This window comes from Amblyomma mixtum, chromosome 10 (genome assembly GCF_055824585.1).
Source record: "Amblyomma mixtum isolate Tamu chromosome 10, ASM5582458v1, whole genome shotgun sequence".
Classification (NCBI taxonomy): Eukaryota; Metazoa; Arthropoda; class Arachnida; order Ixodida; family Ixodidae; genus Amblyomma; species Amblyomma mixtum.
The window spans coordinates 144,584,259-144,656,347 of NC_143021.1; the positions used below are offsets into that span (position 1 = coordinate 144,584,259).

Sequence of the window (72,089 nt, forward strand, 5' to 3'; positions counted from 1 at the left end):
GACCGACGAGACAGATCCGTAGCCAATCGAACACTAGCCATATAACAATCCATCCAATGGCCAAACTGGCTGATCAGTCCTTTCGTGGCAAAAAAAAATAAACTCGAATAGAAACAAAAATTTAATAAGATATAGAAAAAACAAAAACAGAATTAAAAAATTACACAAAACACAAAAATAACCACAAATAACGAAAGAAAAACACAAATGAGCAAAAAAAGAAGAAAAAATCACAGGGAGAAAGAGAGGACAGGTAAAGCCTTTCGCATTTCCGCTCTTAAAAAGACTGAAGTGCACTCCTGTAATTTTTTGGATAATTTTGTGTCTTAGAATAGCATTTGTGCAAAAATATAAAAAAAAAACGAAATAGAAAAAGCAGTGAATTCTCATTCTACCACATGAATCTACCTGATGTAATTATATAGTCGTGAATAGAATCGTGCACTGGTTTCAGCGCATATCCTTTGGCCCTTGCCACGAAGGAGAGGAGAATCGGAACAGATAGAAGAAGCTCTAGTCGAACGAGGTGGATCTAGAGATGTGAAGGCCTGAAAAAAACGCTGCAATTTTGGAAAAAAACTGGTTTTTTTTCGTTTTTTTCAGACGGGAAAAAATGGAAGGAAACATCGAAAATTTCACAACGCAATTTCAAGGTTTTATGATTGCTTGCTTTTAGTTTAGGTTTTTGTTTTTGCTTTGAAAACCATTACAGCGTGCATCGTTGAACGATTGGAGAGCAGTCGTCATCGCCGGTGCCAGGTAGTGCTCTTAAAACGTTCGTGCTGCGAGTACGCGGGTTGAAGGCCAGGTCACATATAAGATCCAGGCTTGACTTAAAAACACACTAAAGCTTGAACTCACGGCTCAAGTCGAACAAAATGGCTGCAAATTCTACAGCGCTACACACATGTCATAAATAACATAGGCTGCTGTGCACATAAGCAGTTTTAGCCAAGCCTAGCTTCTTGATTTCCAACGTAGCAGAGTACAGAACTTACGCAGGAATTTGGTTCAGGACAGTGGTCTTCCGCGAAGCACGTGGCCCCCTCTGCCTGGTGTCAAGGCCTTTGCACCAATCAGCCACTAACTCGTCTGGCTTGCCGACATGGAGTGACTTATAGATGAGTTTTCATGTTCCCTTTCTCGGTGCAATAGAACAAGAAGTTCGTTCCACAAGTATGATATCTATATCTCCATATTCGCCTGAAGTTCAAATCATTATTTATCTTCTCGGTGCAAGAGAACAAGAAGCTCGTTTCACAATATGACATCTATAACTGCATATTCGACTCAACTTCGGAGCATTATTATTGATCGTTGTGCTGTTGCAAATAAATCTGTTTTTTGTCACATTTTGCAAAATTTCCAATTTTTCATGAAGAAAACCCTAAAAAACGGTTTTTTTCATGCCATTCAAAATTTCTTGAAATTTTACATCTCTAGGTGGATCCCCAAGTAAATTCTACGGAGAGCAGCGAACCGCCGGCAGGGGAGGAGAAAATAATCTAGGGACTCAATTTCGCCACAAGACTCACAAAGGTTGGTCATAGACGCGCTGTGTTGCAGGCTGTCCATGTGTGCTATACTCGTTGTCGTCGCTCGTGTTTAATCTTGTCAGGAGAATTAGCCTGTTCGCCATAACCATGCAATGTGATCTCGATGGCAATGTGGCCTGATCGCTTGCGGCCAGCGCGCGCTAGATCGCAGTCCTCGTTGAAAAAAATACCTTCTCGATTGTACTTTTTTTTTCGACCCTGCCATGAGGCATAAGTGTAGAAAGGGGGAGTGGAATGTAGGATATAGAAGGCAAAAGAAGGGGCGGAGACCCGTTTCGGCGAGGTAGTTGCATAGGCCGCTGGTGAACTGATTGTCCACTGTCCACTTCACATAGTCTCCTTCGCGGTTCCACTGCAAGTCCACCTCCCTGAGTAGCCGTTTTCTAATAGGGGCTGTCGCTGGGCAAGTCCTCAACAGGTGCCGCACATCTCAAATGCCCGCTGCAGCGCCGCAGTGAGGGTACCTGTCAGTTGCTGGCAGACCTTTATCACGCCACCGATGACGGACAGATGGGGTCAGAGCCACCCCTGCCCCTGAGATTGTACATCCTCGCTGTAAATGCTTTTGAAAAGAAAGAAGACGAAAGGCTTTGTTCCCCTGTCCTGGCGGAGATGAACTGTAGCCAACGGCTTCAGCACTAAAACTACCTGTGGAACGCACTGTATTGTATTGCACTGAATTCCATTCAAAGCAAATCGAATGCAGAATGCAAAAGAATGCACGAACGCGAGGGCTATATATATATTGGCTTCGAGTAAGATTTGTCGCTTCAGTTGGAAAATAATTCATAATGCAAGACTGAATTCTAGGGCTTGCAGGTCACATTTTCATTGCATCTACACAAGAGATCCGAAAAAAAACCCACACTACAGAACAATAAACGGCGCACTGCAATTTTTGCGAAAATAATCCCAAAGTGAGTGTACAGAGTTTGCCCACTAGTGCACCGCCATGGGGGGGGGGGGGGGGGGGTTAGCAAGAACAGTTATCCCATATCTGAGGGTGCTGCAGACTAGAGCATGCGAAATAGTTTTTTTTATATGAAACGGGACGATAGATTTAATGTGGGAACATAACCAAGCGGCGCTCGCAAGCTTATCGCAAATATGTGATAGGTGGTTGTGCCATGACATATCATTATCGAAGAATACTCCCAGGTATTTCACCGAGTTCGTGTAGGCGGCCAGCGTGCATCGACAGGGATAACAATTGTGGCTCTGTAGAAAAACTGGTGCGTTTATCACTGTTAATTTTAAATTTATAATACTAACAATAATAATAATAATAATAATAATAATAATAATATAAAAATTTATTTTGGTTTATGAAACACAGGAACCGAGGGCGTACAGGCTAAAGATTTTACAAACCCCTGACGAGGGCCTGTCTTCCTGGACAAAGGCGTTCAACAACAGCAACACACAGCATTCATTCCAGAATTCTGCGCAGAAGTCCTGTGCAGTGAACAAGCACACTGCCTTGAAGGCAACTCAAAACAAACATACGCTCTTATGAAGCAAAGAAGATATAGGGCACTGTAGGACAACATAGATGTAAAAAAATCACACACCTGTGCAGTTCACCTAGAAGAAGCCAGCACTGCATGAACTGCCTTTTCAAAGTTGTTTAGTGTATGGTTTTCAAGGGCTAAATCTAGAATTCTGCGGTGTATGATCAATAAGTTTGGTATCTTATCGTTTAGCTTCTGAAAACCGTAACTCGTACGAGGCTAACAGGCTTGGTAACTGTGGCATCGGAAATCATAGGCTGAACTGGAAATGAGATATTGTTGGTCAATGTCATGTTTATCTGCTGTAACTAGATTTTTAATGTACATTGCCAGTTTCTTCTTGTAGCATTGCTGTACGAATTGCTGTATGGTAAGTGTCAGATGTTACCATCGAATGATCGCTTCGTAGTTTGCCGGACAAAGTGCCTTCCACTGTGAATTCTCTTCCTTTACTGGCACTGGAACAGTACCGAATGGTTATGCATTGTCTTGACTGGTCTGGGTGAAGTAATGCACGAGAATTATTCCTACTCGTGACGAAGCGGCTCTAATGTCTGCTTATATGTCTGAAATATGATGCGAACTTCTTGCATGTCGCGGCATTTAGTTGGATTGAAACGTAGGCATGCTTTATCTTGCTACAAATGTTGGGAAACGCTTTGGAGAAATCCATCACGCTATATATCTCCAGAAACTGCGAAGTGAACGCTGTCTTCAGCGTTCATGCTACTTAGCTCGGAAAACTGTGACTGCCAAAATTTTTGTAGACGCCCAGTTTTCTACCTATATTTCAGACGTCATAAAGCCCCTTTCACTGCTTTATTAGCCTAGATCAGAGAAGTGTGTGTTGTACGTCACGTGTTATGGTCTTCTCCCATTGCACAATTTCGAAGATGAGGCGCGATTTTGCTGCGTTAGGCACAGAGCAGTAATTGATGACATCAGGTTTTATCAGTTCTTCCTAGGTGTTTTCTTGGAGCAAGCGTTTATTTGAAAGTACGCATTTTCTGATATCATTCATGCTATCGGCATTTCAAAATTTTATTTCAATTCAATTTATTTCTTTCTATGGAAAGAGGAGCTGAGGCAAAAGGCTGACTTGCCTGACGAAGGCCTCAGCTCCCATACACCGTTGGTAATGCAGTGGCAAAAAATAAAACATTCTAAAAAATCTTACTTGCTTATCTTGCTTCTTATCTTATCTTGCTTAACTTATCTTGCTTCCTCATTATATGAACGCTTGATAATGTTCCATCTGGTCTGCCTAGCGTTTGATCACATCATTGAAAATATACGTCCTCTGCATGCTCTAAAAGGTAGGCGAAATTTTTAACAGCTCATTTGTACCATTTATTTACAGCAAGAAATCAGCTTTTCACAATGTACACGTCTGCGTCATAAAACCTGTTTTGAAGGCTAGTTCAGCAACCCTTTGTTGCGCTATTCAGAGTAAATTGTGCGTTGTGGTTTTTAGTTATTAAATTATCTCCTGCCATCTGCAGTACTGCTTTGTATGTGAGGTATATTCGAACAAGCCAATTCTGTCGTGTTCGTTCTTCCCGGGTGTTCGAAACAAGCGCTCAAACAAGAGTTAGTCTCATGAGGCTGTAGCTGTCGGTAATTAAGAAGAAGTGGGTGCGCCTCTTTATTTGCAAGCGCACTGAAATTCATCGCTGTCTAAAAATTGCTTTGGTAGTCAGCACAACCGTCTTCCTTCTTCGTATTTGTGCCGTATGTCCCGCTGAATGTCGATGCATTCCATCATTTTATTTCGCTTACAGTTCGGTGGCATGCTCTTTCTTTTAGTTCTGACGACATTGTTTGGTTGTCAACTCAAGTCGAAGATTACGCTGGTTCTGCTCCACAAACTGCCATGTTTTGAACGTATGGGCTTCGAAGCAATTCTACCATAGCAGTTTACCTTTTCTACCACTGGCGACGAGAGTGCCTCATTTTATTCGTGTGAAACGACATCAACTGCAAGGCGGATGGTGCTGCAGAAATTCCTCTCAAAGCTTTTGCTGGAGAACAAAATGATGTTTATTGTACAAAACATTTTCTCATTTGTCAGTCACTAAAGCAGCATTTAAAATTGCAGTGCCTACTCGTATACTGAAAGGACTCGAAATACATTTTCCTCAGTGCAGGAAAAGAAAAGAAAATGTACTGTTCATAAAAAAGTTCATAAAAAAGTTCATAAAAAAGCAAGCAGGATATAAAAGATTTGCGGGACATGATAAAAAGCAGTAAACACTGTCGCTGAGTACGCATGCAGAACCTGGGAGGACGACTATCGCCGGCGATATCAAATCATGGAAGCAGTTCAAACCTTAGCCGAAGCTGGTTACGCTTTACATATCCATCAGTGACCAATTTTTTTAGGTTGAAGGAAAGGCTGAGGTAGTAGCACGGAACGTTTGACTGTGTAGGCCTCTGCATAACCGATGAATTGCTGAATTCTTTCACCACTATTGCAACTTCATTGTATCCGTTTGGATGTAAGGCAGTCATCTTAATCGTTTGCCGAAAAGGCCACTGAACAGAGTCGTCCTTTTCACCCTTGTGTAACTGAATCCCAATGTGGAGTGCTGTTACGTCATTGGTTGTTTGAATGATACAGAAACGAGGGGTGACGCAGTAGCCGCGTAGGTAGATTCGCTGATTGCCGTAGGATTCAAAGCCGGCCTTGCGCGAATTCCTTGCACGGGATCTGATACCTTTTACAATAAACTCGTGAAAGGACACATCTAAATTAGGCAGTCTCCGAGGTTGGTGTGATCCTTTCATCATTTTCTGAGCACTTTCGTTCTTAGATTCTTCATTACACGGAAACATTTGTGCGAGAACGTTGCTGTGCTGACTAGAGATGTTTCTCCAGCGAGATGCAATATCTTCAAATGACCTGCTTGCACTCTCCGAGAGCTTAGATAGTTGATCAAGGTTCGATAATAAACATTTTCTAGCTTTTTCAGTAGCCACTGCGATCTCCTGCATGCCTTTCGTCAAGCTATCATGGCTTTCTTCAAACGGCTCGGCCAACTGCTTTTTGACTTCCTTCATCATCCCCGGGATTTCCTGAGAAGGAGTTTCAGTAACGTTTTCCTGATTTATAGTATTGGATGCTGCTTGAAGTGTTTCGCCCAAAACGCCTTCTTCCTGGCTAAGTTTTTCTTCTACTGATTCTGTTAAGACATTTATGGTACGAGAGAGTTCGCCGAGTCGCTCACATTGAACCTTTGCATCGCTATTTAAACGTCCAGCAAACGTCTTCATTTCTTCCACAACACTCTCCAACACCCCTTGCAACGACGTCAAAGTAACTGCATCGTCCATGCAGCGCGACTGCGCATCCGGTTTCGATGCAGGAGGTATCGCCATGGCGCCACAGCCGGACTTCAGGTGCGCGCAGACGTCCTTGCAAAGTACCCTGGCCGAGCACGCGGGGCAGCAAGTTGAGTGGTGTTTGCATTCACGCTGTAAGTGCGTGTACATATGTGCAGCCATCTTCACGTCAGGGCAACCGTTTTCTTCATTCCAGCACTTCACCTGAAAGAACATACGCAAGCTTATAGTTCATGAAAGCGTCATAATTTCATCTCTTAATCGCGGCTGAAATCAGTGATACGAGCTTCGGACGCTGGTGAGCTTCTTCGACTACAGCCTTTAGCAAGACGTCAGCATGGTCAAGACTGCTTCTCTCTACACAGTACAGGTTACAACAAGGAAATCTTGAGTAAAACGAAAGATTTCCTACTGGGAGCTGTGCGATTTCAGTGCACGTTTAAGGGTCCCATGCAGTGTTGTAGGCGTTACCGAAAAAAAGTAACTAAATACGTTACTCGTTACGCTAAGAAAAAAAGAACGCGATACCGCCCTGCGTTACCTAAAAAAAGGTAACGCGTTACCATTACCGAAAAAAAGTATCGCACGTTACTGTGCCGTTACTCCATGGCCATAAATTTTAATCAGTGCGTCTTCGCTGTAACTGTAACCTATAACTCGTCTTCTCTGCAAGGCTAGTTTTCCAACCAAAAGATCTGAAACCCTGACGACACGCTCATATTCTTCAAGCGAATGGAAACTCCGGATGGTCACACACTGCTTGCAACAGAGTCTAAGCAGGAAAAGGAGGGAGGCCGTCCTTAGTCACAGTGCTGTGGGGTGTGGGTTGTTCCTTGTTCTGGCTAGGGGAGAAAGGAAGGGGGGGGGGGGTATGATTATTACGGGAAAAAGTTGGAGCGACAGTGTTGTTCAGCAGAAAATTTTTATAAAGTTTAGTGTGAGGTAGCTCACTACTGCGGGCACATGAATTAACAAAGGCCAATTTCCTTTCTTTCCTCTACTTCGGTGCTGCAGCGGGTTGACTGCGATCCCCTTTTCTGTGCTGTACCATTGTACTCTTTCGACGGCTCTCTAGCATAGGTCGGCACACTCACTCATGAGTGCACTCATATCGCCTCACTCACACTCACGTCTGTGAGCGTGAGTGTGAGTGAGTGGTCGTGAGTGCGAGTGGACGTGAGTGTGAGTGCGAGTGAGTGGATATGAGTGTCGGTAATCATGAGTGTGAGTGAGTGAATGTGAGTGTGGGTGGTCTGAGTGTGAGTGCGAGTGAGTGGTCGTGAGTGCGAGTGGACGTGAGTGTGAGTGCGAGTGAGTGGATATGAGTGTGGGTTGTCATGAGTGTGAGTGTGAGTGAATGGTCGTGAGTGTGAGTGTGAGTGCGAGTGAGTGGATGTGAGTGGGGGTGGTCATAAGTGTGAGTAGACGTGAGTGTGAGCGGACATGAGTGCGAATGCGATTGAGTGGATGTGAGCGTTAGTAGAGGTGAGTGGGTATGATTGATGAGTGGATGTGAGTGGGCGTGAGTGGCAATGAGTGGTTGTGAGTGGATATGAGTGACAATGAGTGGTTGTGACTGGCAATGAGAGGATGTGAGTGGCAATGAGTGGATGTGAGTGGTGGGTGGAAGCGACAGTAAAGTCGGTCGCCCATGTTTCGTGACGCTGATACCCGCTTAGCTATTTTCATGTTGTTGACAGCTGCGATAAGCAAATGTTCACTACTGAAGGCGCTCGAGGCAGCATAAGGCATCATGCCGGTGTCTTTGGACAACCGAAGGAAAGGATTCCGCTGGCACGGGAACGGCAATCTTTCGTTGCTTTTGTAGTTCACCGTTGGCACGGGCGCAGGCCCTTCGCGGATGCAGTGAGCCGCTACAAGTTTTTTGAGACTCTTTATCGAATTTCGCATTGCCAGTCCTGAAAATATAGATATATGTCTCTTTCCACGCTCCCCGCATGGCTCGATCTCGTATAGGCACCCTGCGCATCTAACTCCAGCGCGACGCGCGCGCCACTGGCGGCGGCGCGCGCGTCCCTGTCAGGAAGGCGGGGGCAGCCCGACAGCTCCCGCTGTGTTGCGCGCGCTGTCGCGAAGTGGTTGTGAGCCTCCTTCCCGAGCACAAAATGACACATAACAGCAGCAGGACACATTGCTGTGTTGCAGGATGCAGTAATACATCTATAAATTCGCCTCGGACAAGGTTTTATGGATTTCCAACGCGACATTGGGAGACGGCCCACACTTCGCGACGGGCAACACGCGCGCGCGGTTTCTGGTCAAACAATGGTCAAACCCGTGCGGAAGACGCCTACTTGACTCATGCATTACCTTCTAGACAGGTTGTTGACTCATGGCAAATTCAGCAGACTCGGAGGAATGCTAGTGGCTCACTGGGAACCCTTCCCTCTTATTGCACCCACGATCTCCGGTCATTGACTTGGCTCTCAACAATATGTGGGCTTTAAAATCCACGCCGAAACTCGCCCGCAGTCACACCTTAGGAAGGAGCCCAAATTTTGCGCTGCACAGAATCGTTTACCTTAGTTCCAGCTATGCGCAGAATCAAGGGCGTCCGCAGAACTTTTTCCAGGGGGGTGCACCCGATGGCCGGTTATGAGGGAGGCGGCAGCTGTGTAGTTGTTTTCTACTAGTGCACAAATAATATCCGTAATTCCAAGGGGGGGCAACCGCCCCCCCCTTGCCCCCCCTTCCGGACGCCCATGCGCAGAATCCTTTCTCGCTTCCACTGCGCCTTGTCGTCCAGCGTCTTTTTCAACAGTAAAGGCACGTTTTCAGTGGCAACGGCAACATGCTCTTGATAAATCTTTGCCTCCACGTCTGAAGGACTGGGTGATAATTTAGTACAATAATCATATATCCTAATGTCGAAAATCCAGGACACTTGTACTAAATGCGTAGAAATTAAGCAAACCTTGCAATGAAATTCCGCTTTCTAAGTACAAGCTTTCAGCAAAAATCCTGCATGAAATAGCCGGGATACTCCTTTTTTGCAGAATCGCAGTTTAAAAGTTTTATGTTTTCGGCAGGAGTTTCAGTGCGCACCGGCGCTTCGCCGCAGTTTGCATTCTCTTCTGCTTGCAAAAGCTCGTTCATTGGACATCTTATACCACCAAAATACTGACGCACGTGTTGTAGCGATAATGGCCTGGCAGTTGCTGAAAAAAGAGAAAATATGAGTGGTACATTACGCAATGGGCGCATCATTTCAAGGCGTAGTTTGAGCAGGGTATTCCACGTCGAACACCGAAGGTGTGGCAAACGAGAATGTTATGAAGTCAGGTTTGCGCCGTTCGCTCGGAAACCGGAGTTTTATAGGAGGTATTCACATGACGTCATCCGCAAGGGGCGCTAGCGGCCGGCGCGGCATTCGCCATGTTGGTGGTCGCGCGCGCGGCCGCCGCAGCCAGCCGCAGCGTTAAATAGCCGGTGATGTGTGAAATGTGAGTGTATTTTGCGTCTCGCCATAGATAACTACTGTCCGGCCCGTAACACCGCGTTACTGAGAGGGTGTTCTGTGTACTGCGCGAAGCAGAAAAGAGCGGCCACGCTCAAAAGGTTCCACTTTGTGAAAAGGTCGGCCCGTAAGAAAGCGGAGGCGCCGGCGCAGTGTGAGACGTACAGGACTGCTGCCGCGCGTTGAATTCACCGGTATCGAGGCCCACCTTGTGCACGGCTTAAGTTTGCTGGCAGGCCAAGGAATTAAAGGATATAAACCTATGAGAGGGTGCAATTACTTGACAAGCGGGTGAGTCCAAGAGCCGTGCTGAGGGTGCTGACGTCCGCGGTGCCGACGGCCGAAGTGCCGTTTTTGAAGAGGTGAGTAATTCGAAGGGTCTGTTCACTTAGCTGTAGCTTAACTTGTCATCTCTATCTGCTGAAAGTGACGTGTTACCACTGAATCTAGCGGAATGGCTGCACACTGCGTTGCTGCGAAAGCGCTAGACGTCTTCTGCATACGAAGCAGCGCTACGTCGCTACAATCAAAACTGCAAAACATTCTCGCTGTGTCTGCCGTTCGTGCTGCGAGCGCATGGCAGTATTTGTTTCACCGTTCTGTCGTGTAAATAAGGCAGCTATGACGCTTTGCCTTTCTGCTGAAAGACCGTCTGAGAAGCGTCAGCAGTTCGCGTACTACAGGCGCTTGAATTATCAATTTCTGCGGCGGCAGTTTTGGAATATCGGTAATTAATCGTGTTGTTTATCCACGATGTGCTCTGCATGACTAGCTGACAGTTATCAACTGATATTAAAAGCTGCAAGTAGTGTACATTCTTGCGTGCAGCGCAGCCAGCCAGTTTTGCTGCCGAGTTGAGGCAGCTCGGTTATATCACGGCGCAGAAGAATTCTGCTGCAAATTTCATGCACAATACGCGCTCCACAAAGAAAAGTGGTCACTGACGTATTCAACAAAGTACAAATATGTTACGGATCACTAACAGTTTAAGGCCGTTGTACGATCGCTTTTGAGCGGATCCGCCAGGCAGGCGGACTGGCGGACCGAACGACCAGACAATAGGCATTCGCCCCGTTCGGCAGGCGAAAGGAAAGTTGGTGAACTTCAACTTTGGGGCGGACGAGCGAACCGGCCGGCGACCGAATTGCAGCGATTGGCTGCTTTTTAAGTGACGTAGGCATCCGCTCCTGCCGGGCAAGATGGCCGTCCGTCGACTGAACTGGGGAGCGAGGCATAGGTCGTGGCTGTAGTGGTGGCACCTATGCCGCGAGGCATACTATATTGGCCACATGCTGATATTACGAGTGTTCAGAGCGACTGCGAACTTCTCCGCGTGCAGCAGCGGCGAGCAGCGACAGTTTCCCGAGTTGAAATCGACGCTGATGTAGTTGACAGAGCGCCTCTTCAAACCGACGCAAGACCTACGCGTTGGATGTGTCACGAAGTGTTTATATGGAGCTGTTTGTGGTTGCTGCAAGCGTTCCTATTTCCTGCGAGGATCATCACGCACAGCGGCGAACAACAGCTGCTCACGGTGAACTTTTGTGCGTGCATGAGCTGCGTAGCACAGTGACTGGCGTCCGCGTAGTGAAAGTGATTGCGATCGAAGCGAGTGCTTTTACGTCAAGGCAGTGAAATGTGCGCCTTCGAGAGCTCACTACGCACGCCGTGCTTTCCGAATGCTGAAATGAACGTTTCGTTGTGCAGCTAGTCGCATTCGTTTCGATGGTTACAGTGATCGCGACCGAAGCGTGCACATGACGTTGTTGCTAGCTGGCTACGCATTCGTTACCATTTTGTTCGCGATTCGTGTTGGCACTGTGCTTGAGAATTGCCGTGTGTGCGACGCGACGCGAGCTTGGCTGCACGGCCGTAGGACTGTTTTGCGGCGACAACAGCTATGTCGCCATCCTTCTGCGCTTTGGTGCTCCATTCAGTACGTTTTGTGATGATGGGTGCTCGGGTTACGACTCGCCGGAGAAACTGTGTAACCTGTGTGAAAACATCGGTGCAGTGCAAATGTATCTTCGGGAGCGTCATTTATTTTTATTTCCTGCCGGCTGTGCGCACATTTGCCTGCAATAAACATATCGGCGTGATGAATGGGTGACTGAACACTTCCGCTAGCCATTTCGGTTTAGGTTGTAACAACATGGTATTCCGCAATTACAAAGAATCATTCCGCTTTTGAATCACGACTGATTGACAGTTTACAAATCTCTAATATGTGCCAACTCATAAGTCTGTTTTTCATGAGCATTTCAATTGATGTAGTGCAGAAAAAAAAAGTGTGGCAGCAGCTTATGCAATCAAAACTGACCACAGAGCAAGTTGAGCATAACGAGTCTTGATGAAAAAGAAGAAAAAAATATTGAGAAAACCTTTGCCATTGCTTTTTTTCTCTTTTTGCTTAGCAGTGTTAAGTCAATATTGACAAATGCTTGGCAGTATTCAGTTTAAGTGGGATGTTGGTTTCCACTGCAATCAGAAAAATACAGTGGTCTTGAAGCACCTCATAGGCAATGACAGTGTCTGTTGTTGATTTTGCTCATGGTCCTTTTCGATCCGGGGATCAGTGGTACGAAACTGGATGTGTTCGCAATGCTATTGTTGCAGAGCTGCTCGCGAAATCGGCCTTATTGGTGTTAAGCGATTGTTCAGCGGCGCTTCCTGGGTCAGCCGCAGCACTTTGTTTAACAAGCCATTCTCGAAGCTTTGAGAAGATCTCGTCGATGCACTTGCATATGTCTGTCTGCTACCACCTTCATTTGCCTGTGACTGCTTGCTACAGACATGACTACTTGCAGACTGCAAAATAAGCCCTGTGGAGCTGGTAAAGCTACGCTAGGAACAAAGACGATGGTAACAACATCACTGCACAGGGTAGCAATTCTTGCTCTGTTGTCGTCCCTTAGCACAGTTTCGACATGCCAACTTGCCACCGGTGCACCCCACAGTACGCTATGATCAAGTTCTGTGAAATTTACAGAAAGCAACAACGGGAGAGGAAGTAGGTTGTATAGGCATATCTAGTGCATGCTGTACAGATAGCTTCCTGCCTTATTATAGCCTGGCCCCTCTGTTTTTAACCCTTCGTCACCCAGCACTTATGGCCCTATTTGTGTTATTGGCATGTGCTGCAAACCACCAAACACATTTCATACTCTTGACCCTGCTAGATTGTTTTGGCCCATTAAGTTGTTTGATTCAAATCGGCAAGCTTTTAGAAGACATTTCTGCAATAGCCAACTTTTTCTTGTTCTTCACGACATGCACCTTGACTGCAAAATCCCCCTATGATGCTTTTGTTCTTTGCTTTGAAAAAGCATGCGATTCCCCTATTTATGTGAGGCTGGTTTTCTTGTGCTTTAACTTGCATCCAATAGCTCTAAACTGGATCCAAGCTTAAACAGCCAGCCTTCGGCAGATTTCCCTTGCCAATTCTTATGTATCTTGCCTTTTCCTGCAATCTCGGACGTCCGCCAAGGAACTCCTTTGGGCCTCAGCTTTTCATTACTTGCATTATTACCGTCCCTTCAGTGTTTTGTCATATGCCTTCACTGACAGCCATATGGGGTGTGCCATATTGCAATCAGTACCAGCATTTCAGTTGAAAACAACAATTAGCATGCCCTGCATTGTCCTGTTTGCTAATGTTACTAAGAATGCAGTACTATTGTTTTTTATTGTCAGCATTACATTTTGACAACTTATAAGGACTTCCGATAAAGGTATATTCACTGTATACTGGTTCAAATACCTAATAATCCTCATACACCCACCCACAACCTAGGATATTTACACCATGACATGTTGTTAGTATCACCGTCTTCCAAGTTACTTGCATTCAATTCCCCTGTGTGTCATCAACTTGGGTATTCTAATGGCACATGGCACAAATCTAATTTAACTAGAATCCTTGAGTTAGTTCAGTCCTGAGCCGCTTGTTTTATTTTCTCAGGCCATTTTTGAAGGTCCAGTGTGACAGCACTAAAAGTGCATATTTGAATGTCTTCATCTTATGCAGGTTTTTTTTGCTCCTTACCAACACGTCCCCAACTAATCAGTCCCAACTTGTAGTCTCTCGTGCACTAGGTGCACTAACACTCTTGTGCCTCATTTAGCTCATATGCCACTGAATTTCAAGATTTGTTTTTGTTCGTGCCACAGAAGGCTGTAACAGTCTCGCATCCCACAAGGCTGTGTATCTTACTGTCCTTCGAAGTGGTTACTACAGAAATCATGCTATAAATTACGAACTCACTGAGCTCCTACCTGGCACACCATTTTAAAGCTCGCTACTAAACTAACGTCATTTAGGACCACTGAGGTGTGATAAATATGAAAACAAATAGATCTGATATAGTGCTCAGTCACTCGGTCACCTCGGCAAACCAGTACAATGCTCTCTTATGCATAACGTGTTCACTGAGAACTTTGTTCATAATTTATTTCAAACTATATCGGGGCAGATTTACACAATAGTAGCATTTGGGCTAACTTTGCACAAGCCAGCTCTAGCTACCTACATTCGCTCACTGCAAAGCTAAACATGCATTAGTGCACCCACCTGTTGTTGACCAGGCTTCTCTTTGTGCTTGTCTGTTCTGCTCAGCTGAGCAACACACTGACTTCATGATGTGGCTCAGTGAGAATTCTACATGTGTATGCTGATGCATGTAACTTGTATATAGTCACATGTACTAAGGATAGTATTAACTGGGCAATTGGTTGAGCTTAAAAGCTCTCATCATCAGATTGCAGCAAAGAGATAGCAATAAAAGACAAAAGTCATCACTGCCTTTCTGTTTTTCTTCGTCATCCTTCGGCCTGAATTCAACTTGTTTTTTTTCCAACTTCCTTATGACTACTGATGGCTCAGTTAATTCGTTTCCTTGCAACCCAGACTGGCAGTGGAATAAGGGTATTTTGCTAAGAAATTGGTAATTAGTAACTAGTACGACATTATTCTATATATAACAAGTGGTGCGGATATCGATTAACAAATACAGATTCTCTCTTTTGCTTGCTGCTTTGGGAATCAGAGTTGCCCTTAAAATTTCTCATATTATTTTTTACTGATCAGAAAGGACGTACCTTCAAGATTGCTGTAGAGCTTTACTGGAGAACTTAAGCATCTATGGCCCACACATACTTCAATGGCTTATTTTTCAATTCATTCTGTCCCGAGACATCATAGCTCTTATTTCTGAAAATTAACTTTTTCGCATTCTGCTTCATATGATTGTGTTTGTTTGAGGTAACTGCAAAATATGAAGCAGTTCCCGTTCCCTTGACTATACAAAGCATTCTATCCTAGTCTCCGCCAATATTTGCTATGTAAACTTTCCAAATCGGTTCTTGCATTTCCTTAGCCTCTAGGCCAGTGTACTTACTCCCTTATCTAATTATGTATGGATTAATGAGGATGGCACATGTATACTTTTCTGAAATACGGAGCAACCACTTTGTTTTAAATTTATGGGACAGTTAAGAATGCTTTGTGGTCATATGCACAATACGCCACCTTGTTTCTGTGCATGTCAACATTGATTGGCTCTCAACAGAACTTTCGACACTTGTTTACTATGCTGCATACTGGTTTGCACAATGTTCACTGCAATGTCACCTCAGGAAGCACTGGTAAAAGGAAGCGGCCTGCCCACTGTCACTGCAGAACAAAAGCGTGCACTTTAGTACAGTGATGCGCACCATATCCGCTTTGAAGCCACTGAGTAGTATTTCTATTTCGATTTTCGTAATGGTGTGAAAAACATGACGAAAAAAAATCAGAAAAGAAATCAGTGTTATTGCGTCGTCATTTTTCTGTGATATTGTAAACACCTGCAGTTAACACTGCTCTTCCATATTAGTAAAGGTTGGGAACATTGTAATTTCCTCATGTATAGATGCATTCATATCTGATGGTAACATGCTAAAATATGCTGATTTTTTCATGCATGCATAATACACACATACACATACACCTTTTCTTTAATGAGAGACAGTGGCGTGTTTGATGTCATTTGATCACACATACTATGATGTGGATAGAGTAGAAGTGCGGCGGGAGTGAACAGGGACACAAGAAAAATGATATACAGGTGATGCTGGATTTCCCACAGCTGAAGAACCAAGCTGGGCAAAAATGATCTGGTTTGGTTTGGTTTGGTTTATGGGGTTTAACGTCCCAAAGCGACTCAGGCTATGAGAGACGCCGTAGTAGAGAGCTTCGGAAATTTCGACCACCTGGGGTTCTTTAACGTGCTATGACAGAGCATTGTTAAAGGCTGTGAACAAGCAGTCCACATCAGCAGCAGCAGATGCCCTCTCTACAGATGCAACAACCAATCTTGTCAAGGTCACCTTGACGTCAGAAGCAGTAGCATGGACTAAGCCTCGGTACTATTCCCTTTTATCTAAGAGCACACAGAGGCATCTGCTCTACGTCACCTCTTGTGTAGGACAGTCCAGCATACGCTGTTCGTGATATCGCTTTGGACAGTTGGCAGTATCAGTGAGGTGTTTGTTGCGGGTTGTCTCTTTTTGTTTCATGTTAACTATGCGTATCTATTCCCACAACAAATATTTTTGTTTGCATTGAATTGGCATCTAAGCTCAGCCAACAACCAATGTTCAGTTTTGGTTTTTGGCTGTCAGAACATGTTATCACCGAACACTATAGTCAGATTCAATTTAAGTCTGCAGTGAAGCTCTGCCATCTGGACCGCCGCACAGAATTCTTCCGCGCCAAAAAAAGTAGTCCGCTGTTAAAACTTTTATTGTATACTACCATAAGAAGCTTATTACAAGAAAAAATGATAAGCGCTAGAATTCTGATACCTGGATAGATTAATAAAGTCAAACATCGAACAACTTATTTTGTTTACTGTTATTGGTTAGTGGAGTAATACAGGATGCCTCGGGCCATGACCGAGTGCTAACAACTGCTGTTTCTTTTAAAGGGTCCCTGAAAGGGGTGTCTGAGGTTGGCAAACAAATACTTGCATTATGTAGAGCGTAGGCCACTGAACGTTCATGCCGCGTACAATACATCAAAGGCGAGTAGATAATTTACAATACATTTTCAAAAACTACCTCTCCCGAGCCTCGCGGCGACCAGCGGCGGTGAACTTCCGCCCGAATCCGTACTCATTACGTCAGTTTGTACTCTTTACGTCACAAGTGCTGGGCTATGATTGGTTCGCGGTGCCAACGTGAAATCACGCATTTAACAAACTAGAAGCTCTAGATACTTCACACTCTTACTCTTTTCGGAAACATTTCGCATTTCAGCAAGCAGAGTTGTCGTTTATATGCATGTTTACGCAGTTATTGTGTGTTCGGTGTCAGAAATTAGTACTGCACTTCCGGTTTACAATGTTTTCGTCTGCTCGTGCCGCTTGTGTCACTCCGCCGGCGCCGCCGTCGAACCGAATCGAGAATCGAGGTGCGATTTGGAGTCACCGCACTACTGATTTCTGTCGCGACCTCCGTCGCATGCGCAATCAAATTGGACCGGCCGTGCTGTGTCGTTGGTTGCAAAGCCAGGGTTCGGCAAGATGTTGCCCTTCGGCACTGTCTGCCGAAAGATGGAAGTGAGCGAGCCGTCGTCGTCGTCAGGATTCAGCGCTCGATTTCTGAACGGCGTGTCCTTAAAAGCTTGGCCGACGCGCTGCACCGATCGTCGCTTGCGAACTGCCGCCCCACTACAAGCAGGGAGACACGGAGCGGTGAGCATCGCTGCGCCGGCCTACCCAAGCTCCGCTCACAACCGGTGTCGCACTTCGCCGCCGTGCAGCAATGCCTGAGCGCTGCTTGGGATGGTGTACAAATATCACAAGGCAAGATCGCCTTGTTATCAGAAATACTTCTCGAGCAGCCACAAAGCACGCCTGCTTATGTTGCGAGCTTTCGGCAACGGCACCGCTCGCGGGCGCTCAGGGCGACGAGCTCTGCTGCTGCCTGGCTGCCGTGGTCGTCGCTAGGCCTATTGCCTCTTTGGCATCGAAGCTGCAGCGGCCGGCGCTTCGGAAGTCGCCTGAGCTATAATACAAGGCTTACTCTACACATCGCTTTGCAGTCAACAGCATCATCTCACAATAAAATAATAGTATGGTCACTTTCCGCGACTCCTTCTGCAGCGAAGCGAGCGGGCGCCAGGCGAGCCGGACCCCACGTCGGGTCAGCGGCAGCTGCGAGACGGTTGTGGCAAGAAATTTGCTCGTATCACAGTCGTTACCTTTACCAGCAGCTCAGTATTGGTCAGCGATCCTCAAAAATGACACATTTTTCACATTTCTTATCCCAGGGTTTATTATTTACGTCAAGAACACACTTTAGCTCGTTTTTATGTCGCCGGCAGACGGGATCCAGGCTGGCCGGCCGGCCGGCATGCTCGGCGTACATCACGTTCGCACAAGAAAATGCAAAACAGCCATGATACCAGCGAGGATGCTTCCTAGATTCGAGCAACGAAAATATGTCTGTGCAAAAGTGGATCTTTCGGCAACGACACCGCCTGCGGCAACGCCGCGCGACGAACTGCGCGCTGGTCCCAGGCTGCCCTAGTCGTCGCTAGGCCTATCTGGTTTCGCATTGAAACCGCAGCTGACGGCGCTTCGGAAGTTGCCTGCGCTATAATAAAAGGCCTACTATTCACATCGCTTTACTGCGAACTCGTCCCATAATAAAAGATATGTTCGATTTCCACGATGCCTTCAGCAACGGAGCTAGCAGACGGTAGGCGAACCGCACCAAGTAGCAGCAGCACCAAATCGGCTGTTGGATGAAATTTGCTTGTATCGCAGTCATCACTTTTACCAGCAACTCGGTATTGGCCAACGATCGTCAGAAATTATGCATTTTTGACATGCATCTATCCAAGGGCTTGCTATGGACGAGAACAAACAATACTAGCGCGTTTTTCAGTCGCCGGTGGCCGGCATCAAGGCTGGCAGGCCGGTCCGGCGTGGCTCGGCCCCGAGCGCCCTGAGCAGCGCGCTGTACGGCATCATGACGCTGCCGCTCTCCGCACTCGTATTGGCTCCCGCTTCCCGTCGTTGCGTTTTCTGCACGCGGCTTGTCGTAGACATCCAGCAGGTTGGACGCAGGCGACGAGCTGCGATCGGTTGTTACGACGTCGTTCACAACGGCGCGCCGCAGCGAATCGCACACACTTTTCGCACATGTGTCCCCGCCTTAAGGCTGAAATCCCATTTCGGCACTCATCCGCAAAAGTCGTTCCTTCAGCTCGGGGTCTATAGTACGAGAGAAGCCGCAGCGACGGTTGCGAGACACAGGTGAACATAGCAGACAGCGGGAAAGCGAGCGAGCGAGCGAGCGATCGAGCGCGTCAACCGGAAGTAAACAAACCGATCTCGTCGATGACGTATTTGTGGGCGGAGCATGGTCCCGGCCTGTAATCTTTATTTTTTTATGGTTCGCTCCGGTGTACGAGTTGAGAGGGAAAAGGCTGGTGGTCATTTTTAATAGCCATTATCTCTGGTTCCGCACAAGGTAGATCAAAAATTTTTGCGGTAGGATGATGGATCGTTCAGTGTCTATCAATACTTCGACTTCTCTTTGCCTACATGGACACCGTTTCAGGGACCCTTTAAGTTTTATCCTACTATACATGAGGTACGCGGTATGTGAACCAGAATCATAAAATTTCAGTCACAGCAATTTCATCTTGTTCAGATGTTTGATGTGTGTTCCACAAGGTCACCATCCTCAAATCTAGCAAACCATTGTCATGAAATGCACCATTATTTTTTTACTTGCAGTTATGTTGTAGGTTGGCAGCCAACGTCTGTGTTAAAGTACCCCACTCAGGATGTCGGTTTGCTTCTGCAAACAATGGAAACCCACTAAAAGCATGTGTTTGATTGCACAGACGGTGACCAGTTGAAAATAATAACAGTCATATTCACCCGACATCACTGCTATCATTCAGCAGCACAGAGAACCCTACGCAACGTCGTATAGGCTTGCGCCTACGCTTACGCTGCTGCTGAATGACTGCGTCGGCAGCGACGAACTGCGCGACTAATGGCCAGTTCACCCTGTTTGTGTTGCCCATGTAAGCAGTCAAAACCTCTACAGCCGAGCTACTCATCTGGTAGCTGACGAGAGGCGCGTACAAGAGCAAGAACTTCAAAAACCACGCCATGGCTATGCCGAAGTTCAGCCTAAGTGCCGGTCGCCGAGGAGCAAGAAAAGACCACGCTTTCGCGCCGTCTAGGTTGCCAACAGGAGCATGCTATTGGACAGACGGCAATCCCGGGCGCGCCAATCGGAACGCTTTAAACCATCCGCCTCGTCCGCCAGCTCCAAAATGATCGTACAACACCCATTCCGCCCCACGCCCGAGCGAAGGCCGAAAGCGAGCGGTTCGCTCGCTGGCGGATCCGCCCAAAAACGATCGTACAACGGCCTTTAGGCCGGTATACCTAACGGCGTACCGTGGCACTGCGCGAGGCGGCGTAAAACGACCGCAAACATGGCGCGCTTGCCGTGACGACGCTCGCGCCGTCTGGTAGCGCGGCCTCAGTGAATACCTCCTATAGTTACCTTCAATGTTATGCCGCCTGGCCGTCTTTGAAAGTTCAGGGTAAGCCTTTCTAAATGCAGGAACACCCCAGGCTTGCGGGTGGCTCGTTTTGGAGAGCGTTTAACACCGCTCCAAAAACACGGCAACGGCAGCAGCGTGTTTACATTTGCCTGTCTTGCAACTGCAGCTCGCGGCTACAAGCTGTATACTGGAAGATAGCTACATGAAAAAAAAAATGAGCGAGATTGCAGTGATGACAGGCATTAGATAGAAATATTTTTAATTTGATCATTTTCAGTGGCGCAGTGATGCTTGTCTGCGCAATGCACCGGGCTGCTACTTCGCTCCCGTCGCACGACCCCACCTCTTTCACAATGTGTGCATGGCCTGCTTCAAAAAGCTTCGTTCCTTTCCTGACGTTCGCTCCTCGAAAGAATTTTTCAGCCTCATGAATGAATAGGTCGAAATCCCGTCTCTAAGATCAGCGGCAGCCGCTAGCAGACGCCATTCCTTCGCAGTCGCGGGGCGAGCCTTCCTGACAGGGACGAGGAACTGGCCGCGCGGGGGAGCTGAACGCAGCCTCGACGGTGGCGGTGCCTGGCGGGTGCAGGGTGCTTATACATATGAGTTACAAAGCTTACTGCTGAAACAACGACTGTCCGCTGCTCGGCAATAACTACCGTAAGTTGGGACCTTGGGTGCTGCAGTGGACTTAGGTTTTTTTTCTTTGCCCAGGTGTGCGCATTGCAGAGCTCTCATCTGGCCGTAATTTGTTCATAGGCACTGACCCATGCGGTAACCCGACCTCCTTTATCCCAGGTCTTGAACTGCACAAACCCGGCTCAAGCCCGGAAACGACGCGAAAACCAAGTGCGCTTTTCGGTAACGCCAGAGGATTCTTGTTTCTATCATGTACTTTAAAGAGCCCAGCGTCGGAAATCAAGCATGTGGCTTTTATAATTTATTTTTTTTGTATGCATAGCATCAGGCATGGTAATGTCTTTGACGCCCAAGGAGATATCCAAAACGGCAATATTTTATGTTTTAATTTGCGCCAGAAATTATTGTTTCATGCTGATGGTGGTAGTGAAGTTCGCGGTCCTGTGCATTGTTTGTCGCGTCCGGGTTCGCGATAAAGGAATGTCCATTGAGTTTTTTTTTTCTGCCCTCCGCACAACTGCAGGGAGGGGGATGAGTCACATTAGCGCCGTGTGTTGTCGTCCTTTCTGTGTCCTCGTCTCTTTGCGCTACGGTTTTTACGTTTCACACTGGCTGCCCAGCGGTATAAGGGGAGCGGGATGGCAACGGATTCCGAGAATAAGGGAAAGGTCAAACACCCTCCGGGAACATATACGTCAGGTCGCATACCACTGTGCACGTTCTTGCGGAAAGGCGGATCCTCGTCGTGTAGCTTTTGTCCCATGTCTATGGCAGCACGCGTTGACAACTTGAGGCGCGGTCAACAGGACATTGCCACGCTAGCTACAGGCGTGAAGACAGTCGGTACTGAACAGATGGGCCTTGAGGTGACTTTCCCCGAACCTGAGTTTACCAGAGGTTGAAACAACCTGCACCGTGGGAAATCGAGAATGTTTGCGAAGCTCGCGGGACGAAGGGAGAAACCTCCGAAATCTTGATGGTGGAAAATGTACATATTTGTGCAGTGTTTGTGGAGGTGAGTTATCTTCTTTACGAAATCTCTGATTGGCTGTGTTGTCTTTTTACAGTTGTTGATTGGCGACGTTTTCCTTTCCCCAATGATTTATTGGGTTGATGTTTGTGGAGTTACCTGATTGGTTACTGTCTCCACCGACGGCAAGGTCATAGGGTTTAAAATCAAGTGTTTGGGCGGGACCGAGGGCTGGTTTCGTCACGTAAAGCTACTGGTCAGTCAAATGTAAACAAGTTTTCTCCTTGCTTGTATCTTTCTTTGTTTTATTAATTGGTAATAAAAAGTTAACCTCTCCAGAAGCGTCCTCTGGCAACGTGATCGAGCAATATCGAATCTGCAAGACGTCAAGCACCCTTCAATAATCATCATCAACGTAATTTACCTCTACAAGATTGAGAGGGAAACTCAACTGTGATGAAACGTTGCGGCGATTTTCGGCAGTGGATATGAGGTGGCAACCAAATTGCCGGACCTTTTTTGATTGGTTGGACGTACAGTTCGAAATTAATTTTTATGTACTCGGGAAAGGGATATAAAATAGAATGTGTCTGAGTATTGTCACCGTTTCACTCGAGAAAAAAAAACTACAGAAGAAAAGCAGTACACGCGACTGAAGGTAATAAGAATCAAGCTAGGGCGACAGTTTTCGTTTCGCTTAAAAGTATCGTGCAAGCGAGTGCTGCTAAGGCACTGAAGAAAAAAACATACGACGCCACAGCCAAAAATGTGACCAGAAGAGAACAGAAAACTGACGGCGGCGGGCGGAAGGTGGGCCAGGAGCTTTTCACAAACAATTCGAAGGGTGCCGACATATTCGACTCTGGACTGTGCTCGCAGCACAGGAAAGAGTTGAATATTAAGCTCCCCCACGCTCTCCCCGGAGTCCAAAAAAAAATGTTTTTTCTTTGGTCATGAATAGGCTCTCGTCAGCGTCATGTAAGCAGAACTACACCGTTTGGCAATATGAGCAGGTGGGGGCTGCCCTGGCAAGTCAACAACTCAAAAGAAAACATTCGACAGAAGTCTGTCTGGTTGGAGTGCTGGCAGAAGGGGTGCTGGCAACGCACAAACCGACCAGCTCTATCGGTCGCCTGCTCCCCCGCCCAAAAAACCGGCAGCCCAGAGAAAAGGCCCAGGGCGTCGTGTACAAAATTCCGTGTTCCGTCTGCCCGGCGTCCTGCATAGGGGAAACGAAGAACTTCGCGGAAAGGATGAGCCAACACAAAGCGGACGTCCGTCACATGAATCGTCAAAGCAGCGCCGTGGCCGAACACTGCGAAGGGTGTGACCATCCAATTGACTTCGACAGCACCATTGTATTGGAAACGGAAGCTAACCCACGCAGGAGGCTTCTACTCGAGTCGTGGCACATTCAGCAAACACGAGAGAATGTTAATCGTTCCCTGGGGACTCTCCCCTCATCCTACGTCCATGGGCTGCGACCATTGACCCGGAGGTCCTCCACGCAGGGGCTTAAAAAGCCAAGCTGCGCTCGCCCGTAGTCACACCCGTGAAGAAGGGGCCGAGCCGGTCCCGAAACGTCGTGTTTTTTCTGTATTTTACTTGGTTGGCGTCACTTACCTTCTCCTAACAAGTCAACAACTACATACAAGTTTCCGCTGCATGTATGCGAGGCTTGGTTCTCATTTGTGCCGCCTAATCTTCGGCATTTGGCAAGTGAAACCGAAATGAGCTCGTGAAATGCGATTTTGTTCATTTTTCGTGTACAGCAAGGGAATTAACTTCTGTTGGCACGCACCGATTTTAGCAATCTTACCCTAACTGATATCTGGACAGCATGAGGCATCATTTGAAGCAGATACTATGATTTCCACCAAGAACTTCTGGATAGCGCTTTTTCCCAGTAAAGTCGTATCATTTCAGATTGGCTCAAATTGGCTAACAAGTGAGCTGCATATTCATTCTTCCGAGAACGACGTTGGAGAATAATCGGGTGCAAAGTAAGCACCCCCTATTACTACGCGGATGCGCATGTGGTCTCCGCATGCACTGGCCTCAAAAACACCGCGTTGGTTTGTAAAACTTCCTTCAGACAGGGATTATGGGCAATACAGAAAACGTACTGCCTGCAGACATGTACAGTACACAGATCGGTCACACATAGTAAGCTTAGTAGGTTTTGTAAATGGATTGATAATGGCAACCTCCCCTAGCATCGTTATTACGCGGGGAAATCCTCTACTTGCGACCCATTCCAGCCATTTTCCTTTGCGTGAGGAAATCACTTGATCTTTTGAAAAACACGCTCCATTTTCCATGCCGCGAAAACTATTCATAATCGTCACTTGACTCCAATGAGTTGATGCAGAGTCACGGACACGTCATTGTCAAGGAAGACCATATCTTGGTAATTAGACACCATCCAAGAATATTGTCAAGGCAAACTCATTATTATTACTTGCACACCGTCATAGGCACACGCACAAGGGAAGGAGGTGCGCCCCCCCCCCTCCCCTTCCCCCCTAATCGCCAAGTCTGCCCCATACATTTAATCTGTCGGACCTATTCGGTCATTGTTTACAGTGCAGTGCTACCGCCAAGCAGGTTTTTTAACGGCCAAAGACCTCTGATGTTGCGTTCCAAGAACTGTTTACTTGCCAGGTCATTTTGGAGGCAATCTTTCCAGTTTCTTTTTTGCTGTGACAGTAACCAAAAAACAAGTCTGTCATAGTTTCTGTGGTCAAGAGAGAACGGAAATTACTCCGGAAGCGCGATGCTACATCAATGCTTCAGCGACGCAATGACTGCCTTCCTCTGCCGGTACTCACGTGGTGAACAAGGGAGGGAAAGCCTCAGGGTGTTTGCGAACGTTTCAAAAAGAGGACTGTCTTCGTCTGGGTGGAGACAAGACCTCTTGTGGAGACGCTGGCAATACTGTGAATATTTCCCCTCACTTGTTCACATTTTGAGCGTCAAAAAAACCAGCCGCTTATCCTCACTATACCCTATATTCCTCTGGCGATGTTACAGATTAAAATAAAAAACTACACCTCTATAATATCCTGTATATTTAGCAATTCCATCACATGGAAATAAATGTTTTATAATCATTCCTCATATTTGCTCTCCGTTTTGGCGGCAGGGGCCTAGGTGAGAGGTAGTTGGGGTGGGGGGCGGGGAGGAAGGGGGGGCACTGCGCTAAAACTTGGCTCATTCTCATGGAGAACCCTGCGCACGCCTATGGACACTGTTCAAAAACTTGTCTAAGCATCTCAGCTGCTCACGCTATACAGGCAATCGTCGTCTCAGCAGCAAGCGCAGGAGCACAGGTGCGTAGCATTTGGGGCATGGAATATGCGTGATGAGTGACTTCTTTCTTCGAGCATCGAAACTGCAAATTGGCCAAATAGCCCGACAAAGCATGGGCAGCTCACCACCACATCTTTGCGACTCAGGATAATGTTAGGGGAGCTACGAGGACAGTCGCCGCGACAGTAAATCTCTCATCCCCTCCGTTGTCAGCAAACAAGGAAACAGTACACTGAACGTAAATGCGAGTGAGCGGACATGAGTATGAGTGTGAGTGGAAATGAGTGTGAGTGATTGGTTGTGAGTGCGAGTGGTCATCAGTGCGAGTGAGTGGTTGTGAGTGTGAGTGAATGGTTGTGAGTTGTCATGAGTGCGAGTGTGAGTGAGTGGCTGTGAGTGTGAGTGGACATGAGTGTGAGTGCGTGTGAGTGGTTGTGAGTGCGAGTGGTCATGAGTGTGAGTGAGGGGTTGTGAGTGTGAGTGCGAGTGAGTGGTTGTGAGTGCGAGTTTGAGTGAGTGGTTGTGAGTGCGAGTTTGAGTGAGTGGTTGTGAGTGTGAGTGGTCATGAGTGCGAGTGTGAGTGAGTGGCTGTGAGTGTGAATGGACATGAGTGTGACAGTGTGTGAGTAGTAGTGAGTGCGAGTGGTCATGAGTGTGAGTGAGCCACCGCTCATGGTGCCGAGGTATGCTCTCTAGGGGCCATCTTGAAGTAAAGTGGCGACATTCCTGAGTTTACTCAGAAGAGGGTACTGCTTCCACAAAGAATGTGAGAGTGTCGCCTGGGAACGAGACCTTTTGCTGGAAAACAAGCTTACAGAGAAACTGACTTACAGATTTCTGCAAATGGTCCATTGGTGGCTCGGCAAGCGTCCACTCTTTAGAGAGTTGTGTGTGTGAGTGGTTTAGGGGTGAAGACAAGTGTGTGAATGCGTGTTTGCGCTTTTTTTTTAGGTGAGTGCGTCCTCAAGGGCAGGTGTTTTCTGGCATGCATGCGAGCCACAACAAGGGTCGTCGAGAGCACCCGTAGATTTTGTTTATTTGCAACATCATTTTCGGCGTTTTTTTTTCTGAAATAGAGGTGAAGGGGGACAATTGAAATAAAAAGTAACTAGTAACATGACACCTCACGTTACCGGAAAATGTTAACGCAAGTACGTTACTAAGTTACCGAATAAAGTAACGCGTTACCGACAACACTGGTCCCATGTGGTCGAAATTTTTAGGAGTCCTCCACTGCAGAGTCCCTCATAACCTGAGTTCATCTGGGACGTTAATGATGATGATAGATTGGCCCAAGGGCACCCGTGGCCAAAGAGCGCATGGCACAAGGTATTTGCTTCTACTCGAGGTGGAGGCAAAAACCCATCTCCCAAGCATTTCACCCTGAATAAGCCGAGCACCAGACCAGGGGAAAGCTTGTACCCATTGTATAACCGGTGGGTACCCGGCGGCACTGGGGATCGAACCTCGCACCTCCCGCATACGAGGCGGATGCTCAAACGACTAGGCCACCGCTGCGGTCTTTGGGACGTTAAAGCCCATGAAGTAAAGTAACTTAACTATTGGGAGATTTTGCAGACATGGCAATCCGCCTTCTTATATGACCCATGTGCACATGCGCATAGATATGACTGGAAGCAATCTAGTAGATATGACGGTAAATACAAGGGGGGGTGCTGCGCACAAAAAGACAAGGACAAGAAGATAACACAACAAGCGCAGAATATCAACACAACAAGCAACACAACAAGCGCAGATAACACAACAAGCGCACAACATGCGCTTGTTGTTTTATCTTCTTGTCCTTGTCTTTTTGTGCGCAGTACCCCCCTTGTATTTACCATGATTGACGGACTAGCCCAACAACGTACGCTCTTAAGATATGACGGGAAGCAATCTGCACACAGTTAATCAGTGCCGTGCCATGCGTAGCGCACTAAAGACAACGAAAACGATCGCTGCAACGAAGTATTCGCAACCCATTGAACTGATTCTTCAAAAGAAAAAACGAAATTCACGGTAAATATTATCCGTCCTGCTTATCAACGTAAGTAGCTAATTATCATGAAGCTTGTCGAGACCGTCAGCAAGAAAGGACGCCACCGATCGGGCCAGTAGGACTACTGAACAAGACTGATCCGGCGTCAAGGTTCTTCTAGCTGGTCGAGGTGGATCTTCCTGGCTTTTTCCCGCAATCGACCTCCGGAAACAACTGCAACATCGTGGCGATGGACTACCTGACCTTCTAGGCCGAAGCGTAAGATCTGCCGAATGGCAGAGTGGCGGAAGTCGGGAGACATTACAGCTATAGCTATACCCAGTTGAAAACTAGAGTTTCAGTCCGGTGTGCGTATGTTTAACACTGAAGTGACCTTTGGGCTTAGTGGTCTCACAGCAACAGCCTTCTGTGAGATGCGATGCATACTTTGGCCATGGCCAGTGCGATGTTGACTTCAAATTAAACCCCGGTCGTTTCCAAAATATTGCCCATCCCAACCCCCAAATTTAGCTGACCCCATCCCTGATATTTGACCTTTATCAATTTGTACCAAAATCGATGCCCAGGGTAATTTGAATGCTCTCGATACGATGCTATTCTCCAAATTTGACCCTCGCTACTCCTAAGTCTGGCCCACCCCAAAATTTAAACCTTCCTCGATTTGGACAAAAATCGATGCCCAGACAATTTGACTATGGGCTATGATGGTAATATCCAAATTTGACCAAGGTCACTTCCAAAATCTGGCCCAGCAAGCCCCCGAAATCTGACTTCCTTCAATTTCGATCAAACCGTGTCAAGCCTAATTTGACCTCAATCGTTCCGTTGGTTTGATCTTTGAGAGGACCTGACATTTGAACCGAATCCAGAGCATTTCGTATTTTTAAACGACATGCTCTGGATTCGTGATAGCGATATTCACGTGATAGACTAGCAAGAATAGCTATCGCTCGATCATTCGATGCAACATAGTTATATAGCTGTTAGCACGTTTATTACAGGGGACGGGTAGAACAAGCCTGGAAACGCATTATCGTCGGTAACAGAAACTTTTCAGATGCAGTTTTTGAACAAAATTTAACCTTGGTTCCTGCATCAAATCCACAGTTAGCGCACACTTCGTCGCTCCATAGTCTATATTTCTTGTTTTACAACGAGAACATTACACGCCAAGTCAGGAGCAAAATCAGTCATCCGATCTCACAGAATTCTTCCTAAGTGACGCGCAATTAAGATATGAAGCAAAAAGTGGTGAGGCATCAAAAGCAGGTTTGTTACCTTTCTGTTCGAAAAGCGAAAACTTAAGTCAAACCAGACGTGTAGATGCTTGGACTGGTCTGATCATAATTCGGGGAAAAAACATAGCGCAAAAAAGACGAGGACACACAGCTTTAACTTCTGTTAGCACACTGCCGCGTCTGTCATTGCATACCCCTTCTCAAAAAATGTGCGGTTTCAACATTGCGCGAAAATTGCTTTACAGGTGAAATAATTGAGGCTAAATGGATTACACTTTTGACAACTGACAGTGTAAGTAGCCCTTCTGTGACGGTGTTGATAAAGGAGCTTGCGTATGCGGGTGATATACTTTGCGAGCGCAGTGTACTGATGGTAGAACTGTGATACAATGGTACAAAAACCACCCGTCCTTTATGCAATAAATCATTGTTGGAAGTTGGCGCTGTGTGTGTGAGGCCGTCTTTTAGACGCTTCATTTTTTCCCCTCAAGTTAAACGCGGTAGACACCTGCTTTTCTCCATGCATTGCTCACCATTGTTCTCAGCAGCTCTTCAGGTGGGAAGTCCTCCCAGCCAACGTCCTGGTCTTCAAAGCGGCGTCCGTCACGTGGGCAGGTGTGGACGCCGTCCTTAGCACTCCGCTCGTAGCAAGCGTGGCACAGCGCGTGCGTGCAGGGCAGCAAAGCTGTCCTGTTGCGTACCAGTCCGCACGCGCTGCATACCCTGTATTCTGGAAGAGGCTCAACGAAGGCCAGTGGCTTCCAGTCGAGTATTGGCGAGAACCCGTCAAGCGTATACCGCCTTCCACTCGGAGCCATCGTTGACCGCGTTCCGTTGCTTCAACAAGGGCTGCTCGGAAAGCTACGCAGCTGCGGAAGAATGTACATGGCCAGTGGCCGAATCCACGAAAGAGTTCGCTTCGGAACGCGTTCGCTTTCTCTCTTGCCACCTCGCTCCATTGGTCGTGTGTCGTCACCGCTGGCGGTGACGTCACTTCAGGGAGGCGGGAACACGGATTTTGTTTACGTCACGAGACATGTCAATCAAGTGAAAGAACGCGTTCGGTCGCTGTGTGCGGAACTCTGAAAGTGGCGTTCGCTTCAGCGCGAGGAGAGACATGCCGGTACCTCCCGCCGCCCCGCTGTTGTTCGCGGTGCTCAGCGAATGTGATCGGCGGCCTCGGCGGTCGCGCGTAGATGATAATCCTTTCGACATGCCTGACGATGCTTTCCGAAGGCACTTCAGGCTGTCGAAGCTACTTGTACGCCAGCTATGCGAAGAGCTCAAACCCCGCCTTGGACCAAAGAGGGAAAGTGCGCTCACAACAGAGCGCGAAGTACTCTGCGCCCTACGGTTCTTCGCTACCGGGGGCTTCCAGGCGGCAATCGGCAGCGGGGCCGGACGATTTTGGCCGTCGCTCAGGCAATCGTGCGTATCGGCACGGAGAAAAACTGGGTGTCGTTTCCTTCGACTCCCGAGGAGAAGTCCCGCGCCAAGGCAGAGTTTTTGGAGCGTGGTCTCATCCCCGGCGTCGTCGGGTGCGTCGAACTCACACGAAAGCTTCACCATGTAGGTATGTTCCTCCATGAACTCAACGAGCACTTCACGCTGGCGCATCGAGACGTGCGGGCCCAGGTGACAACCTTTGTGCGTTGACATGACGACTAGTGAAATTGTCAAGCTGACAAGTGCTGACTCGTGAAAAGTCTCCCGCGCAAGTTCAAAGCGCCTATCGCCCTCTCGCGAACACAAAATAAAACAACACAATTGAGAGCGCCCTCTCGGGAACGCAAAAGAAAACAAACCAATTAAAAAGCATTGAAACCGTCTCAAAATAAATTCTATGCTTATTTTATAGGCTCTGAGTAATAAATTTGCAGTATTGTAGCCAAACGCATTCATTTAGAGGTTAATAACGCAAAGAAGTTAGCATATGGCCCCTTAAAAATACAAGCAACCGAGATGGGACCGCCCGACAAAGCCGATTGGCTGTTGCCTGTCCCTTTGTCCTCCCGCAGTGTTCCTCCCACCTTTCTCCCGCCGATGTAAATGTCAAGATGACGTCACGGCAAAGCGAACGCGTTCCAAAGCGAACTCTTTCGTGGATTCGGCCCTGGTTCATGCGCCCCTAGTTCACAAATCCGCCACCACGCGCCGCATGAAGTTGAGCTCCTCCTTCTCCTCTTACATTCCTCCTTCCTGGGTTGGGAGAGAGATGCCTGGATGGATGCATAGGAGCGCCCCCTTTGAAACGGGGTGGTGGCAATTGCCACCATGCTCAGCTTTTCTTCTTTATTTTTTTTGTTTACTGTGTTGGCAATTCTCATTAAGAATCGCCACTATCTTTACCTACGGTTTCCTACAATTCTAACCTTATGCCACATCTCTGCTTTTCAGCCACCAATCCTCCAATCGCTTTTTGCTGACTTCCACTGCAGATTTATTTACATGACCATTGTTATCTTTAAACCCTAGGGCCTCAGGACGAGTGACTGCGCCTGCATCGACATCCGGATGGATACCGTCACATTTGATTATGAGGTGTTCAATTGTTTCCACAGATCTACCACACACTGCACATGTGTCATCTTCTTCGTTAAATTTCTTTTTGTAGCTGCGCGTTCTAAGACACCCTGACCTAGCTTCAAAAAGTAGGGCACTGCCTCTTGAGTTATCATAGAAAAATTCTTAACTGATCTGCCTTTCCCAGCATCGATATAGTTCTACACTATGTTTCTTTTCCATTGAATTCATCCAATTTTTAACTTCCGCGTTTTTAACCTGTCGTTTAATGCTCTTTCTTTCTCCATCCTCATGACCTGCATACTTACTGGTTAGTTTTCTAGTTCTTTTCCGCCACTGTGAGTCAACGCTCTTTCTGTATAAATATTTAAATACCTTAGCTGCCCACCTGTTATCGTCCAATTTCCTCATGCGTTCTTCATATAGTATTTTACTCTTAGCTTCCCGTGCTTCGAGCGATGCCCAGCCCATATCCCCTTGTACTGCCTCGTTTGTGGTTTTACCGTGGGCACCTAGGGCTAATCTTCCAACCGCTCTCTGATTTACATCTAATCTCGACTGAACTTCTGCCCTTGAGCACAGAACCGCATTGCCGAAAGTAAGTCCCGGTCCCATTATTCCTTTCCAAATACCTCTTAGTACTTCATATTTGTTGTACCCCCATAATGCCCTATGTTTCATTATCCCGGCGTCTCTTCGTCCTTTTGACCTAAGAGCCTGTTCGTGCTTTTCCGTGTATATCTGCCCTTCGTTTAGCCATATCCCGAGGTATTTGTATGCGGCCATTTTGGGTATTTCGTGGTCTTGTATTGTAAGCACCTGGTCAGTTGTATCGTTAAAAACCATCACACCTGATTTAGTTGCGCTAAAACTGAATCCTAGAGCGTCTCCTTCGTCTCCACAGCAATTAACCAAAGTTTGTAAATCTTCCTGGCTATCTGCTAACAGTACAATATCGTCCGCATACATTAAACCCGGGAGTGGCTGCTCAACTACATTTCCGCCTTATCTGTACGACAGATTATAACCTAGATTACTTTCTTCTAGCCTTCTTTCCATATTTATCACGTAAAGCATGAACAGCAGCGGTGATAGAGGACAACCTTGCCTTAATCCTTTGTGCACCCCCACAGTTGTGGTGCTTTTTTTCCCTTCACATGTCATTTAAACTTCATTATCTCGATAGATTTCCTGTAGAAAATCAATTACGTCATGATCGATACCTAAATCTTTCAATATGCTCCACAGGAGTTCCCTGTTCACGTTATCGTATGCACCGCTTATGTCCAGAAAGGCTAAAAACAGAGGTCTGTTTTCCGCCTTAGCTATTTCTATGCATTGGGTAAGCACGAACAGGCTATCATCTAAACGCCTACCCCTTCTGAACCCATTCTAAAGTTCTCCGAGTATCCGATTACCTTCTACCCATGCCTGCATTTTTAATTTCACCGCCTGCATGGCCAGCCTGTACATAACGGACGTTATTGTAATCGGACGGTAGGATTTGATGTTCATCTTATCTCCTTTCCCTTTATAAATCAAATTCATTTTACTCTGTCTCCAGCTGTGCGGAATTTGCTGATTTGTTATGACTGTCTGCAATGCTTTTATCAGCGCTTCCTTGCTTCTTGGGCCAAGTGCATTAATCAGCTTAATTGGAATTTCGTCTATCCCTGCGGATGTGGTTTTAGGAATATTCGCTTCCGCCTTTTCCCAGTTAAGACTAGTCAGTTCTAAGCTGTTCTCTATTGTGCTGTCCTGTGTTGCCACCTCACTTGGGAAGATTACCCCATTGTCGTTGCTAAAAGACACAGCTATACATGATGTAATGTAGTTCACAGCATCGTCTCCCTCTAAACATTTTCCCTCAGCATCTTTAATCTGTTCCTGCGTTCTTTTATTTGTTTTTCCCAACCAGCTTATATGGTTCCAGAATTTTCTTGGCCCCCCTTTATTTGTCTCGCGAGCTTCAGCCAGCCATTTATCAGAGGACTGCTTTATCAGAGGACTCTGCACCAGCGCCACTTCTCCCCTGCCGGTCATTTTGGCGTTTCTGTCCGGGCACGTAACCGGCGGAGCGCATTGAGCCAGCAGCCTGTCGACTGGTACGCGCGTGCTGCTCGCGCAGCTGGCACTCTCTCTTTCATTGAGAGCACGTGCCGTCCTGCTCACGGGCACACAAAAGTGGTGTTGTCGCTCGCTGTGAGTCATGGCTGGAATTCCGCGACGTTCTAAGAGTGGACAAACTTGTGTCTGGGGCTGTCACAATAGTTCTTTGAACATCAACGGCCAAGGACTGCCCGTGGAATTCTACAGATTTCCTGGAGATGTCCTACATTCTTGGGGAACAAACATTTAATATTGAAAAATTGTTACGTACGGTAACGGAAATATTGAAGGAAATGGATGAGAACGAGAAACGGCAGGCCTCGATAACTGCTATGGGCTGGGCGAAGTAAGCTTTTTCCTGTTGCTAAACACGTTTGGTATGTTGCACGCGTAATATTATTTCTGAGCAGTTTTTGCTGTAATTAGCTAAGCATGCAGTGTTTAGTAAAGCTCGCGCTAACGAAACTAACTTTTTTGCGATTTTTTGTTTTGGAGACTGACAACAGCTAGCGGCATTACGCAGACGCGTGAGAGGCAAGGTCAGTGATCGCCTCAATGTTCCGACTTGTGACGCCTGGCTCAATTTGCGAAATTGCTTTACATGTAAAAAATTTCTAAAAATAAAAATAATCAAAATGTTTGCTTGCACATGAATGAGCGTTTGCATATGAGCGATGGCTCTGCAAATTGCGCGTGGGCTGTAATCGGCATTAAAATAAATATACCAACCGCTTATCTCCGTTGTAGCGATTGACCAAACTAGAGCATTTTTTCTCTCAGCCGTATATAGCAAGCAGCTGGTAGACGCATTTCGTGCGTGTTTTCGTTTTTTTCCTCAGCCTCGCGTGTCGCCTTAAGGCCAAAAATTATTTCCATTACTATTAAGCGAAACACGTAACAAAATCCTTATTATTTGGCCAAAAAACCTGCATGCACCGAACTGCTCAGCCACCCAACGAAATTAAGCATCTTGCGAAGATGGCCGCGCCAAAAAAAAATGGTATTTACCTCGAATTCCACGTCTTAAATGATCTCGTCATTTACTTGCGATACACATTTCGCCGTTACGGTACCGGCTTTTTCGTCAACAATCTGCTTCACGTAGTGGGCCTGATCCACTAGCAGTTCTTTTTTCAAGTTTGCGCAGCGAAAAAAAAAATTCACTGTCCACTGTTTCTTTTAACCTACATCTCAGAGCGTACTGCCCCGACAGAAAGAAATGCGAACAGCGCAGTGCCTAGGCGCTCCGCTGTTGGAATTTATTTTCGTCACGCTTATACTTGGCTCGCAACAGAAATACGCTAGAGACATCCGTGATACAATAATGTACCACTCTAGCGCATTTTTGTTACTACCGAGATAAAAACGCATTGAAGATAGATTCCGACTGCGTAGCGCGTGGGCGCCGTGCAGTCCGCATTTTTTTCTAGCGCCCCTGTACATTTCGCTAATCCTCTGAAGCTCGTCAGCGTTCAAGCACGAGGGAAAAATCTCGGGACTGCACAAAGAGATTTGCAGGCTGGTAAACACGTGCAAAGTACGTGCAGAACTGGCTTTTTTTGTCAGGAGAAAGCGCGCTGCCCGCGCAGCCAACGTTAATGGAACTAAACTAAGTTGCCAAACTCTCCGCCTTCTCCATGCGGCTGAAGCGGCCCGCAAATTTTAGCGCGAGGGGGCGCTGCCGTCGAAACAGGCTCCCGCTGTCCGCCGCTAGCAGACGCCGCAGGCCCGGCCGCCCAGCGTCGTAGCATGCAGCCTTCGGTAATGTTGAGTAACTGGCGTCCCAAATATCGCACTTACCGATGTTTATCGTAAAGACACCAGTCAGTTCTGAACCCTGTGCGGCGAGTATGCCACAAATCTTTGCTGCAGCAACTCGAGTGGTAGATCATCGCTGCCTAGCCAATGCTACCGTTGGCCGAAATTGCGGGCGGTCGTATTTTTTGAAAGGAGCGTGGTTATAAGAGTTTATTCACCAAAGTAGCATCCCAGGTAGCACACGGCAGCGGGCCAATATTGGAAATCCACTGGCAAAGCGTGGCCCTAACTAGGCCCAGAGTTGCCAGTGAGCATCCGATATTGGTTGTGCCACTCCTTAGCACATCCAACAATGGCCCTGGTTGTCCGTCGCTTTACCAGTATTGGCTGAGCCGTAATTAGATCCTGGCTATCATGGGCCAGGTTAGCCAGGATTGCCCCACTGTTTGCCATTGCTGGCTGTGCCATCATCGAATCCTGGCTATCATGGGCCATGTTAGCCAGTGTAGTTCCACTCTTTGCCAGAATTGGCTATGCCATTTCCGGGAGCTGGCTATATTGGCCTAGGATTGCCACCGCTTATCCAGTGTTCAAAGTATACTGGCAAACGTTGGTAAACATTGTGTCATCCATTAAAAACGGTTCAAAATTATTTTTATTGTCGAGTACCATATCGGCAGTTCATAATTTTCGAACGCGCTAAAACATGCGAGTTCAAAGATTTGGTTTTATTTATTATTATATTTTAACCGAACACTTTTGGAGTTTGTGAGCAAAGCTACCCATGATCCCGTTGGAAAAGCTGCACTCTGGTTGCGCAGTGAGCAGCAATAATACGTTTAGGAGAATTGCGATCGAAGTCCTGTTGATCAGAATTAACGTTCTGATTACACCCGAGACGCCTTCAACAAAAATTGTCAACAGGCGCCTTCAACAAAAATCAAATAAGTTTGATTTGATTGAATTTCTGGAATAAAAAAATCACTTTTTTTTATTCGCTCTAGGAATTCACTGCCGCAGTGCGCAGCTGGTGTCTGCTTCATGGAGATCGCGATACAAACGTAATAGATTAGCGCAAGTGCATTCGCTAAACCGAAATTTGCTCAGTTTTGGCAACGTCCAGAAACGAAGCAGTCGCTTCGTAATTTCGAATTATGCGTTGCGCTCGTGAAATATTAGGTGGGTGCTTCATAAACGCACGCGGACACGTGCTAAGCGATTCCTACGCTTCCCTACCTCGTGCCCTGTGATCGCGCCTTTAACGTGTTTTCTGATTTGCAATTTCCTTCCTTTTCTGCAAATCGTAGTGTTGGAAATTGTTGTTTTTGACCATTTTATTCTTCTGTAGCGTAATTTGCATTGGGGGCAATATAGCGCTTGCTCACGTCCTTGCATATTTACTCGCAAGTTTTTTTTTTCTTTCGAACATGACCTTTATTGATGAAAACCATCGAAAGTAGTTAGGAACCACAATTCAACATGCCTTTGTTTGTTTTTGCTTTTTTTGCGCGAAACTTCCACACCAACAAACAATTTGAAGATTCTGCGACGACCACTGAATAAATGGACTGACAACTGGCGTTAGACGCATGTTAACCTAGCTTGTTTGGCGTATGTACGGTACATGAAACTATGAAAGAGCGCGCATTCTGCTTGGATATTTTTTTTGCTTTATATTTTTGTTATTATGTGGTAACATTTTAAGCTATCTTGAACTAACAGAAGCCACATCATACGGCCCCACAAAATACGCGAGTGTCTGAAGTCGTTTTGGCGAAATTCATCTTGAAGCTCCAAGCTTTTCACTTCAAAATTTTCGGGCTTTTGCTGCAGCTTTGTAGCAATACTTTGACGCTTCCGTGTTTCCCATCCACTTGTTCCTTGTAGGTATTGCTTTCCGTACTGCCTGTGGCCATGTGACTCATTCTCCAAAAATTCCAAACCCTTTTCACGTGTTTTGGCCCCTTTCCCTCTCTCTTTCAAGTCTTCCCATATCTCCCCACCTGTTCTCCCGGCCGCGCCCTTTCTTTAGGTAGCGGGCTAACCCCCCACCCCGCGAAGCGCTTTTTTTTCTTTTTGGTTGTCACTTCCTCAAAGCTATTTTCCCTCGCGCGCAGCTACGCGCTTCGCTGTTCGTGCATCCTTCCACGATCTCCCTTCCTCCACCTTTCAGCTCGAGGACTTTTCTCGGAACCACAAAACCTGTGTAAAGGAAAATGACTCTCTCCCCTCCACTCCTCCCCCCCCCCCCCCAACCATCGTCTCCACTGCTCGTCTTGGAACCGCGCGAATCATCACAAAAAAGACATTCTTGACTGCACGGCGGAGCTCAACCACGTGCACGACCAACACGGCGAAAGTGCATGCACACTCGAGCTAGCACCGTTCATAGTCTGTGCACGCGAAAAGCCACGCTCATATATTAGGAGAGCTCCGACACTGTTCGTACCACCAGCAAGATCTTATTTGTAAGTACTAAAACTCTTTAATCTTGATATACGTCTGGAAGTTAAAGTGGTTTTTGTATTAAACGTTGCTTTGACTAATGCGCCTTTATTTTTTCGGCAGGAAAACAGAGCGAGCCAAAAAGCACGACGACGACTTCTGTGTACCCACTCTCATTGCGAAATGGCTTGCTTGACGTCGTGCGCAGTGGAATTGTGGCCGAATGGTGAGAATTTAATTTTTCGTCTTTGGTGATATGAACTCACTGAAGATTCACTACTTTGGCTAACAGCGGGTTTGAACTCAAATGACCTGAGATGGGATGCATTCGGGAATATGTCCTTTACCGCTTATGCACGACGGAAATCAGAACCGCTTAATTAATTTTCCACTGCAGACCAGTTGGTAAGAATATGTGTAATACTTCCGTACTGTTTCCTTTTGCCTTCTACACTTGAATACTCAATAGAAAATCCGCAATTTCTGGGTAAAGCTTTTGCCCAAGTTCTCTCGCAATGAAAAAGGGCATTACTCTGGACTATCAGAATAGTATTTTTGTGTGGTTTGCAAGTCGCAGTTTCGAATCCAATTATAGCATGCATGCGAAGCGACTAAGGTAAAACAAAGGTGCCCTTAGTTCCTTGCGTTCAGCGTATTTCGCAAAAAATCGCAAGCCGTGTTTTTAACCCTATTAAAAAAAACTAATCAAAAATGTTGTTTTGACGTCCATGTGGAAGAGACGCTACAACCTGTGCATATTTACTTGAATAAAAAATTAGCTCGCAATTTAGAGATACGAGTTATGATATTAAAACAAAATAATACATTAATCTGTTTTCAATATCACATTAATTTGCTTATCTCGCATTGAATATATTTACTGGGAGTGCGACACGACGCATTGGACTAAATTAAACCATTTGGTATAAGAGAAGTTTAGTAAATTAAATTCCACTTTGTGCAACTAATGTGGTGCTGGTTCTTAAGAATAAATTTAAAATTATCCTGTAAAATATGTTGCTAGTGTCTTCACGATGACTGTGTTTCACAAAATTCGGTGTTATTTAATCATTTTTGTTTTTGTTCTGTGATGGCCATAATTCAACTTACCATGACATCATGCATCTCGATCGTTGCAGGCTTGGCGCTTCGTGAGGCCATCGTGCAAGAGCTGGACGAGGAATTTGTTTGAATGCAGTCCAGCAGCCCTCTTGCAACGATTACTTCGGATATGACTGATCAGTTCACTGGAGGACAGCTCCGTTGAGCATTCTATGGATGCCTTAGCCGTGCCGCAGCAGCTTGCCCAGATGCTTTGCCCAACCTGATCGGCACGCACCAAACTTGAAAATAAATTGTTTTCCCACAGCCTCTGCCACCATGCTCTTGGGCCCCCTTTCTTTACTCCCCAGGGTGGCTGCTGGTAGCGCAAACCATCCTGTGCGGGCTAAAAGCGTGATTCTAACTCAAAGCAATAAACGGGTCTTTTTTCTGGAATTCTTTCGCACCCTCTATTGTGAATATTTGCTAGGTAGTATGGTATGTACATCCATCCACAGTGCCGGTCATTGGCGAGTGGGTTAATTGCATGTGCCAGCGTTCGAAAGCTGGATGCCATTATTCGAAAGCTGGATGCCATTATTCGAAAGCTGGATGCCATTATTCGAAAGCTGGAAACCATTATTCGAAAGCTGGATGCCATTATTCGAAAGCTGGAAACCATTATTCGAAAGCTGGCTACGAATCTTTGAAAGTTGGCTACCAATGTTTGAAAGCTGGCTACCAATGTTTGAAAGTTGGATACCATACCAGTATGAGACCTTTGCTGGCCCATGCTGCAGAACGAACATCGGTACTGCGTTGGCCGCTTGATCGTCCGAACATTGGCCCAAAACTGGCATGAAAGTAGGTCCAATGTGTAAAGTGGTAGCGCTCGGCCCAAATGCCAGTGTAGGACCGATGTTCGTGCCAGTTTTTGCCAACAGTTGACCGACCTTCGGCCAATGTTGTTGTGCTGCCTGGGATATCAGACATCTAATTTAAAGGTGGAGATCAGATCATCGCACGGCTCATCGTAAGTTCACTTACCAGCTTATCTGAACGCGAATGTCTGCCTGCTACTGTGCGCGCATGTCGTAGAGTGCTTTCGCGACGCGATTGCAGCTGTGATCGTTGTCTTTGTGCTACGTGCGCTTGCATGCAGAGTTTCAGGTGCTGTATCTGCCATGTCGACGTGCTGTGTGCCGGGCTGCACGAGTGGTGACAGAAACAACAAGTCTGCGAGGCATTTTTTCGCGGCTCCTCGTGACGCGGATCTCCGTGCGGCATGGGATCGAGCCATTCCCCGTGTAGACTCCGACAAATCACGTGTGTGTGATCTTCATTTTCACGAAGAAGACATACTGAAGACGTACACCCATGTTATTAATGGGGAAGAAGCAAAAATCGAGAGGGGTAAGTGGAGCCTCATCGAGGGATGCGTGCGCAAAATGTGTTGTGAATAAAATGTAAAAGTATCTCTGTATTTGTGTCCAGCTGTAGTGCACTGCGTGAAGGATCGAAAAATATTGTTGGAACGGTAGCGCACGCTAGGAACAATACACGGAGAGCGGTAAACTCAAAATACAGAAATTTCTTGTCTGGAGTTGGCATCAGGCATCCTCGTTGTTGCAGGGAAAGAGAAACTGACGACTCAAGAACCCGAGGAAGTTCACTGCCTTCGCAGCTCGGGTTGTGAGCAGCGCGCGGAGTCATTCACGAAGTGATCGCTGTGCGTAAAATCTGCTTATTTCGGAAAACTGCACCACATAAATCGTAGGTACTTGTGGTCTGCTTTCGAGCGCCATAAATGCGGGAGATTGCGCTCTGAAGCTATTGCTAATTTATGTTTAAAGCACACAGCACCAACGCCTGCCAGACATTCGCGTTTAGATAAGCTGGTAAGTGAACTTACGATGAGCCTCGCGATGATCTGATCTTCACCTTTAAAGCAGATGTCTGATATGCTACTTTGGTGAAGAAACTCTTGTAACCACGCTCCTTTCAAAATGGAAATGAAGATCGCGCACACGTGATTTGTCGGAGAGTTTTCTGTCAACACGGAATGGCTCGATCTCATGCCGCACGGAGACCCGCGTCACGAGGAGCCGCGAAAAAATGCCTCGCAGCCTTGTTGTTTCTGTCACTGCTCGTGCAGCCCGGCACACAGCACGTCGGCATGGCAGATACAGCACCTGAAGCTCTGCATGCAAGCGCACGTAGCACAAAGACAACGATCACAGCAGCAATCGCATCGCGAAAGCACTCTACGACATGCGCGCACAGCGGACCGGCTGAAGCCTGGTACGACTGCAGCGCCGCTCAAAACAGCCAGTGGTGGCGGCGCCGCGAAACCACTCTCGGTTTGGCAACTGAGTTTAGTTCCATTAACGTTGCGCGCAGCTACTCAATGGGAGGGGAGACCGGTTTGCCCTGTCAAAAGTGCGGAGTCGGCCGGAGAGGGCGCTTTTCACTGGCGTCCGCAGCGCCCCCTGCGAAGCTGCGGTCCCCTCCCATTGAGTGGCTGCGCGAGCGAGCGCTTTCTCCTGAAAAAAAGCCAGTTCTGCACGTACTTTGCACGCGTTGGCCAGCCTGCAAATCTCTTTGTGCAGTCCCGAGCTTTTTCCCTCGTGCTTGAACGCTGACGAGCTTCAGAGGATTAGCAAAATGTACAGGGGCGCTAGAAAAAAATGCGGACTGCACGGCGCCCACGCGCTGCGCAGTCGGAATTTATCTTCAATGCGTTTTTATCTCGGTAGTAACAAAAAGACGCTAGAGAGGTACATTAGCCAAGTATAAGCGTGACGAAAATAAATTCCAACACCGGAGCGCCTAGGCACTGCGCTGTTCGCATTTCTTTCTGTCGCTGCAGTACGCTCTGAGATGTGGGTTAAAAAAATAGTGGACAGTGAATTTTTTTTTTCGCTGCGCAAAATTGAAAAAAGAACTGCTAGTGGATGAGGCCATTTTTGCACGTAGTGGTGTCCTTGCAAATCTGGTCTCGCAGTCGCGTACTTCTTCCCTCGTGTCTGTGCTGACGGGCTGCAGAGGATTACGAAAATGTACACCCTAAGATGTGGGTTTAAAGAAATAGTTGACTGCGATATTTTTTTCCGAAGCGCAAACTTGAAAAAAGGAAAACTGCTGGTTGGTCATGTGCACTCCGTGGAGCAAATTGTTGAAGAAAACATCGTTAGCGTGACGGCTAAATGTGTGTCACAAGTGACTGACAACATCACTTACAACGTGGAATTCGAAGTAAGTACCTTTTATTTTTCGCATGGTTGTTTTCGCAAAATAATTTCTTTTGTATGGCTGAGCAGTTCGGTGCGCGCAATTTTTGTTGCGTTTTTTGCTGAATAATGATGATACTCATTGAACATAAAATAAAGTGCCCTTAAGGAGATGCGCGAGGCTGAAGACAAAATTAAAACACACACGAAATTCGCCTACTAGCTGCTCGCGTATGGTTAACAGAAAAAAATGCTCTAGACTGGGTAATCACTATCACTTAGATAAACGGTTGGTATATTTATTTTAATGCCGATTAGAGATCACGCGCATCCCCAAAACAGTTTATTTGCAGAGCAATCGGTCTTAAATGCTAATTCATGCGCAAGCAAACATTTTGACTTTTTAAAAAACTGCTTTCTTTTATAAATTCCATTCTTGCAGATGAAAATTGATCCTTGGATTATAAGAGCAATTCCTCGTCCACTAAATGTTATGTTTCTGTGTAAAATTTCGGGAAATAAATGTGCCTATATATATGATGCCATATTTTTTTTTTTCAGCTTTCATGGTCTTGCCCTCAAAAGCAACAGCTTATAATAAGCAGCGGAAAATGCACTTGCAAGGCTGGAATTCAAGGACACTGCAAGCATGCCGCGGCTGTGTGCTTATTCATAAATAACCACGAGGAGCAGTCCTGCACAAACCAGCCACATGAATGGGGAAAGCCGAGGAGCAAGAGGCTGAAGCGTTCGGCAGATCTGGAGAAACTGCTGTCAAGTAAGTGTGCAGAGCCAGTCCCTTTCAGTTGGGTTTTTTTATTAGCACATTTATATAGTTTTGTCGGTAAATGTTTCTCACTCAGACAAGCCTCATTATGGTAGTACATTTATTAGCGTGCTTTTAATTTGTACACACAGACAGTAATCTCATTTTATATTCCCCGCTTTGAAAACAGGTCAAAAAGCGATTTGCGTGGATCTGAAGCCTGCTTCTCGCACCATCCTGCTCAACTACCCCGATGTTTGCCCACTGAAAGAAGTGGTGGAGCTCTCAACATTACATGCCGATGAATTAATCTGCAAAGAAGTCCTCGACGATGTTATTGACAGGGCTTCAAAATCTGTTGAAAAAGAGCTCTTAGAAGAACTTTTGTCATCAATGGCGTCGAGGCCAATATATCACCATCTCACTATCCTGGACGATGAAACCACGCAGCCGAATGACTTTTCGTCAGAAATGAGTGCCGATCAGGCAGAAAAATACGAAGTCTTGATAAAAATCCATGGGAATGTTGCAGACCTGGTAATTCTTACATAGGGCCAGGCGAACTGTGCACGGTATTGTGGACTCTAATAAATCGAACTTATCTCATGCCCGGTTAGGTGCTATCCACACGGCTAATATTTCTTACATTTCACAGATGGCATGAGGAAAGGAGACACCGGCTCAGCAGTTCGAGAGCCCATACAGTCGCCACAAAAAAAAGTGATGAGGGGCTCCAAAGGGCCGCCGAGCAGCTGTCAAAATCTACGTTCTACGCAAGTGCAGCAATGCGCTATGGTTTGTTTCCTCACAACACGAGTAATTGCTAAAAATAATTAAATTACGATGCAAACTTATTTTCTAGATGAAATTTTTAATACATACCTATTTGCTATTTGACAGGCACAAAGACAGAAGGTGAAGCCCGGCAGAGCTTGGAAGGAAAACTTGAAACACGCATTTTCCAGGTAAATATTTTCATTCTTTTGCAGTACATGCATTCAATGTGCTCATTGCAAATTTTTTTAGAAATGACCTTTGCCATCTCGGGTTTTTCAGACTGGACTTGTGGTGCTGCCGCAGCAACCCTGGCTCTGCTGCAGTCCTGATGGGCTAATAAGAATGGGAGGAGAAACAGTTCTAATTGAAATTAAATGCACATTTAAATTTAGAAATACACCATTCATAAATTACGAAGACCGCATTTGCCACCTCCCATATCTCACATTCATCGACGACATCATCACACTCAAGAGGACACACCAATATTACACAGATACAAGTGTCATTGTATGTACTAAATTTGCAGAAAGCCCTATTATATGTATATTCGCCTAATCAGTCAGTAATCGTAAAAGTTGTGAGAGACGAATTGTTCCTTTGGGAAGTTATTCCAAAGATGGAGCGTTTCTACTTTAAGTTTTTAATTCCAGCGTTGTTTTAACATTTCAATGTGTTTTTTTTTACTTTTTGGCTGATAAAATGTTTCATGTCTTTTACTCTTTTATCCTTCTTTGGTTAGGCTTTGGTTTATATGGGTTTAACGTCCCAAAGCGACTAAGGCTATGAGAGACGCCGTAGTGGAGGGCTCCGGAAATTTCGACCACCTGGGGTTCTTTAACGTGCACTGACATCGCACAGTACGCGGGCCTCTGGAATTTCGCCTTCATCATAATTCAGCCGCCGCGGCCGGGACCGAACCCGCGTCTTTCAGGTCTGCAGCCGAGCGCCGTAACCACTGAGCCACCGCAGCGGTCTTTTATCCTTCTTCTGGATCTGTTGTTCGATATTGAATACACATGTTGTAGTATAGTGTAAATATTTGTGTATATATGTCTCTGCATATTTGCGTGCGTTTTTTTGCTTCTTGGCTGATGAAATGTTTAATGTTCTTACTCTTTTATCCTTCATCTATTGTTAGATACTGATTACACATGTTGTATAGTGTAGATATTTGTGTAATATATATGTATCTGTATATTTGCGTGTGCTACCTCCACTACAGCGCCTGTTTCTTTATTTTCCCCTCCTCCTTTATCCCTTCCCTTACGGTGCAAGTTCAGTGTCCACCCAGATATGTGAGACAGTCAGTGCCACCATTCCCTTTCCTGAAAAACCAATTTTAATTTTTTTATTTTCTTTAGCATGAGGCTGTGTATGAATAACAAGTTTGTTTTCACTATTTGCGAAAAATGGGGCATGCCTAAATAAAAATTTATTCGCATTTTGTTCAGTGAGGATTGGTCTGTGTTTGAATATTAGTTCATGTGAACGTAGCTGAACAGGTCGAGCTGAAAAAATATATCCAGACCATTTCTGAAAAATTCTCAATTTTGCTGTTTTATCATTACATGCCTGACGAGCTTGCAGGCAGACTTTTGCATTGTAGCACATGTGATTCCTTTCATTTTCATTAAAATATACCTGTTATTCGTGCGGTCAACTAGAGGTGGAGGTAGATCACGTAAAGTAATGCACTTTTACAAGCATCTTAAGATACATATGCATTCGAGTTTTATGCTGGGATCATGCATCTTGCATTTTTTGCCAGCACAATAAAGATCATTCTTTATTAAATCTTGGTTGCATTGTAAGGAATACAGCTGCTGTGGTCAGTAATATGGTAAGTATCTCCAAAGGTTGCTGCTTGTGCAACAGTAAGAGCTATGAATGGCTTAGGAGTTTTGATGTGTATGTGTCCATTTCATGGTTAAAGTGCCATTTTTGTCAGGCCCAAAGAGGGCAAGTTTCAGCAAAACATTCCAACAATTTTTATACCCTTTTATTTTCTGAATGTTGCAGTCTTTTGTACAGGGAATCGTTGAAAAATGCTAAAGCCGGAAAGGTTATTTTTTTATTATAGGTGGCTGCATCCCAGGTAGCACACGGCAGCGGGCCAATATTGGAAATCCACTGGCAAAGCGTGGCCCTAACTAGGCCCAGAGTTGCCAGTGAGCATCCGATATTGGTTGTGCCACTCCTTAGCACATCCAACAATGGCCCTGGTTGTCCGTCGCTTTACCAGTATTGGCTGAGCCGTAATTAGATCCTGGCTATCATGGGCCAGGTTAGCCAGGATTGCCCCACTGTTTGCCATTGCTGGCTGTGCCATCATCGAATCCTGGCTATCATGGGCCATGTTAGCCAGTGTAGTTCCACTCTTTGCCAGAATTGGCTATGCCATTTCCGGGAGCTGGCTATATTGGCCTAGGATTGCCACCGCTTATCCAGTGTTCAAAGTATACTGGCAAACGTTGGTAAACATTGTGTCATCCATTAAAATGGGTTCAAAATTATTTTTATTGTCGAGTACCATATCGGCAGTTCATAATTTCCGAACGCGCTAAAACATGCGAGTTCAAAGATTTGGTTTTATTTATTATTATATTTTAACCGAACACTTTTGGAGTTTGTGAGCAAAGCTACCCATGATCCCGTTGGAAAAGCTGCACTCTGGTTGCGCAGTGAGCAGCAATAATACGTTTAGGAGAATTGCGATCGAAGTCCTGTTGATCAGAATTAACGTTCTGATTACACCCGAGACGCCTTCAACAAAAATTGTCAACAGGCGCCTTCAACAAAAATCAAATAAGTTTGATTTGATTGAATTTCTGGAATAAAAAAATCACTTTTTTTTATTCGCTCTAGGAATTCACTGCCGCAGTGCGCAGCTGGTGTCTGCTTCATGGAGATCGCGATACAAACGTAATAGATTAGCGCAAGTGCATTCGCTAAACCGAAATTTGCTCAGTTTTGGCAACGTCCAGAAACGAAGCAGTCGCTTCGTAATTTCGAATTATGCGTTGCGCTCGTGAAATATTAGGTGGGTGCTTCATAAACGCACGCGGACACGTGCTAAGCGATTCCTACGCTTCCCTACCTCGTGCCCTGTGATCGCGCCTTTAACGTGTTTTCTGATTTGCAATTTCCTTCCTTTTCTGCAAATCGTAGTGTTGGAAATTGTTGTTTTTGACCATTTTATTCTTCTGTAGCGTAATTTGCATTGGGGGCAATATAGCGCTTGCTCACGTCCTTGCATATTTACTCGCAAGTTTTTTTTTTCTTTCGAACATGACCTTTATTGATGAAAACCATCGAAAGTAGTTAGGAACCACAATTCAACATGCCTTTGTTTGTTTTTGCTTTTTTTGCGCGAAACTTCCACACCAACAAACAATTTGAAGATTCTGCGACGACCACTGAATAAATGGACTGACAACTGGCGTTAGACGCATGTTAACCTAGCTTGTTTGGCGTATGTACGGTACATGAAACTATGAAAGAGCGCGCATTCTGCTTGGATATTTTTTTTGCTTTATATTTTTGTTATTATGTGGTAACATTTTAAGCTATCTTGAACTAACAGAAGCCACATCATACGGCCCCACAAAATACGCGAGTGTCTGAAGTCGTTTTGGCGAAATTCATCTTGAAGCTCCAAGCTTTTCACTTCAAAATTTTCGGGCTTTTGCTGCAGCTTTGTAGCAATACTTTGACGCTTCCGTGTTTCCCATCCACTTGTTCCTTGTAGGTATTGCTTTCCGTACTGCCTGTGGCCATGTGACTCATTCTCCAAAAATTCCAAACCCTTTTCACGTGTTTTGGCCCCTTTCCCTCTCTCTTTCAAGTCTTCCCATATCTCCCCACCTGTTCTCCCGGCCGCGCCCTTTTTTTAGGTAGCGGGCTAACCCCCCACCCCGCGAAGCGCTTTTTTTTCTTTTTGGTTGTCACTTCCTCAAAGCTATTTTCCCTCGCGCGCAGCTACGCGCTTCGCTGTTCGTGCACCCTTCCACGATCTCCCTTCCTCCACCTTTCAGCTCGAGGACTTTTCTCGGAACCACAAAACCTGTGTAAAGGAAAATGACTCTCTCCCCTCCACTCCCCCCCCCCCCCCCCAACCATCGTCTCCACTGCTCGTCTTGGAACCGCGCGAATCATCACAAAAAAGACATTCTTGACTGCACGGCGGAGCTCAACCACGTGCACGACCAACACGGCGAAAGTGCATGCACACTCGAGCTAGCACCGTTCATAGTCTGTGCACGCGAAAAGCCACGCTCATATATTAGGAGAGCTCCGACACTGTTCGTACCACCAGCAAGATCTTATTTGTAAGTACTAAAACTCTTTAATCTTGATATACGTCTGGAAGTTAAAGTGGTTTTTGTATTAAACGTTGCTTTGACTAATGCGCCTTTATTTTTTCGGCAGGAAAACAGAGCGAGCCAAAAAGCACGACGACGACTTCTGTGTACCCACTCTCATTGCGAAATGGCTTGCTTGACGTCGTGCGCAGTGGAATTGTGGCCGAATGGTGAGAATTTAATTTTTCGTCTTTGGTGATATGAACTCACTGAAGATTCACTACTTTGGCTAACAGCGGGTTTGAACTCAAATGACCTGAGATGGGATGCATTCGGGAATATGTCCTTTACCGCTTATGCACGACGGAAATCAGAACCGCTTAATTAATTTTCCACTGCAGACCAGTTGGTAAGAATATGTGTAATACTTCCGTACTGTTTCCTTTTGCCTTCTACACTTGAATACTCAATAGAAAATCCGCAATTTCTGGGTAAAGCTTTTGCCCAAGTTCTCTCGCAATGAAAAAGGGCATTACTCTGGACTATCAGAATAGTATTTTTGTGTGGTTTGCAAGTCGCAGTTTCGAATCCAATTATAGCATGCATGCGAAGCGACTAAGGTAAAACAAAGGTGCCCTTAGTTCCTTGCGTTCAGCGTATTTCGCAAAAAATCGCAAGCCGTGTTTTTAACCCTATTAAAAAAAACTAATCAAAAATGTTGTTTTGACGTCCATGTGGAAGAGACGCTACAACCTGTGCATATTTACTTGAATAAAAAATTAGCTCGCAATTTAGAGATACGAGTTATGATATTAAAACAAAATAATACATTAATCTGTTTTCAATATCACATTAATTTGCTTATCTCGCATTGAATATATTTACTGGGAGTGCGACACGACGCATTGGACTAAATTAAACCATTTGGTATAAGAGAAGTTTAGTAAATTAAATTCCACTTTGTGCAACTAATGTGGTGCTGGTTCTTAAGAATAAATTTAAAATTATCCTGTAAAATATGTTGCTAGTGTCTTCACGATGACTGTGTTTCACAAAATTCGGTGTTATTTAATCATTTTTGTTTTTGTTCTGTGATGGCCATAATTCAACTTACCATGACATCATGCATCTCGATCGTTGCAGGCTTGGCGCTTCGTGAGGCCATCGTGCAAGAGCTGGACGAGGAATTTGTTTGAATGCAGTCCAGCAGCCCTCTTGCAACGATTACTTCGGATATGACTGATCAGTTCACTGGAGGACAGCTCCGTTGAGCATTCTATGGATGCCTTAGCCGTGCCGCAGCAGCTTGCCCAGATGCTTTGCCCAACCTGATCGGCACGCACCAAACTTGAAAATAAATTGTTTTCCCACAGCCTCTGCCACCATGCTCTTGGGCCCCCTTTCTTTACTCCCCAGGGTGGCTGCTGGTAGCGCAAACCATCCTGTGCGGGCTAAAAGCGTGATTCTAACTCAAAGCAATAAACGGGTCTTTTTTCTGGAATTCTTTCGCACCCTCTATTGTGAATATTTGCTAGGTAGTATGGTATGTACATCCATCCACAGTGCCGGTCATTGGCGAGTGGGTTAATTGCATGTGCCAGCGTTCGAAAGCTGGATGCCATTATTCGAAAGCTGGATGCCATTATTCGAAAGCTGGATGCCATTATTCGAAAGCTGGAAACCATTATTCGAAAGCTGGATGCCATTATTCGAAAGCTGGAAACCATTATTCGAAAGCTGGCTACGAATCTTTGAAAGTTGGCTACCAATGTTTGAAAGCTGGCTACCAATGTTTGAAAGTTGGATACCATACCAGTATGAGACCTTTGCTGGCCCATGCTGCAGAACGAACATCGGTACTGCGTTGGCCGCTTGATCGTCCGAACATTGGCCCAAAACTGGCATGAAAGTAGGTCCAATGTGTAAAGTGGTAGCGCTCGGCCCAAATGCCAGTGTAGGACCGATGTTCGTGCCAGTTTTTGCCAACAGTTGACCGACCTTCGGCCAATGTTGTTGTGCTGCCTGGGATGTTCACCAGAGCAGCACATACAAAAATTACTTTGCTCATCTGGGGGACCAAGCTGAGAGGCACTCTGTTGGATAGGATTTTGTAAATTTTTAACCGCTGAATCGCTCGTTCGACATGAATGCGTACTGATGCAATCTTGTAAGTCTTATCCATGTCCTCTGCAGACAGCTGACCTCCCGCAGAATTAAATGGCGGAACATAAGCATTAGAAGCGAAAAAAAAAGGAAAACTTTCAGCAGCAGTAACACATATCTGCAATTCTCAGCATTAAATAAACACCTGTTTCAATAGAGTTAAAAGCAGAACAGGCAAAAAGAAGAGATGAAAAGCTCAATGACAGTTATACCTTATTAGTCTGCTCGATATGAGTGACTTGAGTGGATGCTTCCACACAATTCGTCATTGACAGAAAGATGCTCAGGCTCCCAGTAGTTGAAGATTCTGTTTGGCATGCCTGAAAAAAAAATTGCAATTGCTACAGATGTTTTTGGTATGCAAAATGCTTTGAAACTAAAGCTAGGTAGAGCAAACATCACAGGGACAACTCAAAGGCATTTAGGTTGTTTACATCTCGGCATTGCAAAAAATACCAGGTGCTTACAGCGTCAGTTTTCGTTTTTGCTAGAAGATCAGCAGAATAAGGCTGCCGCTCGTCAGTTTCACTTGTTGTCACCCCATCATCTTCAAGGAAGCCATCACAGTCCATTTTGTGCTTGTAATCCTCTTCAGTGCTCTCTGCATCGTCAAATGTTGCCAGTGTCACTGATGTAGACACTGCATCTGACATAGTTTCAGGCAAGTGCTGCTTTGTTACACTATCCGTCTTTGATGAAACGGCCTGATTTAAACGCCTCTGCCACCTGCATTGGAGAAGAAATACAATAACGCACAATGAAATATTATAGCTGTGCATATTTCTGCAGGCATTTATATAACAACCGGCATATTCCGCCATGCACAGCTGCATGGTGTTATAATGAACCACTGCTTCTCTCAGCATGCATGCACCATAGCCTCAAACGCCTACTTAAAGCAAATGTAAATTAAATGATTTGTTCAATTGCTACTCATACCTTTGTGTGCCTTCTTGTGGTGGTGCTTTCTTCCTGTACTGTGATGGAAAAATACTTGGAACATACGATGGGTGATCCTGTAGATTACTTCTGCAATTGTCCACAAAATGAGTGCTGCAAATTCTTGCCGCCGCTGTAGGCATCCTTGCTGTTCCATCTGGGCTATGTCGGGAAGGGAAAAAAATGCTAATATAGACTAAGCATACAACATCCAGTTTCAAATAGCTTGTTTTCTGTGAAACTCGTGGGGGTCACAGAAATGGTTGAAAATCAAAGAAATCGTGAGATATTAGCCGTCAGTTTTTGTCTTATTAAAAATGTATATTTCGAAATGAACCTGAAACATTGATAGGGAAGCATGTTTTTCGTATCAACTTCACTGTAGAAGGCCCGTTGTGCAAGCCATCGGCGTTTCTAACACACTGAACCCTTTAAAGTTTAAACGGGGATAAGAAAATGAGATTGGTAAACGTTAATAATGCTATGACCAATTATTACTAATTTTAAATGCAGTGAACGAACTTAGGAAAATGACCCGGGCGTCACCCGCAGGAACACTGAGGTGGTCACTGACTTTGCCTCACACGCGTCTACATAACAGCTGTTGATGTCAGTCTCCCAAATAATGATTTTTTGCATTATCTGAGCGGCGGAGGGTTTTCCTGATAAAAAAAAAAGATTCGTTAGCGCGAGCTCTACTACTAAACCCTGTTTAGTGAATCACAACGAAAACTGGTTAGAAATAATACACGTCAAGCACACCAAACACGTTTAGCAAGAAAAAAAATCTTACTTGACCCTGCGCACAGCAGTTATCCAGGCTTGGCGTGTCTCGGTCTCGTACCATTTTCCAGGAAATCGGTAGAATTTCACTGGCAGCTCTCGGCCCTTGGTGTTCAGAGAACTATTGTGACAGCCCACTACACAACAATAAGTTTCTCCACTCTTTGAACGTCGCGGAACTCCAGCCATGACTTCCAAGGAGAGGCAACACCTTTTGTGCCCGAGGGACGGCACGTGCTCACAATGAAAGAGGGAGGGCCAGCGGCGCGAGGAGCACGCGCGTACCGGTCGACAGTGTGCTGCTCAATGCGCTCCGCCGGCGACCTGCCCGGACGGAAAAGCCAAAATGACCGGCAGGGGAGAAGTGGCGCTGGTGCAGTGGAGCAAACTTCAGGTGCGCTTCCCTAGCTTTTCGGGGCCCCGGCTGAGATTCTCTTTATTCTTTTGTCACCCAGCGTGTTCAAGGCGCGCTGATTGTGTGGCTCCCCTACTCGCTTCCTTCTTTGCTGGGGTGAAAGAAAAAAATGCGGACCGTGGCTAGTGCCTTTTACGCACGCCGTCTTCGTCGAAAAATTGCGGGCGGTTTAGCGCTGCCAAGTACAAAATATTTTTCGAAAGCAAGTTTTTGCATGTGGACACCAACGCCGCGTACCCGTTTCTTGGGCACAGATGGAAGTTGTTGAAGACGACGTGGCGCAAAGCACAGCGTGAGAGTGTGTTGCAGTTTAGTAGGAGGCCGTGATCGGCTGCGGTGAGACCATAGTGCTCTCATGTACAGGCCAGCGAGACTGATCTGTTTGCACCGCCGCGGGTTGCAAACTCAGTCGCGGCAATATTTCTTTTGTTTGTTTGTTCATTTGTTTACATAACTAGGTTACAGCGCTGCTATGACGCTGCGGATGCTATGTTGCAGTTGCTATGTTCTTGGCACAAACTTACATTTATAGCAAGATCTTGCTCGGGATTTACACATCGGAACAGTGCTTTCGTACTAATAATGCAAGTCTGTATACGAGACCAGAAATACCCAAAAGTTCCAAAAGCCGTTCAGAACTTCGAGACAAGGAGAATGCCAAAGCGGCTGATAAAGACAAGCTTGTTGCTGCGATAACCAGGCAGTGACGCCCTAAAAGCCCGGCAGTTGCTCCCATTAACACCATCGACAACTTCTATAAAGTATGAAGAACAAGGTAAATGTGCATACACATTCTGAGAGAAAGTGCATCACTAAAAATTAAGAGCCTGGACAGCCGTGAGGTGAACAGTGAATCAAACAAAAAATGGAACCTAAGAAACTGAAGAGCCACACAAACATATTGCTGTCAGTCGGGGGAAATTGAGATAGTCTAAACGCCCAGTTTTGTCCCTAATTGCGTTCAGCACATGTTCTAGGTAGTACGAATGATTTTTGTATTTCCGAAATTATTTCCGTATCAGTTATTTGGATTTTTCTGTGAGGAAATAATTTATGCAGACAACTGTCATATCGACTAATCAGAAACACATGCCATAAGCTTAAAGCCCAGTTACAGCGTGAACACCTCAATGTACATGCAGTAGTGCGGTTAGCAGGCACGTAAGCAGGAATTTTTTTCGAGAGTGGCCCGGGGTAAATTTCGAGCTAATGGGGGGGGGGGCTTCGATAGGTGTCTTGCGGGCAGTTAAAATATAATACTGCCCTGCCGCACCGCCTAAAGTACAACGAGCTTGCCTCAAGACGCAGAGGAAGGACTGATTACCTATAGGAGGTATTCACATGACGTCATCCGCAAGGGGCGCTAGCGGCCGGCGCGGCATTCGCCATGTTGGTGGTCGCGCGCTCGGCCGCCGCAGCTGCTGCAGCGTTAAATAGCTGGTGATGTGTGAAATGTGTGTGTATTTCGCGTCTCGCCATAGATAATTACTGTCCGGCCCGTAACACCGCGTTACTGAGTGGGTGTTCGGGGAACTGCGCGAAGCAGAAAAGAGCGGCCACGCTCAAAAGGTTCAAAAGGTTCCACTTTGTGAAAAGGTCGGCCCGCAAGAAAGCGGAGGCGCCGGCGCAGTGTGAGACGTACAGGACTGCTGCCGCGCTTTGAATTCACCGGTATCGAGGCCCACCTTGTGCACGGCTTAAGTTTGCTGGCAGGCCAAGAAATTAAAGCATACAAACCTATGACAGGGTGCGATTACTTCACAAGTGGGTGAGTCCAAGAGTCGTGCTGAGGGTGCCGAGGTCCGCGGTGCCGACGGCCGATGTGCCGTTTTTTGAAGAGGTGAGTAATTCGAAGAGTCTGTTCACTTAGCTGTAGCTTAACTTGTCGTCTCTATCTGCTGAAAGTGACGTGTTGCTACTGAATCTAGCAGAATGGCTGCACACTGCGTTGCTGCGAAAGCGCTAGACGTCTTGTGCATACGAAGCAGCGCTACGTAGCAACAATCAAACCTGCAAAACATTCTCGCTGTGTCTGCCGTTCGTGCTGCGAGCGCATGGCAGTATTTGTTTGACCGTTCTGTCGTGTAAATAAGGCAGCTATGACGCTTTGCATTTCTGCTGAAAGACCGTCTGAGAAGCGTCAGCAGTTCGCGGACTACAGGCGCTTGAATTATCAATTTCTGCGGCAGCAGTTTTGAAATTTCGGTAATTAATCGTGCTGTTTATTCACGATGTGCCCTGCATGACTAGCTGACAGTTATCAACTGATATTAAGAGCTGCAAGTCGTGTGCATTCTTGCGTGCTGTGCAGCCAGCCAGTTTTGCTGCAGAGTTGAGGCAGCTCGGTTATATCACAGCGCAGAAGAAGTCTGCTGCAAACTTCATGCACAATAAGGGTTCCACAAAGATAAGTGGTCGCTGACGCATTCAACAACGTACAAATATGTTACGGATCACTAACAGTTCAGGCCGGGTATATCACGGCCATCACGGCGCACCGTGACACTGCGCGAGCTGGCGTGAAACGACCGCAAACATGGCGCGCTTGCCGCGACGACGCTCGCGCCGTCTGGTAGCACGGCCCGCCGCAGCTTCGCAGGGGGGCGCTGCGGACGCCAGTGAAAAGCGCCCTCTCCGGCCGACTCCGTATTTTTTTCCGGGCGAACCGGTCACCCCTCCCATTGAGTAGCTGCGCGAGCAGCGCGCTTTCCCCTGAAAAAAAGCCAGTTCTGCACGTACTTTGCACGTGTTGGCCAGCCTGCAAATCTCTTTGTGCAGTCCCGAGCTTTTTTCCCTCGTGCTTGAACGCTGACGAGCTTCAGAGGATTACCAAAATGTACAGGGGCGCTAGAAAAAAATGCGAACAGCACAGCGCCCACGCGCTGCGCAGTCGGAATTGATCTTCAATGCGTTTTTATCTCGGTAGTAACAAAAAGACGCCAGAGTGGTACATTATTGTATCACGGATGTCACTAGCGTATTTGTGTTGCGAGCCAAGTACAAGCGTGACGAAAATAAATTCCAACAGCGGAGCGCCTAGGCACTGCGCTGTTCGCATTTCTTTCGGTCGCGGCAGTATGCTCTGAGATGTAGGTTAAAAGAAATAGTGGACAGTGAATTTTTTTTTTCGCTGCGAACTTGAAAAAAGAACTGCTAGTGGATCAGGCCCACTACGTGAAGCAGATTGTTGACGAAAAAGCCGGTACCGTAACAGCGAAATGTGTATCGCAAGTAAATGACGAGATCATTTAAGACGTGGAATTCGAGGTAAATACCATTTTTTTTTTGTGGCGCGGCCATCCTCGCAAGATGCTTAATTTCGTTGGGTGACTGAACACTTCGGTGCATGCAGGTTTGTTGGCCAAATAATAAGGATTTTGTTGCGTGTTTCGATGAATAATGATGGAAATAATTTTTATTTTAACTTAAAATAAAGTGGCCTTAAGGCGACACGCGAGGCTGAGGAGAAAAACGAAAACACGCACGAAATGCGCCTACCAGCTGTTTGCTATATACGGCTAAGAGAAAAATGCTCTAGTTTGTCAATCGCTACGACAGAGATAAGCGGTTGGTATATTTATTTTAATTCCGATTACAGCGCACGCGTATCCCCAAAACAATTTATTTGCAGAGCCATCGCTCATATGCAAACGCTCATTCATGTGCAAGCAAACATTTTGATTATTTTTATTTTCTGAAATTTTTTACATCTAAAGCAACTTCGAAAATTGAGCCCGGCGTCACAAGTCGGAACATTGAGGCGATCACTGACCTTGCCTCACACGCGTCTGCACAATGCCGCTAGCTGTAGTCAGTCTCCAAAATAAAAAACGGCAAAAAAATGAGTTTCGTTAGCGCGAGTTTTACTAAACACTGCATGCTTAGTGAATTACAGCAAAAACTGCTCAGAAATAATATTACGCGTGCAACATACCAAACGTGTTTAGTAACAGGAAAAAGCTTACTTCACCCTGCCCATAGCAGTTATCGAGGCCTGCCGTTTCTCGTTCTCATCCATTTCATACCCAACAATTCCGGACAAAAACATTTTTGAATAGTAAAAAATGTATGACCGCATTTTTTTTTCATATACTGGAAGATTTCACTATATCAATCTCCCATCGAAAAGGCTTGCATTTTTTTTTTTCGTATTAACGTTTTTCCTATCGTCAACTGCTCGACACGAGCGATGAAAAATATTTAAGATTTTGCTGCATACAGAAAGGGTGGACCATTACCTTCAATATTTCCGTGACTGTACGTTACAATTTTCCAATATTAATTTTTTTTCCCAAGAATGTAGGCCATCACCAGGAAATCTGTAGAATTACACGGGCCGTCCTTGGCCTTTGATGTTCAGAGAACTATTGTGACAGCCCCACACACAACCAGTTTCTCCACTCTTAGAACGTCGCGGAATTCACAGCGAGCGGGAACACCCCTTTTGTGCGCCCGCGAGCAGGGCGGAGCAGAGTGCCAGCTGCGCGAGCAGCACGCGCGTACCAGTCGACAGGCTGCTGGGCTCAATGCGCTCCGCCGGCGACGTGCCCGTACAGAAACGCCAAAATGACCGGCAGGGGAGAAGTGGCGCTGGTGCAGTGGGAGCAAACTTCAGGTGCGCTTCCCTATACATGCTATACCCGCCACGAAAAGCTGTTATTGAACAAACTAGCGGCCGCATAAGCATTAGTGAAAACACGGCATTGCGGATTTGTTTTCACTTCTTTTTAAGGCGAAAGCCTTTAATGTCTCATCGTTGTAAGCAGCAGTTGTCGACAGAGAATGTCACGCTTTTCAGTTGGTCGTAACGGTCGTGACGTCACAGTGCGCCAATTTCAAACGGGGCCAATTGTACTTTGGCTAGTAACCATGCAACCAATTGAAGGGACAATGTAGTGATGCTCCAAGTAAGTGGGACTGAAGCTTAGTTAATTGCTTAATTACCCAATTAGCCTAATTAACTTCTCTAGTCAGGCCATATAAATAAATAAAACCTAGTAAGAAATTGGTCGAGCTCGGGAATCGAACCCCGGTCTCCGGAGTGCGAGACGAGCATGCTATCCACTCCGCCATGCCAGCTCGATGGTTTGGAATGAACAAAGGCACGTCTAGTGAATACGGTATCTTCGCTCACTGCCATCCTCCTCCCTTCCCTTCCGGCGAGGTTTAGGTGTTCACCGAGATATGAGAGAGAAATACATTTCCTTTCCTCAAAAACCAATTTACCGACGAGCGAGGCGTAGAACTGAATGGGCGATGGCGTTCTATAGACTCCCTGGCAGCGTTGCAAGACGCTCTCGCGTTCCACTCTTAGAGGCGAAGCTTAACATCTTAACCACACATCAGTGACCACACTTTAGGTCAAAAAAGTGTACCCCCCCCCCCTGAATTTTGACGGGTGTCCACCGAGATATGTGAGACAGTTACTGCGTAATTTTCTTTCCTCAAATACAATTTTCATTTTCTTCATTGCGGGCCATCTTCGTCTTTCTTCTTTCACTCCCACTTCCTCTCTTCCTCTACGGTGCGGTTCAGGTGTCCACCGAGATGACAGAGATTTACTGCGCCATTTCCTTTCCTCAAAAACCGTTGCGTTGAAACGGCAAGGCATCGCGCCGAACGGGTGGTGGCGTTCCGTGGACTCCCTGGCAGCGCTACAACACGCTGTCGCGTTCCACTCCTAAAGGCGAAGCTTAAGCTTAATTAGCAGTTAATTAGTATTCAGGCATTAATCAGTAATTAACCATTAATTAGTGATTTTTCATCACTTAGTAATTAGTACTCAATTACATGTGACGCCACCAGTGCCACAGAAGCACTGAAAGTGGTGCGGAAAACGCTTTCGCCTCTACGCACTTTAGACAGTCAAAGTGCCCCCTCAATTTTTTTTTTTTGCTCGAAGAGGCTGCAGTCATATGGGTCCGTAAGTGTAGGCTGATCTCGTATGGTGACCTGATACATGCAGCAGGACATGCGGCTAATTTACGGTATTTCACATCTACGCATAACCTCATTCACCATGTTCTTTTCATTTTTCCGAAACGGAGGAACACAATATGCATCGCGCCCGTTTCCTGCATCCGTGTAGTATTATCAAGATAGCTCTACTGAAACGTATATCCATTTTCATGAGATTTGCCGTCGCATATATGATATAGTTTGATGCGCTTACATAGGAATAGCGCTTGCATTCACGCAACTTTTTGTTGACACTCTCCGCGCGCGCACACACACACACGCACACACACACACACACACCTAGCATCTGATATAGGCCTAAGAGCTCGACCACCGATAGGCCTCCACCAGCGCTGGTGGAGCCTTACCAGCGGTTAGAAGGGGTTGGATCGGCACAGGACGTGATGCTTTGCAAGTGCAGGCGCCTGTCTTGTGATAGTGCAAATAAGAAATTCGAGAACGCAACACGCAACCAGATCCTCCGGCTGTGTCGCTTTCGTCATGTACAAATGATCTGTAGAGAAATGGATACCTTGCTCCACACGACTGGTTTCTTCGACTGGTTCTGGTCTCGCCTGTTCATAATTTTTGTGTAATGGATTGTTTACGAAGTAAGGACTCTAAGGTAGAGCCTTTTCTTCTACCGTCTTCTTCATTAAGTCAACAGACGAGAACCACGGCCGCACGATGATGCGTTTCCATCGGGTGGCCGGAGAACACCTTGCCGTTGCCTCAGCATGGCGGTGGAACAAAAGCGACCTGATGCGATCGAGTTTTTTTTTTATCCGGTGGTGAGGCTTTCAATCTTAGTGTTCGCCGAGGTCCGTCTGTACGTCTGGAGTTTTCTTTACCTTAAATAAAATTAACTAAAAGAAAATACCTTACGGCCGCGAGTGGATTTCCAACCCGGACGGCGCGATTAGATTAGTTTTGCTGGCCACTGCATCAGACCACTACATCATCGCCTTTTGTTCTATGTACATGAACCATGTACAAACCATGAGGAAAACAGTGGCAGATCGACATGACACGTAATACGACAAACCTCAGCAGCGTCCCGTGTCCTAAACTACCAGTCTCTCGCGCTGTGCTTTGGGTATCTTCTGCATCAACTTCCAGCCGTGCGCAGTGGATCCCAATATCGAAACCGCAGTGCTAACGCACCAAATTCGCATTTCCCGTAGCCTCGTCAAATCGACCAAAATTTGTTTTTGTGCCACTCTTTGTGCCTTGCACTGCGCTCTTCACAAAGCTGGTGGCAGTCCTGAGTAACCAGGACGTCAAAGAATGCAACTGATTCTCTCCAAAAACTCTCATGTGACTTTTCAGAAATGTTGGACCGCTTCAGGACTGACCCTTCGCCAGGAGTGACACATTAGCGGCTGTAAGGTTTTTTTTTTTTTTTTTTACGTGAGCCAGCAAGGATGCATTCATGCATGAGACCTTTCAGGGCCGGTTTGGCAGACGCGCCAGCTTTGTCGCTCTTCAGCGTCGGAAGTAAAAAAAACAGCGCACTTTAGAAGAATTCTCGGCCTGCGTTCCACGGCTCGAGGAAAAGTAAAAGGGGAAAAAGAGAAAGGCGCACGCAAAGGTCCAGCAGGAGACAGCACCCTCTCCCTACTGCCCTTTGCTCTCTCCTCCCCCTTACTCCCGCAACCGGTCACCCACGTACCTCTTGAAAATAACGCCCATTTCTCCCTGTGCCCCCGTTCACATCCTTCTTCGCGCTCCATCGCCGCTGCCTATTCGTCATCCATTTAATTCTGCGAATCTTGTGTCGCGTTGTCATAGCCTTTTTGAGAGGAACTTTGTCGAAGAATTGTGTCGGAAGGGTACGGTGAACTTCAAGCAAGTTTAGGTTGAAAGCGATTCCCAATTCTTCCTTATTTCTTTTTTTAAAATCAGCGACAGCAGTGCTTTGCGCATGCGGTTCGCGGGCGGTTTGGTTGTTCGATTCCCAGTGCCGCCGGGTAGCTATCGGTTTCCGATGCATACAATTTTTCTCGTGGTTTCTCTTAGGTGAATTGACTCGAAGAAAGTATTAAGGCGGAAGCCTTTAATGCCTCATCGTTGTAAGCAGGAGCTGTCGACAAGAAATGTCACGCTTTTCAGTTGGTCGAAACGGTCGTAACGTCACAGTGCGCGAATTTCAAACGGGGCCAATTGTACTTTGGCTACTAACCTTGCAACCAATTAAAGGGATCGTATAGTGATGCTCCAAGTAAGTTTGAGTTTAGTTAATTGCTTACTTCACCAATTAGTCCAATTAACCTTTCTAGTCAGACCAGATAAATAAATAAAACCGAGTAAGAAATTGGCCGAGCTTGGGAATCGAACCCCGGTCTCCGGAGTGCGAGTCGAGCACGCTACCACTAGGCCATGCCAGCTCGATGGTTCGGAATGAACAAAGGTGCGTCTAGTGAATACGGTGGCTTCGTTCACTCCCATCTTCCTCCCTTCCCGTTACGGCGAGGTTCAGGAGTGCACCGAGATATGCGAGACAGATACATTTCCTTTCCTCAAAAACCAATTTACTGACGAGCAAGGCGTATTTGTCCGCGTTTCAGATTGGTCCAAATTGTCGTGATGTCACCACGCGCGAATTTTGACGGGTGTCCACCGAAATATGTGAGACAGTTACTGCGCAACTTTCTTTCGTCAAATACAATTTTCGACTAGTGTCTACTGAGATACGCGAGACCCTCCACTGCGGCACCTCTTTCTCTCTTTCTTCTTTCACTCCCACCTTCCTCCCTTCCCTTACGGCGCGGTTCAGGTGTCCGCGTAGATATGTGAGACAGTTACTGCGCCATTTCCTTTCATCAAAAACCAATTTACATTTACATTTAATACGTAAATTCCTTTCCTCAAATACAATTTTCATTTTCTTCACTACGGCCCCTCTTTCTTCTTTCATTCTACTTCCTCCCTTCCTGTACAGTGCGGCTCAGGTGTCACCGAGACGACAGAGAATTACTGCGCCATTTACTTTCCTTAAAAATGCGTTGCGTTCAAAGGGCAAGGCGTCGCGCCGAACGGGTGGTGGCGTTCAATCGACTCAGTGGCAGCGCAACAACACGCTGTCGCGTTCCACTCCTAAAGGCGAAGCTTAAGCGTCATTAGTTGGCAGTTAATTAATGCACCAACAAAATGTGAAGTGAACAATCGCGTAGCAGAATGCAGCACTCAGGCTTTCGCCTTTCAGCACTTTAGCCGCTAAAGTTCCTCGTAATTTTTTTCACCTAACCTTATGTAGAAGAAAACACTGTTCCATGGCCATTAAAACTCGTCAACAAAAGAAAACATCCTTATAGAAAAACACGGAACGAAAACAATTCTACGCGTAGGCTAGGTACACGCCAGGAAAACGCGTATGCAATCCGTAGGTAAAAGGCGTCAGCAAAACCTTGGCCAGCATTCTCGGAAAGGAAGCGGTGGAAACTGGGTACCAGCCGGACACCATTATCAGGCGCCTCCTCCACTGTCCCAAAGACTCATCGTCCTACAGGAAAGATGCAAGGCGTGGTACGGAAAAACCCTGCTCGAGTGCTTGGCGTCTAGAGCGGCGTTTACTTGACGGGATTTTTAGTTGAGGAGTTGGGTTGAAAACCGGTCATGGCTTCATGTAAACACCGCACAGTCGGTTCCGGGAGTCGAGGAAGTGAGCCCAGTCGACTCCGCTTCCGAAGGGAGAGGGGGGGGGGGGGGGGTTGTCTCGCTCAACCCCAACGGAAGATAGCACGTAAACCGGATCATCGAGACGAAGAGTCGGGTTAGCGGGAGTGGAGAGGATAAATTGTGATCCTGTTTTTACGCTTGCGCCATCGCACCCGCCGGACAGTGGTGCCATGCTGCAATCTTGGAGTCTGCCACTGCCCTCACCGCTGCGCTGCTCGACGCTTGGTGTCGCTGCGGTTGAACCGGTCTCGACTCGCTAAAATCTAGTTCATGCAAACACGCAATCGTCGAGTCGGGCTGACCTTACACAACGTCGAGTTGGGCTGACCCCCGATTCAATCTACCGCAGTCCGGTTCATGTAAACGAGGCTTAGGCTGGGGACACCAACAATATGACGGAAAGGGTGAAGCAGCACAAAGCTTATGTCAAGCAAATGAACAGCAGCGCAGTGGTCGTACTTCCCAGCCATGCCACCACAGAGGTGACTTTGACGCAGTGTTGTAGGCGTTACAGAAAAAAAAATTCTCTGCCTCTCCCGTAACCGAGAGTAGAGTAAGCATGAAATGTTTACGGGCCTAATGTCATCTCGGTGGACATCCGAACCGCACCGTACAGGAAGGGAGGAACGCCACCACCCGTTCAGCGCGATGCCTTGTCATTTGAACGCAAGGTTTTTTGAGGAAAGGAAATGGCGCAGTAATTCTCTGCCATCTCGGTGGACACCCGAACCGCACCGTAAAGGAAGGGAGGAACGCCTCCACCCGTTCGGCACGATGCCTTGCCCTTTGAACGCAGCGCTTCTCCCCCGGATCACGTACGACAACGAAGTGCAACATGCAATTTATGTGGTTTTTGCACGCGTTATTAGAAATCAGAAATTATAATTCCGTGCGTTATCAAACCCACAGCTCCACTGATATCTTGATAAACATTGAGAAGGCACTGGCAGCAGTTATTTTTTGTCTCGTTTGGAGACCAACCAGCGCTTGCATTCCGGTCGCGTAGGAGGGCTTACGGAGTCTCGTTAAATCTCGCTAAGTCTCGTACGGTGCCCGGATGTTCTCGTTTCAGAGCCCGGATGACTGGAATTCAGTGCCCGGATGAGTGGATTTCAGTGCCCGGATGACTGGATTTCAGTGCCCGGATGACTGGATTTCAGTGCCCGGATGACTGGAATTCAGTGCCCGGATGACTGGATTTCAGTGCCCGGATGACTGGATTTCAGTGCCCGGATATCTGGATTTCAGTGCCCGGATGATGGCTCTCGGTCTCGGCGTGACGTCACCACACTGCCGACAACGGGGGCTAAAAGCATTTCATGCTTAAAATTAACTAAAGACGTTACTCGTTACACTAAAAAAAAGAACGCGTTACCGCCCTACGTTACGTACAAAAAAAGGTAATGTGTTACCGTTACCGAAAAAAAGTATCGCACGTTACTTTGCCGTTACTCCATGGCCATAAATTTTAATCGGTGCGTCTTCTCTGTAAGAAATCAAGATAGCAATTTTATAAAGCTCATACTTCATATAATTCCAACTTCACAAAGAAAACATATCTGAACTCAACAAATTAACAGTAATTCTGGTGCGCTTCTGCTTACGAAATTACGCGGAAATTGTGTAGCAATAAAGAATGCTTAAATGTCATAGTTACGGAAAAAAAATATTTGCGCACATAAGCAATTTTTTTTTACTTGACCCTGCATATTTATCGCAAAAATGCGAGTGTTTACGTCACGGTGTTCAAGGTCAGCTTCGCTCGCTTAGGAATTCAATAACCAGAAACGTAGCCGCAGTTGCAGATAGAAACAGCCTGTTGACTGCAATCCCCTTTTCTGTGCTGTACCATTGTACTCTTTCGACGGCTCTCTTGGGGCCACCTTGAAGTAAAGTGGCGACATTCCTGAGTTTGCACAGAAGAGGGAACTGCTTCCACCAAGAATGCGAGAGTGTCGCCTGGGAACGAGACCTTTTGGTTGGAGAACAAGCTTACGCAGAAACTGACTTCCATACTCCTGCAAATGGTCCATTGGTGGCTCGGCATGCGTCCACTGTTTAGAGAGTTGTGTGTGTGCGAGTGATTTGGGGGTGAAGACAAGTGTGTGACTGCTTGTTCGTGCTTTCCTTTTTAATTGAGTGCGTCGTCAAGGGCAGGTGTTTTCTGGCATGACTGCGAGCCGCAGCAAGGGTCGTCGAGAACACCGGTAGATTTTGTTTATTTGCAACATCATTTTCGGTGTTTTTTTAAGCATGAAATGCTTTTAGCCCCCGTTGTCGGCAGTGTGGTGACGTCACGCCGAGACCTAGAGCCATCATCCGGGCACTGAAATCCACTCATCCGGGCACTGAATTCCCGTCATCCGGGCACTGAATTCCCGTCATCCGGGCACTGAAATCCACTCATCCGGGCACTGAAATCCACTCATCCGGGCACTGAATTCCAGTCATCCGGGCACTGAAATCCACTCATCCGGGCACTGAATTCCAGTCATCCGGGCTCAGAAACGAGACCATCCGGGCACCGTACGAGACTCAACGAGATTTAACGACTCTCTCTAAGCCCTCCTACGCGACTGGCATGCAAGCACCGGTTGGTCTCCAAACGAGACAAAAAATAACTGCTGCCAGTGCCTTCTCAATGTTTATCAGGATATCAGTGGAGCTGTGGGTTTGATAATGCACGGAATTATAATTTCCGATTTCTAATAAGGCGTGCAAAAAGCACATAAATGCCACGTTACACTTCGTTGTCATACGTGATCCGGGGGAGAAGCGCTGCGTTCAAAGGGCAAGGCATCGCGCCGAACGGGTGGTGGCGTTCCTCCCTTCCTTTACGGTGCGGTTCGGGTGTCCACCGAGATGGCAGAGAATTACTGCGCCATTTCCTTTCCTCAAAAAACCTTGCGTTCAAACGGCAAGGCATCGCGCTGAACGGGTGGTGGCGTTCCTCCCTTCCTGTACGGTGCGGTTCGGGTGTCCACCGAGATGACATTAGGCCCGTAAACATTTCATGCTTACTCTACTCTCGTTTACGGGAGAGGCAGAGATTTTTTTTTTTTGAAACAGAGGCGGAGGGGGACAATTGAAATAAAAGTAACTGGTAACGTGACACCTCACGTTACCGAAAAATGTTAACGTAAGTACGTTACCCGTAACAGTTCCAAAATGGTAACGAGTACGTTACTAAGTTACCGAAAAAAGTAACGCGTTACCGGTAACGCCGTTACTTGTAACGCGTTACCGACAATACTGCTTTGACGGCGCTATTGTGGTGGAAACAGAACCAAACTGCGCAGAAGCCTTGAGTCATGACGGAAGAGAATGTTGAATGTTCTCTGGGAACCACTCCCTTTTCCTACATCCACGGTTTAAGCTCCGTGACCCTGCGGTCGACCTTATGTGGGCGTAAAAAAGCCTCCGCAACGCGCCCGCAGTCGCACCTTCAAGAAGTAGTAGTAATGGTTTACTGACAAAAAAATACAGAAAGGAAGCACGAGAGCTGCAGCCGGCGGAATTCACGGAATTCACAGCCGGTGGAAGTCACGGGCCGAGAACCGGTTGTCGGGCTCATGTATACGCTAGGGGGTCGAGCAAAGGGACCGTGGAGTCGAGCTGGGCCAGCCCGGCTGCAGGGGGTGGGCTGGCTCTGCCCGACCCGGTTGGAAGGAGCATGTATACGCTGACGCATCGGCTTAGCGCCTCCTCTCTTGCCTCTTCTCTGGTCTGGCTGGCGCTGTGCAGGAACTCGGAGATATTTTTTCCCGAGCGCGCCGAACACCGCCATGTTGCTTTCCTCCTCTCTGGCTGGTTCGGAAAGGCGGTATCCGTGCGTCCCGTGCGTTCTCTGCCGTTCTCAGTGTTTATTGTATGTGTGTGAGGATCTGTGAGATTGCAGGTCTTATTTTAAACAAACACAAAGGTATAAATAATAAACGAGGCGGCTTTTATAGGAAAGGATAACAATTTCAATATGGGCGTGAAAAAAGGAAAGGAACAAGAGAGCAACGCCACTACACACGGGGGAACAGAACAAAATGCTTACGAAAAATACAGGAAAAAGAAAGTCAAAGAGGAAAGTATACTTGTCTCTCAAACAAGCGTCGAGCGGGGAGGACTGGCTGGGTGTCGGGCAGTCAAGGAGTCTCTTGGCGTTCCAGTGTCGATGCAACGCTACCGCAGCGTCGGCGTCTGTGGCTCCCAGCACGGTTCCCACGTCTGGTATCCCGGAAAGGCCACGTAGGCACCAGAGGCGGCCTGTGTGGAGCAGCTGACAGATGGACGGAGAAGAGTGGCGCCTGGGCCTGGTGGTTGAGGCTCTCGACGATGGATGTCCAGGTCTGGTGGCCCGGACGTCTGCGGCTGAGGCCCAAGCCCGGAACTCGGGGAGCCAGCAGAACTCGTCCACGTCCGTCGCCCACCACGCTCTTCTCTTCACTGCCACGTAATCCTCTTCTACCTGTCCCAGCGTTCCTTTCCGCACGCGCTCCTCGTGCTTTTTTCTTCTCCTCACGAACGACGCTGGGTGGCGCTATCTCCTTACAGAAGGCCCCCTCTTCGGAAGTTTTTTCCAAGGGAAAGAACTCAACTGCAGGAGAGCGACCCCAGACTCGTTCGACGATCGCACCACAGAACACCACACCACAGCGCGCACACTACACGCCACACATAACACGATGGTCGTCAATGCTCGAAGCGTCCACAGACATTCGCACACACAGCACAGAGAGTATATTAAATGTCAACGTAAAGCGTCCATAGAGGGCGAAGAAACACGGAAGGCATCAAAAGTAGATAGCCGACACTCAAAAACAAACATGAACAAACAAAAACAATTCCAACAAGAACAGGTGTGGGCTCCATTCTTCCGTATTCCATTGTTCACATCAAACCACTTCACTGTCGCGAGAACTCTTTCAGCTAGTACTTCCGTTTTCTTTTGTGAAACCGTTTTCTCCAAACCGACCTCGGTCTCCACTATGATTTTACATGTTCCGGTCCTAAGATGTTATTCACTCTGTTCTCCCTTGCCTTCGACACAGTCCGTTGACACATACCACACGATCTGACATAACTCTTAATGTCAGCCTGTACACCGGGCCAGTAAAACTCACTGAGCACCCTAGCTATTGTTTTCCGTATTCCTTGATGGCCGGATAATGCACTCTTATGCGCCAACTTAAGGACTTGCGTGCGTAAGCCCTTCGGTACCACCGCTTGCTCAACGACTCGGCCGGGACACACTTGGTATGTCCGGAAAAGAACGCCGTCATCTGTATCAAAAGAATGGGCGGTCTGTCCCTTGCCACGAAATATTTGCCCCAACTTCCTGCGACACACCTCTAAGGTCGGGTCTTCTTCCTGTTTGAGGCGAAACTCCGGCCGTGACAAGTGGAGTGTGTTCAGAGTGGGGCTTTTATTACTCTCTGAAACCTTTGCTGTCACCGTAAGGGAAGGAACATCGACCGAACTCGTCATGGCAAGAGAAACTGCCTGATCAGTTAGAACTGGCGGGTCGACCGAGAATGGAGGTTTAGCGCCAGGGACATTGCCTATTATGATGTCGTATAGGGGTGTTGGCAAGCACCGCGCGATGGCCTTACCCGAAAAGTATGGTGAGGAAATCACCACCTCCGCTTCCGGAACTTCTACACGGGTCCCATTGGCCAAGAATAATGTAGCCTTTTTCCCTGTAAGTGCCGCTGCCGGTACAAGGGACTCACGCACAACAATGCCGGTGCTGCCCGTATCCCGTAATACCGAACCAGGCTGGCCGAACACCTCGCCGTGCCCCACGGGCATAGCAGTTTCCACAGGGGTGGAAGGACAGACCATCTCCCCCAACTGGCCCTCTACGCGCGTTACTACTGCAGGGTTATCGGGACGTGAATACCGAGGTGTCATGCAACATGCGGACGCCTGACGGTCTTCTGGTCTCTTAGCTCTGCATGACTGGGCATCATGTTCTACCTTGCGACACCAGGTGCAATACAATTGCTTCGGCTTCGTCCGACAATCCGACGCCTTGTGCCCAGTCTTGTTACAAAGAAAACACCGAAGGCGAGACTGTGGACCTGAAATCTCGTCTTTGGCTTTACCTATCGTGTGCTCCCCCTTTTCTTTAAAGACCAACAAGTTATTTTGCCGTTGTGCTTCGAGAAAATGATCGGCAGCCTCCGCCAGCTTGCAGACTGTCTTGCCCTCCCGTTCACGTAAGAAGAGAGCTAAACGGGAATGACAGTTGTTCAGGAACTGCTCGCTCACGACCATTTCACGAACCACCTCAAAAGTGCGGCCTTCTCCCCGCATCTCGACCCAACGGTCAAAGAAACTAAACAACCTGGCAGCATATTGCGAGGCCGTTTCACCATCCTGGGGCTTGCTCTGGCGAAACTTCTCTCGGTACCCTTCCGCGGTGAACCTAAACCTCTGAAGCAAGGCAAGCTTCGCTTTGTCATAGTCCACTGAATCCTCAGGCGAGAGCCGACCGAAGACCCTAAGTGCTTCACCACCAAGGCACAAGCTCAACGCCGTTGCCCACTTTTCTTTTGGCCAGCCCTGCCCCGTGGCCACATGCTCAAACCTCTTTAAGTAGGCATCGAGGTCATCCCGCGCTTCATTGAACTGTGGTATGAGGCTGTGCGGGTTAATGGAGCTAGCCGGTGCGACGCTACGCTCTCCACGGTCACTTGGAGGATTTGCGCCATCCTCCATGAGCCTTATTTGTAGCTGCAAGTTCTGCGCCTCTAACTCCAATTTCTGTTTCTCCGTCTCTAAATTCCGTGCCTCTAATTCCAATTTCTGCTTCGCAGCTTCACGCTCCGTCTCTAAATTCCGTACCTCTAACTCCAATTTCTGCTTCGCAGCTTCACGCTCAGCGGCTCTCTCTTCCCGTGCCTTACGAAGTTCGTCCTCCACCCACGCTCGTAACTCGGCGCTGCACAAGCCCATGCGCTCGCCTAAAGCAACCAAATCTGACGCGCTCATACTGTGCCTAAATTAACACACCAGGCAAAGAAATAAAAACCGACCTCGTCCTGTCGTAGTGGACGCCAAATTTGTGAGGATCTGTGAGATTGCAGGTCTTATTTTAAACAAACACAAAGGTATAAACAATAAACGAGGCGGCTTTTATAGGAAAGGATAACAATTTCAATATGGGCGTGAAAAAAGGAAAGGAACAAGAGAGCAACGCAACTACACACGGGGGAACAGAACAAAATGCTTACGAAAAATTCAGGAAAAAGAAAGTCAAAGAGGAAAGTCACTCTACTTGTCTCTCAAACAAGCGTCGAGCGGGGAGGACTGGCTGGGTGTCGGGCAGTCAAGGAGTCTCTTGGCGTTCCAGTGTCGATGCAACGCTACCGCAGCGTCGGCGTCTGTGGCTCGCAGCACGGTTCCCAGGTCTGGTATCCCGGAAAGGCCACGTAGGCACCAGAGGCGGCCTGTGTGGAGCAGCTGACGGATGGATGGAGAAGAGTGGCGCCTGGGCCTGGTGGTTGAGGCTCTCGACGATGGATGTCCAGGTCTGGTGGTCCGGACGTCTGCGGCTGAGGCCCAAGCCCGGAACTCGGGGAGCCAGCAGAACTCGTCCACGTCCGTCGCCCACCACGCTCTTCTCTTCACTGCCACGTAATCCTCTTCTACCTGTCGCGTTCCTCTCCGCACGCGCTCCTCGTGCTTTTTTCTTCTTCTCCTCACGAACGACGCTGGGTGGCGCTATCTCCTTACAATGTGATTGCTTAGCAATAGGAGCCCGATTTGGGTGTATGTGCGATTTAAGCTGAAACGAGGTCTTCGGGAAACCACTGCGCAGTCGTCTGCTGTTCAAACAACTACAAGAAGCGAAGGCGGCTTGAAGCGGAGCAGTGTGAAGAACACCGAGAGCCACAGCGGCAGTGCGGTTGCGGGCTCGCGAGCACCAACTGCTGATGTCGCTAAGATATGTGTCGTCTGTGAACCGTGCAAAATCAAAACATAATAATAATTCGGGGAAATGATGCAGCAGCACTGCGGGTTGCGTGAAACATTTCTGTTATAGCTGTTCTGTAAAAATTTTTGTGCACGCTTGTTTGTTTTTCATCCGTCCCCCCCCCCCCCCCCCTATGTAGTGCCGTGCTGGGCCTTGAATAAATAAATAACTGCCGACACTGACGACTGATTATTAGCGACAACGGCACTGTAAACATAGCTTATTTGGCAGTACTTGAAAGCCATGATGCATTGCGCAAATGCAACAGCTGTTTGCTTGCAGTAAATATCCGATAAACGAGCAGGGCTTAAAAACCTGAAGGCCGCAGCTTTGACGTGTCCACCGTGCATCGTGACACCTCATGCTTCGACCAAATACTATTTTCAACTGACGCCATAATGCAAAGTGCCGATAGCCTGCGCTGCCCAGGTGGCACTGCAGTTATTCCACTATTCGAGTAAAAACTGCTGCCGTCAGTCGCTTGGGCCGCTACAAACGCGACACGGCAAACTTCAGCGCAGGTTCCACCCGACCACACGCACGCGCTTTCTCGCTCTTTCGGCATTAATCAGAGGCCGCACCCGAGACAGACCAAACAGATGCACCCCTCAGGAACTGTCACAACATGTGCACCAGTTTCGAGTGTATAAATTACATCGTGTGCGAAGGCCAGATGCTTCTCTACTACATCTTTTTCCGAGTTTACCGAAATGTCAGACGACGCGAAGCTCCACATCTAGTTTCCTCCGTTCCTGCGACACTTTGCTTCGACACGCGGCGCCGACGGAAGCACTGGCGCTCCGAAGAGCGCTGCCACACACGCGCATGTTCACGCTAAGAGTGGACCACGCTTCACCAGTTATTATACCGTTACTGCGAAGTAATTAAGAAATTTATGCAAAGCCAAAAGCCGCAACAGAATTCTGTGCGCTTATGCGCTCCAGCGGTGCCTTCTCCATGTAGCACTACAGAAAGTACCGTTGTTTAGGACAATGCAGAGGGAAAATGTATTGAAAGACACGGTCGAACGCAGTTTCAATCTGTTCGTGTCACCGGCGCAGCGCAGAGCAGACCGCTTGAGCGCTTGACAGCAACACTGCTGTTAGCTCGGAACAGAGCGGTTTTTCTTTTGTAATTATAGCTACTCCATAGAAGCACTAAGCAAGTTTCGTGCTCGCATCGATAAATGTCTCCTTTATAGATACCAGAAAGCCGTTGCGCACACTTGCGTAGAAGCGCACCTCCAATGTCGATTTTCGGCACAACTTGCAGGGAAACATCCGCGTCGCCGCTCGCCGAAGCACGGGCCATTTTGTTCACAGTTGCTCAGTGCATACAGTGCAACACATTGCAGGTCAAAATCATGCAAAAATCAACACTCGGATAAGGCTGAACAGCGCGGTGAGTACTCGCTGCCTATTTTGCAGCGGCGGCCACCCAAGCGAACATGGCGGAGAAATCGGCCAGACGCAAGATGGCGCTGCTGTCGAAAGATGGCCGCGCTCAGCTAAAAGCGTGAGCGAAGCACTCGACAGCAAGTGACAGCGAAATCAAGACGTATATAAACAATTGGAGCGGGAGATGCGCGGTATGGGTAATAATTTTACATGGGAACAGCTGCGCACCTCTGGAAGAACATGAAGAAAAGGTTTACGCTTGCAAATATTGATAAAGTCGTCCTTGTGTTACCTCCAGGGTAAATTATTCGCGGATTTTAGGAGCTGTTCGGATCGGACCAGTCGTCGCTCAGTCTTGAACGAGACCATTTTGACGTGAGGCTTCGGAAGCGGCGGAAGCGAACGTTTTGACGGTACGTCTGCACGCCAAGCATCATGTTGTGCACATTCATCCATGAAACTAAAATCGCCTTGAAATACAGCTGATTCAAACATAACATGAAGCTCAGCACAGCAGCGGAGACATCCATTGGAAATCAAAGCGAACCGCTGCCGGCCTCGAAGAGACCGCGCACGTGAACGGGCGAACCAACCGACCGGAAAGAGCAGCAGTCGGGAAAAGGAACTCTTCGGGTGGACGTTCTTCCTCCTCTAGCATGCGTGTGGTTTGCTTGCTCGATGCTAGGGGTAGCGACGATCTCTACCCAACAGAAAACCGGTTCATGTAAACGCGGTGGGGTGTGGGGTCGGGCTAGTTAGCCCGACATCTGGCGCTCCCCGACCCGACCCGCAACATCGGGCTCCGTGTAAACAAGGCTACAGGGAGAGGATAGCGAGGAAAAGTACGGAGGAAAGCGACCGGCAGAAAAGAGAGGAAAGCTTTGTACACAATAGACCTCTCCTGACCTACGTCATCAGCGCACGTGTTTCTGGTCCGATGGGAAAAACATGCGCCGTACCGAGATGGCTCACACCAAGAGAAGAAAGGCTGCGAGGCGTTTCGAATCGGGGAACAAAGGTGGTGGGGGAGCGCTCGGCACCAGAAAAACCGGTGCAGAACCGAAAGTCAACGATTTCACCCATCGGGGCACATCTTTTTGATGTCACACTATTTACATCAGGGAGAGGTCTACACAAAATACAAAAAAAGTATCTAGTTCGCGCTAGAGTTACTGTATATGCTACTACCTTTGGTAGCATATGCAGTAAC

At 47.0% G+C, this 72,089-nt stretch overlaps 1 long non-coding RNA gene across 2 annotated transcripts; it reads left to right on the plus strand.

Moving 5' to 3' along the window:
• Nucleotides 1–27,306: 27,306 nt before the first annotated feature.
• LOC149327187 (uncharacterized) lies at nucleotides 27,307–45,252 on the plus strand. 2 transcript variants are annotated; one of them, XR_016286407.1, is made up of 5 exons: nucleotides 27,307–27,641; nucleotides 42,289–42,505; nucleotides 42,684–43,288; nucleotides 43,394–43,458; nucleotides 43,550–45,252. It is a non-coding gene; the product is annotated as an uncharacterized LOC149327187 (long non-coding RNA). The 2 variants fall into 2 exon arrangements; XR_016286409.1 differs by having other exon boundaries at nucleotides 43,149–43,288.
• Nucleotides 45,253–72,089: the final 26,837 nt, after the last annotated feature.